The 65,027-nt window shown below is 34.1% G+C and overlaps 5 protein-coding genes across 6 annotated transcripts; 4 read left to right on the top strand and 1 right to left on the bottom strand.

Moving 5' to 3' along the window:
* The first annotated feature begins 4,481 nt into the window (after positions 1-4,481).
* LOC134244292 (uncharacterized) lies at positions 4,482-10,961 on the top strand. The gene is made up of 4 exons (XM_062726553.1): positions 4,482-4,615; positions 8,676-8,860; positions 9,140-9,268; positions 10,930-10,961. The coding sequence occupies exons 1-4, from the start codon at positions 4,507-4,509 to the stop codon at positions 10,948-10,950; spliced, it is 444 nt and encodes a 147-aa protein (XP_062582537.1). The 5' UTR covers positions 4,482-4,506; the 3' UTR covers positions 10,951-10,961.
* An 8,623-nt stretch (positions 10,962-19,584) lies between these two features.
* Positions 19,585-26,172, top strand: LOC134244291 (lysosomal acid lipase/cholesteryl ester hydrolase-like). Its single transcript, XM_062726552.1, has 8 exons — positions 19,585-19,789; positions 19,931-20,042; positions 23,553-23,751; positions 24,503-24,743; positions 24,836-24,991; positions 25,422-25,493; positions 25,646-25,714; positions 25,920-26,172. The coding sequence occupies exons 1-8, from the start codon at positions 19,700-19,702 to the stop codon at positions 26,151-26,153; spliced, it is 1,173 nt and encodes a 390-aa protein (XP_062582536.1). The 5' UTR covers positions 19,585-19,699; the 3' UTR covers positions 26,154-26,172.
* An 11-nt stretch (positions 26,173-26,183) lies between these two features.
* Positions 26,184-39,188, bottom strand: LOC134244290 (NEDD8-activating enzyme E1 regulatory subunit-like). Of its 2 annotated transcripts, XM_062726550.1 has the most exons (20): positions 39,127-39,188; positions 38,903-39,006; positions 38,375-38,435; positions 37,905-37,935; positions 37,710-37,781; positions 37,448-37,527; positions 37,140-37,249; positions 36,480-36,589; positions 36,257-36,319; positions 34,089-34,152; positions 32,832-32,923; positions 32,668-32,727; positions 31,451-31,511; positions 31,104-31,252; positions 29,933-29,971; positions 28,003-28,039; positions 27,486-27,572; positions 27,084-27,226; positions 26,764-26,834; positions 26,184-26,538 (listed from the first exon to the last, which is right to left on the bottom strand). In XM_062726550.1, exons 1-20 carry the CDS (start codon positions 39,183-39,185, stop codon positions 26,379-26,381), a joined length of 1,653 nt encoding a protein of 550 aa, XP_062582534.1. In that variant the 5' UTR covers positions 39,186-39,188; the 3' UTR covers positions 26,184-26,378. The 2 variants fall into 2 exon arrangements, with proteins under 2 accessions (XP_062582534.1, XP_062582535.1); XM_062726551.1 differs by lacking the exon at positions 29,933-29,971.
* A 1,330-nt stretch (positions 39,189-40,518) lies between these two features.
* Positions 40,519-46,170, top strand: LOC134244284 (carboxypeptidase B-like). The gene is made up of 12 exons (XM_062726544.1): positions 40,519-40,642; positions 40,774-40,860; positions 41,611-41,686; positions 41,895-42,031; positions 42,623-42,701; positions 42,790-42,885; positions 43,311-43,415; positions 43,604-43,714; positions 44,264-44,354; positions 45,332-45,531; positions 45,680-45,764; positions 45,952-46,170. Exons 2-12 carry the CDS (start codon positions 40,781-40,783, stop codon positions 46,143-46,145), a joined length of 1,254 nt encoding a protein of 417 aa, XP_062582528.1. The 5' UTR covers positions 40,519-40,642; positions 40,774-40,780; the 3' UTR covers positions 46,146-46,170.
* A 334-nt stretch (positions 46,171-46,504) lies between these two features.
* Positions 46,505-55,175, top strand: LOC134244286 (uncharacterized). Its single transcript, XM_062726545.1, has 7 exons — positions 46,505-46,700; positions 46,793-46,909; positions 49,859-50,088; positions 50,245-50,370; positions 51,062-51,241; positions 52,260-52,302; positions 54,955-55,175. Exons 1-7 carry the CDS (start codon positions 46,667-46,669, stop codon positions 55,146-55,148), a joined length of 924 nt encoding a protein of 307 aa, XP_062582529.1. The 5' UTR covers positions 46,505-46,666; the 3' UTR covers positions 55,149-55,175.
* Positions 55,176-65,027: the final 9,852 nt, after the last annotated feature.

Below are 65,027 nucleotides of genomic sequence, written 5' to 3'. Positions count from 1 at the left end.
AATGAAAATACACTAAATCTTTGAAAGTTTTCTTCTCTGCTCCTTGGTATTAAGCAGATGAACTACCTATGTAGTTATGATGAGTAAGGGTCCTAATCTTCCAGAATTGTGAATTTCAAGGCCCCAGGGTCAGGGGTACCATAAAGGAGGGGGGGGGGCTGTACTTATATACTGAAACTGGATGAATTGTTTGAAATCTGCTCCTTGGTATTTATCAAATATTTTTGAAAAGCAAGGGTGCCTTTTCAAAAATTGTGCAATGTGTGGATCTAGGCCTAAGGGTCAGGGGTTCATGTGTGATTGGGGCATTACTGATCATGCTGAATATTACTGATTACTTGAAATGCATTTTTTGTTCCCCTACCCTGCCTATGGGTATTAAGTAAACAAACTAAGCAACTGCTAAGTGTATTGTTATGATGATCAATGGTGCCTATTTCAAAATTGTGAATGCCATAGCATCTGGATTAAAACATGAATCAAATTCAATCACTGGAAAGTTGTTGCATAATGCTCAGGTGACCTATAAGGCCCATGGGCCTCTTGTTTTCTTTGAAAGCCATGGAGATAAGAGAAATGATAGCATGTATCAACAAACCTGTAGGGTAGAACCTTCGCGAGCCCCACGTAAATGTCGCCGAGATCCCGTTTCTTCTTCATCCAATGATTACATTAATCTCCCAACTAAATTTTTGTCAGGAAAGTTGCTTTTTAATCAAGCCCTATTTTTGGTTTTGTTTTTCGTTTTGGTCGACTTTGTCAATGTAGCAGGCCTACCGGGCTTCCCTCTCTTACCATGCTGTTTTGTTTATGAAAACTATACGCATGCGTGTATAGCATGGGATGTGGAACCTCGAACACCAATCGCAACTTCTCGGGCCTTTCCGACCTCGAATTTATGTGGTAGACGCCATGACAACCCTCCCTTTTCACGATCTTGGAAATAAATGCATGGAGACCTTTTATCTGTGGAATATGGGGTTTAACTTTATGCAATGTAATGATATTACCTAAGATATACTATAAAAGGGACTTTTAACTCCGTTTATCCTATATTTGAATAAACAGGAAATTTATAAATTTTTGACATCCGGTGATGTTAATACATTCGAGGTTGTTTTTCTGACCTCTGACGGAAAGACCCGAGATGATGCGATTGCCTGGAACACGTTGCGATGTATATATTTATGTACTATAAATGATTATTAATTTTAATGAAATAATCAGAATTATTTACTTATGAAATTTGTAATTTTCTGAAAGAGTATACATTTATGAGTATGAAAAAAATTCCAAATCCTATAGGAAAATTTTAACAAGTCTGTTTTTGAAGAGATGTGCTGTATTGTCACTTTAAAGGGCAATGTATGTGCGACTTCGTGGCTCAGTGGTCATGGCGGCGGTGTTGAAGCACCCAGTTTTTTGTCGCGAGTGTTCGAATCACGATTTTTTAAAGTTCAGGTTGAAATTTATAGATAAATTTATTCTTTCACTAAAAACAAAATGAATAATTTAGATAAAGAATTTATTTACGGTCAATTAATATATTTCCTATAATAAACAACTTTTCAAGATATATAACATTTTGAATGCATTCAGTTCAAGACTACATTACACGATTGAAATGTAAACAATCATGGGTAGACCAGCACGATATGGCTGTTCTGTATACAGTTAAAAGGAAAGGTAAAGCGTACCATCTCAAAACCCCTGAAAACATATTTCATAGAACAGTTAACATGCAGTATGAAAAGCATCACATGTTAAAAATACTGAAACGATAACCGCAAGATTTAAAAATATAGATATATTGTCATTTGGACAGTGTTGTACAAAGTTTAAATGTTCAGGTAAATCGTACGACTATAAAATTTCCGATATGCTTACTACAGGCACTTGTATCTGTAATAAATTTTTGACCCATACAGAGCGATAAAATCCGTGTGGGCATTTGACTCGCCTAATCCCCCCAGATTCTTTTCCACTTCTTATCTGTCGCACGATAGGCATTTCGTTCGCCTTATCCCCCCATCTTCTTTAGTGCAGTTGCTCATCCAATGAATTTATCGATCTAAAAAAGGGCAATGATTTATATGAGAAATTATTGTCATCAAAATTAAGATGTATGCCTCTCAAGATGAACCACGTGCTGATACCCTGGATTTTTGTCACTGGTTTCTGCAGAGTAGTATATGATGCATGGCGCGGTGCAAAATGTATAAAAATAATCTTTTTGTCATTCGCAGCTGTACAGCATATTCAAACAAGTTTTTACTAGTTGAGCAACCTTTTCAATTTTTTATTCACCATGTACTTTTGCACTTTTATCATTATTATCCGGAAAATCACGACGGTTTCTTTTCGTATCTTACACACCCCCAGGATAGGGAGTATCTATTGTAAACTCTTTTTATTTAACCATAAATTATCAATTATCTGAGGCGAAATGATAATGAAATTGAAACATAATTACAACGTTTAAAGCAAGTTTTTAAAATATTTTACTCATGATTTTATAAAGTAATCATTTGAGAATTATTTTACTGAACTAATAAAATAATAACATCTCATTTCCCCATGTGCACTTTCTAACACAATCGCAAATAGATCGGCCGATAATGACCAATTGCTTGGCCTTTTTCCGTCTTCCAGATCTATACATAGGGATCACGGCGGATGTGATCGATAAATAGGGGATGCTTACTCCTCTTAGACACCTGATCCCACCTTTGGAATTTCCGTTGCTTCGTGTTTATGCCCTTTTCACATATCTGTATTGTTTATTGATTTTTTTAGTGGATCACTGTTGTATATTTCTATGCCTCTCTTCCAAGCAGGGAGGGCATATTTCTTTGCTGCTGTCTGTCGGTCGTTCGGTCTCCCTTCAGTTTCCATTCATTTTCTTCACATATGTTGTGCATATTGCAATGAAATTTGGTATACAGATTTATCATAATATCTAGTTCAAGTTCTGTTTCGGGAACGATCGGGCCATTTTGAACAGACTTATAATTCGTGTTACTTAGAAAAAAATTCCAATAATTTGCAGTTCCATTTTCTTCGAAGAGGTTGCACATACTGAAATGAAATTTGATATACAGATTTATCATAAGAATATCTAGGTCAAGTTTTGTTTTGGGTACGACCATGCCATTTTTCACAGAGTTATGCCCCTTTGACATCTCGTTTTTTTTTTGTTTGTTTTTTTTTTTTTTGTTTTTTTGTTTTTTTTACTTTTACATATATAGAAATCTGTATTTCACAGATCTGAACATTTTGTGTATAACTTCAAAGGAGAAGGGAAATACTTTTACCCATGCGTGTCTGTCGAACTGTGTGTGTGTGAGGGTGTGTGTGTGTGTGTGTCCGTAAATTTTTGTAGCAGTTTTTTTTCCAGTAGCTATTCATTGCATCTGATGCACGTGTTATTGGTTTTTTTTTTTTTAAATTCATCCAGAAATGTCTCTGATCTTAAATTTTTATTCAGTGGTCTTTAGAATGCTTTATGTCCACCCACCCACCCCTGAAAACGGAGGGAAATATATTGATTATCAATTCTAGATCTTGATATGGATATTCTTGTCTGTATTAAATTAACTATAACTACATGTATATTTTACTGGCCTTGATAACCCGGAAGGTAAAAGATTAGAATGTTTTTCTTTTTTACGATTTAGTCGCGTGATGAGAACTAAGCAGTGACAATTATAGCTACCTCCAGAATAAGATATGAGGCTTGATTATTTTCAATGTCACAGAAACTCCTCTAGTTTTATGATCGGAACATCACAGCCTTTTTAATCGATTTTTTTTTCGACGTGACAGAATGATGTTCGGATTGCTCGAAGTCTGAATTATGTTCAGGTTGTTTCAATGCATAAACTGACGCATATTTAGATGCATGAGAATAAGTGAATATTCCTTTAAAAACACCCACACTGATTATTACAACTACTGGCAATATGCGCGTGACATGATGTATAATTGAGGGAAATTGTTACATGTAGCATCGTGACATGCTATTCATGTAAGGGAAATATTACATGTAGCATTGTGTCTTGTGACAAGCTATATGTACAGTGTAAGGGAAGTGTTAACATACAACATTTACTTACGACTGACATAGCATTGTAATTCTCTAATAAAAGACAACCATTGGGGAAACTTGTAATCAGTTTATAGGTGTAGAGAGTCGGAACTGGATTCCAGTACTATTATTAGTAAGTGACTGAGTGAGGAAGTACTAAGACAGAGATAATCCTTGATTTTTAAGCATAATTTCACACCCTGTTTTCTCTATTGAAATCTAATTTTTTTTTTTTTAGATTTTATGCTTTGAAAGAAATATGTATATAAACAAATTATGTAAAAGACTTATAAAACATTTCCCTTAACCCCCAAATAGGTAATCGTAGGTCCCATGACTTGTGCTTTGCATCGAAGGTCATACGATGCTCATATAATGTATGTCAATGCGGCTTTCGATCAAACGGTACAGTGCTCGAAATGAACAATGCAGTAGCAAGCCAGGGTATTGAACTGAACACGGCAGTAGGTAACCGGGGTATTGGACTGTTGGCGAGTGCTATGGGAAAGATGAAGACATGGACAATCGGTAAGTACGCCACTCCCGTCATATTTAAACGCCATGATCCTCCCCCGAGATAAGGGAGCGGATTAAAGATTCCCTGTACTTTAAAATATTCGGGAATGTTTAACAAAGTTTACAAAAAAGTATAAATGAATATATTATATATCAATGATTTTTTTTTAAAAAAAGATGACAAATTTCTTTTCTTTAACATAGAATTAACCATCTGTCTATTTTTTATTGATCACAATAAAATTGGCTGGTGCAAGACAGGGACATAGTATCCGAATCTTGATAATCGTTAAAAGTAGGAATTTGATATGAGGCCTGTATATTGTTTGGAGTAAAGGCTTTTGTTAAAAAGACAAAAAAGCGTTACCAACATCAATAGGCCTACTTTTGATTTTGACCATTGACCTACTTTTAAAAATTTACCATTTAAAGAGTCAATATATAAATATTCTGTAACTTTTTGGAGGCAATTTCGATCGTGTTATTTGGTAAGTGCACTGCTCGTCATAAGACCTATTGAAAAAAAAGCAGCGTTACAGTTCACTTGACCTTGACCTTTGGCCTATATGCATTAATACTCTGGGGCCCACGTTTACCAAAAAAAAAAAAAAAAAAACTTTTACAAATGAAACCAAAAACATAAGTTGATTGTAAAATTTTGCAAATTTAATTATTGTGTTTTAAATTGCCTGTGTAATTTTTTATGCCCTCCCCCCCTTTCGAAGAAGGGAGGGCATATTGCTTTGCTGTCGGTCGGTCTGTCGGTCCATTTAGTTTCTGTTCATTTCACAACCGCTACACATACTGAAATGAAATTTGGTATACAGATATCTCAGATGAATATCTAGGTCAAGTTCTGTTTTGGGTACGATCGCACCATTTTTGACAGAGTTATGCCCTTTTGGACTTAGAAAAATTCCAATTTGGAGGGGAGGGGGGCATAAGTATTTTACAAACATCTCTTGTGTAATATCAAATTGCCGGCTTCTCCCGTTATAGCCAGATAAAACGTCTGCGCTACTTGACGGAGAAAACCGGCCGTGTGATGTTCTAAATTTGAGGGGGGGGGGGGGGTCCGACAATGGGAGATAATGGAATTTTTCTTATTATACTATGAGTTGTCCAGTTTAGTTATTCTCAATATGTTTTAACCGATCTTTAATTTCACACATTAGTTTTTTTAGATCTATTTTATTTAACTTTTCATATACACTGCATATCACATAAAAAGGGAAGCCCTAATTTCATCTTAAAATAGCATGAACAGCTAGGTCACCCTAGCCTTTAGCGCGATCTATATATTTAAACATATGAAATATATACGTATCTTTTTTTTTTTGCATTCTCTCTATATATTTCCTTAGCCGCGATCGGAGAGGGGGGGGGGGGGGGTCATTCCACCAGGGACTATCTGGCTTGAAGTAGTTTTCTCAGTATAGTTGGCTTCCTAGACTGAGCATTTTGACAAAACAAGATTAAATAGAGTTATTTGATCCAGCTTAGTGTTTTGTTTACATAGGTGAAGGTGTGTTGAATATCCGAGATCTGATTGGCTAACACATGGCCCAACCTTCACCTTCAAAAGCTAAATACTGGTACACATGTTTGTATTTTTTCATTGTATTGCGCTGTGCCGTTGTCTATGGTATCTATGATAAGTTTTTTGGCGACTTAAGGTAAGCTACTGCGTCCTTAATCGTCTGTTCAGCTAAATATTTGAAAATATATTTTTCGATATATTTTTGCACGATTATTTAGTTGTTGAATTGAATCATATGCAGTTAATACGTATGTTAGGTCACAGTGACATTTCGAATTCCATTGACAAAATGAAGACACACAAATAATGGCACTTTAAATATATCAACTCATTTCATATGATAAAAAAATAAAAATTCTAACTCTGACAAGACCGTATCTCTACTGTTTAATTTGTATTAATATTTTTGTACTTCATGAAAAGAGGGCGCGTTGACTTAAATTTAATAGAAATGTCAAATTAGTAAACAAAAAAGTGGTTTAGATTACAACCTCGTATTATTGAAATAATACCAAAAATTGTAGGGGAGTCTAACGTTTTTAACAAAAAATAATACATTATTATGTAAATAAAGGTCAATTTACAACGTTTCGTCTTAGAAATAAGGATCATAATATATATGAATATATTTTTAACATTATAGAATAGTAAAGCTGTGTACCAGATTTCATTGACCACAGACTAAAACTGTATGTAAAGTCAGATTTATTTAAAAAAAATTATAAACAACGTATATAGTCAACTATAAGAATAACGTGCACACAGTTTACATGTTTCAAATGCACTTACTAGAATAAGAGTTAATTACCAACCAGAGGACTGAAACAGGGACAACTGACGCTTTACTAACAGACAGACAGACGCGGGGACAACTGACCTTTACCAGCAAACAGACACGGGGACGACTGACGCCTTACCAGTAGACAGTCAGACACGTGGACGACTGACGCTTTACCAGTAGACAGACAGACAGACACTAGGACGACTGACGCATTGCAGGCACGACGATTGAGCTTTTCCAGTACACGACACGGACGATTGACGCTTTACCAGTAGACCAAACACCAGTCAGAGACACATGGACGACTGACGCTTTTCCAGTAGACAGACAGACACGGGGACGATTGACGCTTTACCAGTAGACAGACAGACACGGGGACGATTGACGCTTTATCAGTAGACAGGCAGACACGGGGACGATTGACGCTTTATCAGTAGACATTCAGACACTGGGACTAATGACGCTTTATCAGTAGACAAGCAGACACGGGGACGATTGACGCTTTACCAGTAGACAGGCAGACACGGGGACGATTGACGCTTTACCAGTAGACAGACAGACACGGGGACGATTGACGCTTTACCAGTAGACAGACAGACACGGGGACGATTGACGCTTAACACGGGACGACGATTGACGCTTTACCAGTAGACAAGCAGACACGGGGACGATTGACGCTTTATCAGTAGACAGGCAGACACTGGGACTAATGACGCTTTATCAGTAGACAGGCAGACACTGGGACGACCGACGCTTAACCGGTAGACAGACAGACAGACACGGGGACGACTGACGCTTTACCAGTAGACAGGCAGACAATGGGACGACTGACGCTTTACCAGCAGACAGACAGACACGGGGACGATTGACGCTTCAACAGGCAGACACTGGGACGATTGACGCTTTACCAGTAGACAGACAGAGACGGGGACGACTGACGCTTTACCAGTAACCAGGCAGACGACTGACGTTTTACGAGCAGACAGACAGACACGGAGAAAACCGATATTTAACTAGCAAACAGCCAGACAAAGGGGTGACTGACGCTTTACCAGCAGACAGACCGACACGGGAACCAGTGACACTTTACCGGCAGACAGACGCATTACATTTACCCGCAAACAATCAGACGCAGGGACAACTGACGCATTACCGACTGACAGACATACAGACACAGGGACGACTAATACCTTACCCGTAGAAAAACACGGGGAAGACTGACGCTTTACTATCAGACCAACAGGCACGGAAATGACCGGCACCTTACCAGCGGACGGACACTTAGACGACTGACGCTTTACCAGTAGACAGACAGACACGGGGACGACTTACACCTTACCAGCAGACAGACACAGGGACGACCGACGCTTTACTAGCAGACAGACAGACAGACACGGGACTACTGACGCTTTACCAACAAAAAAGTTTGTCAGCGAAGTCTATGATCGGTAGAGATAAAAATGCATATTTTATTGCACGTTTAACTTATTAATAGCAAATACATGTCATTCTAAAGTTAATAGGCATGGTTTAGAGAGATACTTCATAAACAGTGCCTCGCTGTGCAGGTCTAAAAAGCCCGCTATTGTAATATTCACGAGGAAGATTTCCGTCTTCTAAGGCCATAAACAAAAAGCCTTATGTAAAGACATGCACAAAGGAATGCATAATGACTTCAATTTTTTGTGCTGATCAAGTGATTTGAAAATTAGAGCGCCTTTTAGTCACAGAGATACGTTTTTCATTTTCAGTTCCACCCTCTATGGCAGCTGTAACCGTACTGAAACATGGAGATTGTGTAGCGACCAAAATTAACCCCCAGCCGGAGGGATACCAGGAGTTTTCCCGCGCGGAAGTGGCGGAGCATTGTGAGATCCACTCCTGCTGGATCATTGTTTCTGATAAAGTCTACGATGTTACTAACTTTACCTTCGAGGTAAAACTTTTTGGTTTACAATCAGACAATCTAAATCCCTTAAATTAATCAATCGTAGTCAAGCTACCTCTCCACCTTTGTTAGATTGAAATTTTTAAAGAGGAGTTGCAGCTTTAAAAAGGTTCATTGACTTAAAATAAATAAAATAAAATACTAGTATATAGAATAAAGTGAAAGATTTATACCCCCCCCCCCCCCCCCCATGTTCCTCTACACCTGTTGTGTTTTGTCGCGAAAAACGTTTGGTTACAGTTTGTAATTTAATTTTTTTATTTGCAGCACCCGGGTGGTTTAGATGTGATAATGGAGTATGCGGGTAGCGACGCTACAGTGCCCTTCCTAGACAAAGGTCACAGCAAGGATGCCATCATGCTATTGTCAGATTACTACATCGGGGACTTAATCAGGGTAAGAAACTGACTGTTTGATAAGGGCCTATTTTCATTTCTCTTTGTTTTCTCTGTGATAACTCTTTGAAATTTTGGTGAGTTGATTTCTTGATAATTCTACCGGTATTTAAATTTCGCAACGCGAAAGGTCAGGCGTCATAGGCGTCAGAACCGGGGGGCACTTTTTTGGAAAGATAGACATAATACTGATATAGGCAATGAAAATTGGGGTTTACCTTTTTTTGTTGGTTTAGCCCCTCCCCCCTTTCAATTTGCTTCTGACGCCTATAGGAGTTAATGAGCTAATATACATAACAGGGATGGGTAATTGAATAAAGTAATTGTAATTGAGTGTAATTAATTACATTTTTCAAAGTAATTGGAAGTAATTTGTATTTGAGCGAGCCTTCAATTATAAGTAATTGGATGTATTTAAATACATTTCAAAAAAGGTCATGTATTTTCAATTACTTAATTACATTTCTATTACTTTTTTTTCAAAATGAAAGTTTATATTTTAAAAGGTGTCTTACACTGATACACAGTTTTATACTGGTGGATTTATACTACTTATTCCCATACTTTATAAATCTCAGTTCTCCCTATTCCCACTTGCAAATAACAATGATTGTTTAGATAGTTTTAAAATTTGTTTTACAGCAATTAGACTAACTACACCCCCTTTTAGATTTACCTGTATTCTATTCACTTTAAGATAGATTATAATGAATGGATTTGTAATAAATATTATTTATTTCCTTCAAAAATATGGATTTGAGAAAGTAACAAAAAAATCTTGCCATACACCATACTGGTGTAGCATGGGCTTGTGTGTGTACAATAATTAATTGTCTCATAAAGTTTAATTTGTTTACACAGTGTGTCACACTCATTATAAGGTAATGGTCTACTTTTGACCAGGTGTGAACCTCTCTCATACCCAAGAACAAAAACACTGAATGAAAGTTCGAATTCAATCGCTATAGAAAAAATCTTATTTAAAAAAAAATTATTTTTTTTAATAAAAATTAAACTCAAGTAATTGAAATGTATTTAATAACATCTGTCAAAGTAATTGAAAGTAATTAATTACATTTGAAAAATCAATGTAATTGTAATTGCAAGTAATTGACAAATATCAATGTATTTGAAAGTAATTAATTTCAAAGTAATTGACCCCAAGTCTGATACATAAAATACGTAGAGATAACAAACAGTTCTCGCGCCCAGAATGAGATCTCGAGCTTGGCCCGTTATACAAATTATCCCACGCTTCCAACTATCGAGGATGCCGTACCACAGTGATTTTTATTCTCATTTTTTGTTCATTGGTTCTACAAAACATAACGTAAAATAACGCATTTCAATACATGTTTTTTTTTTTGTTCTTGTTTTTTTTTTCATGGAAGAAAACACTTGTTTTTCAAATTTTACATTCCGAGGGCGCATAAATTTGTGTATCTCTTCATACAACGAAAGCAGTGTAGATTAATACTCCGCGAAAATTAGAGTTGAAAGTACATAATTATTGTGTAACTTTGAACAATATTACATTATTTATAAATTATTTAGCATTGTTCAGTAAATCAAAGGATAAATGAAACAAAAATAATTTTTTTTTAAATTAAGTTAACATTAACTGAAATTTTATTTTTATTTCTTCTCCTGGAATTTTTATAGGAGGATAGAATTATCAAATGAAGACCTCGAGGCACACGGTCTTCGGAATTAAAAACAAAAGGACAGCCGTCTCCACAATTCCATTTCATGGAAATTACAAATGTATGTTTACATTCCTGTTACAGTCATTGTAAATAACTCATCACCTGTGACTTAATGACATTTTATTTACTTGTTTGTTTTTACTTTCAATTGTTCGTTGTTCTGTTATTTGATTTTTTTTCAAAATATATTTTTGTTATGAATTGGACATGTAAGATATCGATATATACCACTTGAAGTTTTATAGCTTTCTTTGTAAATAGAAAACTGTTAATAAGAAGTTTTTGTTGAATTAATTGTTGAATGTTTTTGTCGTTTACATTCCGGTCCCAAGAAGTGAAATGTAAACTGTATAATATGCACCTATTATAATATTTCATTTTAATAGAGTCTTATCATTTATCATGCAGAATTTAAAATACATACATAATTAAGTCGTGATTTATGAAATCCGATTAAAAATTGCTCATTATTATTTCTTGCTTTGAATGGAGGAAATTTGTGGAGAAATGAATATCACGAAATTTTCTCCATTTCTACAAGTTTCAGCAAGTCTTTCAGAAAGTATGGTTTATCCTATTTCTACTTTGTTATGTTTGTTTTGTAATAAAATTTGTAACTGAAAACTGAATTATTTTCATTCAAAGTTTTTCTTGTTATAATTACACGTGTGTGTGTGTGTGTCATGGATTATTTCATATGCGGATTACTTACAATTTTTTAAAGTCCTCGGAAGTAGGTTGTGGGACTTAATCAGCAATGAAATTCAGACAAGGTTGTTAACTTTTAGTCTGTATATCCTTATCGAATATGCCTCAATTAACAAATTTCACTGTATGAGAGGAAATCTTATTATACTTGTCAGGTATCATGTACAGTGTACTGTTTAAAAAAAATTCTATAAATTTTTTGCCATGATTAAACTGTAACATTTGAACAAGAATGAGGGCACGGATATATTAAAAAGGTCAAGGTAAAAAAATATCACCAGTTCAGACAATATACGAATAAAATAACATTTAATTAACGTCTACGTTACGCATTCATTATTTTTAAGTTGAACTTAAAAAGCCCTTCCAGTAAAAGTATGAGGTGATACATAAAAAAATTAGGTGTGAGTAATTAATACGACATTTCATTTTTAATTAACAAACGCTCTAGTTATAATACTATGTCAAAGTAGCTGTAAAAATCGTCGAGGCCTCTCTCCCTCTCGTTATTTTTTTGTTTATATCTTTTTAGGTCACCTGAGTAACTCGGGTAACCTATTGCTATCCGTTTTCGTCCGTCGTCGTGTGTCGTGCGTCGTGCGTATTGTGTGTTAACATTTTAACATTTTCAGCTTGTTCTCTGAAACCGCTGAACCAATTTCAACCAAATTTGGTATACAGCATTTATGGGTGAAGGGGTACAAAAATTTTGAATTTTATGGTCCCGCCCCCCTGGGGCCTGAGGGGTGGGGCCAAAACCACTAAAATTATTGCAATCTTAAAAAATCTTCTTCTTTACTCCTGGACATCAAGCAGGCAAACTGTTGGCATGAATGTAATGAGCATTGAGTCCTCTACCAAAATTGTGAAATTCATGGCCCCAGGGTCAGGGGTTCTAGTGCTAGGGCGGGGCTATATAGATTATATAGTGAAAATGCATTAATTCTTTGAAAATCTTCTTCTCTGCTCCTGGGTATTAAGTAAACTAACTAAGCACATAGTTATGTTGAGCAAGAGTGCCTCTTCCAAAATTGTGAATTTTATGGCCCCATGGTCAGGGGTTCTGGTGTTAGGGCGGGACTCTATTGATTATATAGTGAAAATGCATTTATTCTTTGAAAATCTTCTTCTCTGCTTCTGGGTATTAAATAAACTAACTAAGTACATAGTTATGATGAGCAAGAGTGCTTCTTCCAAAATTTTGAATTTTATGGCCCAGGGTCAGGGGTTCTGGTGTTAGGGCGGGGCCCTATTGATTATATAGTGAAAATGCATTAATTCTTTGAAAATCTTCTCTGCTCCTGGGTATTGAATAAACTAACTAAGTACATAGTTATGATAAGAGAGAGTGTCTCTCCCAAAATTGTGAATTTTATGGCCCCAGGGTCAGGGGTTCTGGTGTTAGGACGGGGCTCTATTGATCATATGGTTAAAATGCATTAATTCTTTGAAAATCTTTTCCTTTGCTCCTGGGTTTTATGCCAATGATCCAAGTATATATATTTATGATGAAGAAAGGTGCATCTAGCAAAATGGTTATTTTTTATGCCTCCCCTGGGTCGGGGGGGGGGGGGTACATAGTCTGAAAATAAATTAATGCTTTGAAATGTGCTGTTTGGTATTAAACAACCATTTTATGATGAAATTTGCAAAATTTTGAAATATGTGGCACCAGGGTCAGTGGTTCCTTTGGGGTGAGGTGCACAACTTGTTATAAAGTTGAAGTGCATTTTCTCTTTGTTACTCTGATCTGCCTCTGGGTATTAAGTAAATAAAGTAAGCATGCTAAGTCTATGATAATGATAAGAAGTTGTGCCTCTTTCAAAATTGTAAATTGCGAATTCCATGGCCTCTGGTTTAAAACATGAACCAAATTTAATTGTTTAAAAGTTGTTACACAATACTCAGGTGACCTATAAGGCCCGTGGGCCTCTTGTTTTTTGTATGCTTTACTTAGTAAAGAACTTAAACATGTTTCTAGGACTATTAAGAAACAAGAGGCTCATGGGCCTTATAGGTCACCTGAGCATTATGCAACAACTTTCCAGTGATTGAATCTTATTCATGTTTTAAGCCAGATGGCATTCACAACTTTGAAAAAGGCACCATTGATCATCTTAACTATACACTTAGCAGTTGCTTAGTTTGGTTTCTTAATACCCATAGGCAGGGTAGGGGAACAAAAAATGCATTTTAACTTATCAGTAATATTCAGCATAAATCAGTAGTGCCCCTACCACACATGAACCCCTGACCCTTAGGCCTAGGTCCACACATTGCACAATTTTTGAAAGGGCATCGTTGCTTTTCAAAAATATTTGATTAATACCAAGGAGCAGATTTCAAACAATTAAATTCATTCATTTTCAGTATATAAGTACAACACCCTCACCCCCTCTATGGTACCCCTGACCCTGGGGCCTTGAAATTCACAATTCTGGAAGATTAGGACCCTTGCTCATCATAACTATATAGGCAGTTCATCTGCTTAATACCCAGGAGCAGAGAAGGAAATTTTCAAAGATTTAATGTATTTTCACTATATAATCAATAGAGCCCCGCCCTAACATCAGAACCCTGACCCTGGGGCCTTAAAATTCACAATTTTGGAAGAGGCATTCTTGCTCATCATAACTATGCACTTAGTTTATTTAATACCCAGGAGCAGAGAAGAAGATTTTCAAAGAATTCATGTATTTTCACTATGTAATCAATAGAGCCCTGCCCTAACACTGGAACCCTTGACCCTGGGGCCATAAAATTTACAATTTTGGTAGAAGCACTCTTGCACATCATAACTATTTACTTAGTTGGTTTATTTAATATCCAGGAGCAGAGAAGAAGATTTTCAAAGAAATAATGCATTTTCACTATATAAATATTTAGCCCCGCCCTAGCACTAGAACCCCTGACCCCATGGCCATGAATTTCACAATTTTGATAGAGGACTCAATGCTGATTACAATCGTGCAAACAGTTTGACTGATTGTTGTCCAGGAGTAAAGAAGAAGATTTTTTAAAGATTGCATTAATTTCAGTGGTTTTGGCCCCACCCCTCAGGCCCCAGGGGGGCAGGGATCATGAAATTAACAATTTTTGATCCCCTTCACCCATAGATGCTTTGTGCCAAATTTGGTTGAAATTGGTTCAGTGGTTGCAAAGAAGAAGTTGAAAATGTTCAAATGTTAACGCACGACGCACGAGGACGGACGAAAACGGATAGCAATAGGTCACCTGAGTTTACTCAGGTGACCTAAAAAGGTACAAATATTGATCTTGAATACATTACATTAACACCATTTTAATAGAACGAGTATCACGTGATCAAGGTTCAATACAATATACCAATTTAAAACACGTTAAGCATTTTTTTCTAGTTAAACTTTTAAAAAAAACTATTTTCTTCAATTTTTAGGTCACCTGAGTAAACTCAGGTGACCTATTGCTATCCATTTTCGTCCGTCATCGTCCGTCGTTCGTCGTGCGTTAACATTTTAACATTTTCAGCTTCTTCTCTGAAACCGCTGAACCAATTTCAACCAATTTTGGCATATAGCATCTATGGGTGAAGGGGAACAAAAATTTTGAATTTCATGGTCCCTGCTCCCCTGGGTCCTGGGAGATGGGGCCAAAACCACTAAAATTTGTGCAATCTTTAAAAATCTTCTTTACTCCTGGACATCAAGCAGTCAAACTGTTGGTATGATTGTAATCAGCATTGAGTCCTCTACCAAAATTGTGAAATTCATGGCCCCAGGGTCAGGGATTCTAGTGCTAGGGTGGGGCTATATAGATTATGTAGTGAAAATGCGTAAAGTCTTTGAAATTCTCTGCTCATGGGCATTAAATAAACTAACCAAGTGCATTGTAGTGTTGAATAAGGCTGCCTCTTCCAAAATTGCGAATTTCATGGCCTCAGGATCAGGGGTTCTAGTACTTAAGGGCGGGGCTATAAAGATTATATATAGTGAAAATGCATGCATAAATTCTTTGAAAATCTTCTTCTCAGCTCATGGGCATTAAATAAACTAACCAAGTGCATTGTTATGTTGAATAAGGCTGCCTCTTCCAAAATTGTGAATTTCATGACACCAGGGTCAGGGGTTCTAGTGCTAGGGCAGGGCTATATAGATTGTGTAGTGAAAATGCATAAATCCTTTGAAATTCTTCCTCTCTGCTCATGGGCATTAAATAAACTAACCAAGTCCATTGTTATGTTGAATAAGGCTGCGTCTTCCAAAATTGTGAATTTCATGACCCCAGGGTCAGGGGTTCTAGTGCTAGGGCGGGGCTATAAAGATAGTGAAAATGAATTGTTTCTTTGAAAATCTTTTTTTCTGGGCCTGGGTATTAAACAAATGAACTACAGTGAAACTTCTCAAAACCGGCCCCCCTGGAAACCGGTTCTCCCTGAACATCGGCCGAATTTATAAGTCCCGGCAAAATTCTTAACATTTCTTTACACATAAACTCTCATAAAACCGGCCACCCCTGAAAACCGGACACCGGCCACCTTTCCAAGAACAAAACTTAAGAAACATAGGAAATTTCCCCTCATCATACCGGCCACTTCTTGTTGCAAGAAATATAACTGTCATTGCCAAAGGGGTAATTATGACCGGCCGGAGGTGTGAAAAATAGCCTACCCACCAGAAGTCAGAGGTGTGAAAAACTGAAATGGCCTCTGAGGGTTTTCTATTGTTTAACTGTTTTGAAAGGGGTAGTCATCTTGCCAGACAACGTAAATGGCCGGTCTAAGCTGTGTACATATAATTAAGCATCAATTAAACTTGAATTAATAAAATATCAAGCAACTAGTGAATTTAAATCACAGAAAGAATCAACAAATTATCGCAGCCATATTGCATCATCTTTTTAAATACACATAAGCGGCCTTAGAATTGGACATTGTTAAAAAATGCTAAAAAAGAAAATCAAATAAAATGATTATCAAAATATACATTTCATAATTAAAATAACAGAAGTTTTTCTGAGAAATGTTTTAATTACTTACTTTTCACTGACTCATTTTTAATGACGTAAGCGATAGAAAGATACATGCAGTACATGGATACTGTATATAGTCTAGTTAAGGTAAAGGGTATGGTTTATTTCTTTGCACCGGTTTATAAAAGTAACTTTCCATGTTTTTTTTTTTCTGTTCTTTTTTTGATTTTTTAAAAATAAAAATCAGCACTTATGTCGAATTTATCCTCAATAATAATAATTTACTTTTTTTAAAGACCTTTAGAATACATTACGTGTCTGCCGATAATAAATAAAAGTCGACAGATAATTATGACTGACACCAATTATATATTTTTCCTAGCATCTGTCACAATTTTTTTCAGTTCTTCAGTATGTTAGATTCTCAGGAAACCGGCCACCCCTCTAGTCCGGCCATTTTAATCAGTCCGGCAGCTGGCCGGTTTAGAGAAGTTTTACTGTATGTACATAGTTATGAGGAAGAAGGATGCTTTTTGAGATTTGTGAATTTCAGAGCCCCTTGGTCAGGTCTTTTTGTGTTAGGGCAGGGCTCTAATGTTTATATAATGAAAATGCATGAATTCATTAAAAATATTTTCCTTTGCTCCTGTGTATTATGCCAATGATCTAAGTACATATTTATGATGAAGAAAGCTGCCTCTTTCAAAATGGTAAATTTCTGGGCCCCTGGGTCAGAGGTACTTGGAAAGGTTGGAAGGATACATAGTCTGAAAATAAGATAATGCTTTGAAATCCCCATTTTGATATCAATCAACAATTTATGATGAAATAAAATTCATGATGAAATTTCCAAAATTTTGAAATATGTGGCACCAGGGTCAGTGGTTCCTGTGGGATGGGGTGCACAACTGGTTACAAAGTAAAATGCACTTTCTCTTTGTTACTCTGATCTACCTCTGGGTATTAAGTAACCAAAGTAAGCATGCTTAGTGTATAATTATGATAAGCAATGATGCCTCTTTCAAAATTGTGAAATTTATGGCCTCTGGTTTAAAACACGAATAAAATTCAGTTGTTGCAAAGTTGTTACGGATACTCAGGTGACCTATAAGGCCCGTTGGCCTTTTGCTAAAATTGATATTAAGATTTAAAATTGTATTTAAAAATATGAACATGCTGTTTAAAAATACGTGAAAAAGAATCCATTTCTTTTTCTGGGGGTGGCAATGTAGCTCTCTGGTCATCCACTCAATTTTTCAGACCAATGAGCTACAGATCTGCTGCTAATGTGGACGTTCAACAAAGAAAAAAATTGGAGTGGCCTTATGTCGCGCAACCGTTATTTCCAACCTGGCACAGGGTCATAAAAACTTATACGAGCTCACTTTTGAGCTTGGTCAAGTTGATGTCACTTTTCCAATATTACTGAAGTATAATTCCTTTTGTAAAGGAGGTGAGACTGATACCAAATGTATGTAAGCTCGTCTCCGTTGTTTCCCTATAGCCTGAAGTGCATCGGAGCAACTGTAGCCGTATTCCATATCATTTTGATTTTGACCTTCAAAAAATGTTTAACAAGTTAAAATGACCCCGCTGATACATTTGTCGTCGATATTGACGTAATGAGTGCAATGCAGGAAAAGTGCTTAAATACTGGTTTTAGTAATATTTGCTTCAAACATCAGAAATTGTACAATCATTTATGTTCTGATGCATTTTTGAAGTGACTGTTGCAAATTTTCAATATTTCAGAAATGACGACAATTTTAGTCTTCATTATCCTTACCCTCCACCCTATACTCTACATTTTCCCTCTAAACAGAACTGTACATAGTATAGAGTTTCAATTTGCTAGGAAAGAGTCCTTTTGACTTTGTCATTTCTCTAATTCAGTATTTCCCCTGAATGGAATGAAGAGGTCATGAAATTAATCAGATTCTGGTATAGCATTTTCCGAGCACTTTAAGATGGAAAATGATTCACGAGTCCTGTAATTGTTTGAAAGAAATCTCTATTTGAATGATTGAGTTCATGATGGCTCTCTCATAAATGCTTTTTAAACTAAAACAGTAATATATGTACATATATTACTAAATAGCTCCATAAATATCATAATTTCCTAGTGTAAGGATCTCGTAAATCAAGAGATATCTTAAAGATAAATTTTAATTTTGTCCCATCAGTCAGGTGTCCCATAGCGTGGTGTGTTTGAAAAGTGCGTCAAATTTGCATTCTGTGTCAGATTGTTCGTTCTCTCTCTCTTCATATGAGTGAAACATTCTCCAGAGGGACGTTAAACAATATACAGTCAAACTCTCTCTCTCTCTCTCTCTGAAGATCCAAGTATTATTTTTTTCGTATATCCATCCTTTACAAATCCTGTGCATGTTCAGAAAATGTATTTCTCCATGAAAAACTAAACGTATATGCATTTTTGACACCACCTCCAAAAAAAACGAAAGGTTTGCACAAACTTTTTTTGTCTGTCACAACAGCTTAGTACGATTCTCAGTTAATCTAGGACTTTCAGTTGGGCGTGACTTTCTCGACACTACATAATTAACGCATATCAAATGGTGAATAGATTCTCATTGGTTTAGAAGTTAATAACAACAGCAACTTTAAATTGTTGTTGACAACGATGAGATGACTTCAGCTCCACATCTTTGCCATACGAAACGCTATCATTGGATCATTGATACACTTGTTGACATTCGCCTGAATGTATATTTCAACAGTGAATGAAAGGCTGTGTAATTATGTAACGTCGAGAATACCGCTCCTTACTGAAAGTCCAAGGATAACCGAGAATTGTACAGACTGACAGAAGAATGCAAAGTCCACAACTTTAAATTGCTTGTTTCCCGAGTTTGTGTCTCGACCTTTTTTTCTGTGATACCTTCCCTCATTAGTTATTCTAAAACAATTTTGTATTTACTGCCACCCGGTTAATTCAAAATTCACAACATGATCCAAACCTCAGTTTGAGAAGTATATAGTCTTCAGTTATCTTTTGACGCAGTCATAAGTCAAGATAAGATAAGCCTAGATCTGCAAGGAACAGCTACAAAATGGCTTGGATATTAATTCTCGTAACCTTTCTAATTGTCTACTGCGCTGACAAAACCCGATGCGATGATCCCGAGGTTTACTTGAACGCTGTAAGTCTTGTATCCCACTGTACATGTAGCAAAAAAAAGATAAATGAAAATTTTAAATGATAAAAATAATATTAAGGGCAATTTTAAATAATTTCAAAAAATCTTCGCTTACTAATTGGATTATTTATTACTTTGAATTAGACTGGCCTTATTGCCTACAACGGCTTCCCATCAGAAAACCACTATGTGGACACACAAGATGAATTTATTCTCAATATGCAGCGGATTCCCCATGGTCGCTTCAGGAAAAAAGGTATACAGACAAGGGTTGTTTGAAAAACTCTAAATGTACAATGTATATCTTTTATAGAATTTAAGGATATCCGCTCCTCAGCCAAGAAGGATATATAGAGTCAACATGTGAATGGAAAAGGGTTTTCTTCTTCTCATGTAGAAATTTATAAAAATGTTACTTCATATAAATACAAAATCAATAGGTCTGCCAATAACGGGGCGCAATATAGATACCCATGGATTTCCCGACAGATTGTTGGAAGATCTTATCTCCAAAAACTACTCGATATATACATGTAGATATTATCAATCACACCGTGTATATCCCAACATGCGGGGTGTATACTATGTTGTGCGCGGGGTGTATGCCTCCGAAGCGAGAGAAAGGGGGTCAATGTAGGTTCTTTGTCCATTTGCTCAACTTACGGATATGTTTCGCCAGAAACCATATGCCTACGGAAGAAAGCATTATCTAAGGAGTATATGGATACCTATGAATCCACTGGACACCTTCTAGTTTTATCAAACACCTCAACACAATTCCGAGGATCGGAGCAAGATTGACGCTACACTGTGTTTATGATCAAATATCAGAAGAAAGCTTTGCTTTATCATCACTTTTATATTATTGTTAAATGCATGATTACTTTATAAACGTTTGTACAAATTGTCTGTTAATAAAACAGTTCGTACACAAAGATATTGACGAAAAATCAATGTTGTGTCCGGGGTGTATGCAACATGTTGTACGCGGGGTGTATACCCCTCTCTTTACTCTATAGTATCATTGTCTGAAATATCATTAAAAAAATTCTTAACAATTGACTTTTGTGAAAGTTATATTTATTCTTTAAATTATTCTCCAGTTTTTTAATAGCACAAAGTCAGGTTTATGAATTCGATGTACGGGGAAAAAATTGATACACGTTCATCGCACTTTTGGCGTTGCATGCACATGGAAGTAAATGTACAGGTGCTTTGTTTAACTGTTTAATGTGATAAACAACAATTCATCACTTCGATTTAAAGACACCTTATTCAGATCATTCCTTAATAAATGCTTCACTCATGCATCATTTTGAACATTTTACATTTTCTCATAATTTCTGTTTAACCCGTTTCAACAAATTTTTTAATGATACTGCATACGGAGTGTATATATCTCAATTGATTCGATACGCAAGAGCTTAAACGAGGTAAAGTATTGACAAGCAAGTTGATGAAACAAGAATATCAACAGTCTCGTTTAAAGTCATCATTTCGTAAGTTCTATGGTCGATACAATGGCTTTGTCAGCAAATACAATTTATCATTGAGTCAAATGCTGACTGACGTTTTCAATACCAATTATAATTAGTCCATTAATTTTACACTGAATTGAAGACGGATTTTTTGCGTTATTTCACGATCATGACAATGAGCACACGGCGGGTGTGACCGGTCAGCAGGGGATGCCCACTCCTCCATGGCACCTGATCCCACCTCTGATGTTTAGGGGGTCCGTGTTTGCTCTGCTCTTATTTTTTGTATTGTTTTATGGACTTGATATTGAATATGTTCGTTATCTCCACACCTCTTTTATAAAAAATATTTAGCTTTTTGTAATGTCATAAACACTACAAAAATGTTTTCCATCATGTAGTATTTATATGCTGTGTACTTTGACCCCAGGAGGTCACATTTGGCAGTAAACTATTGTTTTTATATTGAGGCATTGTATTGTACGAAGTACATATTTTCTAGGAATGGGCCCGGGGAGGGTGTATTTGTGTCTTAGGTCACTTTTTTTTTTTCCTTCCGGGGGGGAATAAAATATATTGTGTATATACGATAATAAAGTAGAGGAGGGACGAACATTAATTAATATTAATTACACGTCAACGTAAAATTGTAATTGTACCCACAACAGTTTTTTTTCAACTGTGCATGCCCCCAGAAAATTGTCCCTTATTACAAATGTGTATTACATGTTTATTGTGATTTGTAAAATATGAAATCTTTTCAGATAAGGAAAAATGAGTCCAAATATTGCAAAAATTGAAAGGAAAATTAATTTAATATACTATACGTATCATCCCCCTTTTTGTTCCAGACACAACTTTTCACTACAGAAAATGTTCATCGAAACTCAAGTTGCCCCCCCTCCCCCGCCTTTGTGGCAGCATAGTCAAACAATGATATGTAATAAGTTTAAGTAAAAAAGAAAAGGAGAGTTGTTCCTGAAAAAAGATTGGACCTTCAACCACATCTGAAATAGGAGTTTTGAGTTTCGATAAGTCCCCCCCCCTTTTTTTATAGCTAGTCAACTTATGTCAAGTTTTTTTTTTCAGGTACCCCCCTCCCCTCCAAAAAAGATTCTACATCGCTGTCATAAATGCTATATGTATTGATAACATAAAAGTTGCAGAAACAAAAAAGAGATTTATTCATAATACACCATTTATGTTGTGTTTCTATTATTTTTAACAGGCGAAATAGGGGGCGAGGGCCCCCTTTGGAGAGATTTTATATTTTATGATTACGTAGATTTACACCATTGCGCCATCTATAGTGAAGCATGAATTCAGATAACAATCGCTCCTTGCATATCTAGAGCCTATTATGTTTGAATATGATAGTTTGTTTTGTTTTTCTTTTATTCTTTTGATTTTTTAAAAATTTAGTTAAATTGTTTTTTATAATTATGGACTTTACTTTTTGGTTTGGCATTAGTATTAGGGTCTTTTATCAACACTACCTGTCGCTTATAATCCTGTGTAAATAATATTTTCATAGATACTTTGCACTAACAATCCTAAGAAAAATATGGGGTATACACCCCGCGTACAACATGTTGCATACACCCCGCGTACAACATTGATTTTTCGTCAATATCTTTATATACGAACTGTTTCATTAACAGGCAATTTGTACAAACGTTTATAAAGTAATCATGAATTTAACAATAATGTAAAAGTGATGATAAAGCAAAGCTTTCTTCTGATATTTGATCATAAACACAGTGTAGCGTCAATCTTGCTCCGATCCTCGGAATTGTGTTGAGGTGTTTGATAAAACTAGAAGGTGTCCAGTGGTTTCATAGGTATCCATATACTCCTTAGATAATGCTTTCTTCCGTAGGCATATGGTTTCTGGCGAAAAATATCCGTAAGTTGAGCAAATGGACAAAGAACCTACATTGACCCCCTTTCTCTCGCTTAGGAAGCATACACCCCGCGCACAACATAGTATACACCCCGCATGTTGGGATATACACGGTGAATCAGAAACTAAAACATTTTTAATAGCAGCCTAAGAGTACTTGTTTGTACAATCAAAACGTTTTCAACAAAATTACCAGTATTTTGCAAATGAATAAGAGCAACTGAAGTAAGAAAATGTACAAGTATATTTTTTATTCTTAAAAAAAAAAAAAGGCAACCGTCAATGATGTCAAAATGCCTGGACTTATTGTGGGGTAAAAGTCTCCGAAGGAATCGCGGGCCGAAGATTCACTAACAACGAAAAATTATAATTGCATTTTATTAAGCAAGAGAAGGCGTGGTGGTGATCCAGCACGGATTGACCGGGGCTTCGGACTGTTTCCTGATTAACATGGTCAACAACAGCCTCGGGTTCATTCTGGCAGACGCAGGTTACGACGTATGGCTCCCTAACAGCAGAGGAAATGTCTACTCCATGACGCACAAAAAGTACAACCCATCTCAGGAGGAATTCTGGGGTTGGAGGTAGTTACAGTTAACATGGTTTATTATTTTGTACATTTTATTAGGTCTAGTAAAGCCCAAATTTGTAAACTCCTATATTCATATAATTTTTGTTTACCAGATTCCATGTTTTCACTAGCTGCAGATCTGAAGCGTTATGGTTTATATATTTGTCTTTTACCATAACGCTACAGATCCCGTAATGCAAAAAAGGTGCAATTTACGGCGCAATATTTTTGCGCACTTTTGGGGAGAACTTCTCCACTTTCTAGCATCGGTCGATCAACTACCTTTCACTACCAATTCTAGACACATTCTGTAGCCAATATGCATATTTTATCCATCTCTCAACCATTTATAGTTGTCTCAACAGGCAATTAATAAACTCGCTTGAAGTGAATTTTCAGCAATCTAACAAAGAATTTTAATCAAGCGAGGTTATCACTTGTAGAGACGAATATAAAGGGTTGAGAGATAGATAAAATATACGGATTAGTTATAATGTGCTTAGAATTAGGGAGTGAAAGGTAATTAATTGACCGATGCTAGAAAGTGGAGAAATTCTCCCCAAAAGTGCGTAAAAAATATTGCGCTGTAAATTGCATCTTTTTTGCATTACGGGATCTGTAGTGTTATGGTAAAAGACAAATATATAAAACCATAATGGATGAAACTGTAGAAATGTTTCACCACCCCCCCCCAAAAAAAAAACATACACATAGATACTTAATCCTTAATCGCTATAAAAGAAAATGTAGTTCTTATGTTTTAGCTGGCAAGAGATGGCCGAGTACGATCTTCCCGCTGTAATACACTACGTTCTGAACGTTACTAAGGCCGACACTATATACTACATAGGTCACTCACAGGGGACTCTGATGGCTAACGCACAATTCAGTGTGGACAAAGACTTAGCCTCCAAGATCAAACTGTTCATATCTTTGGCCCCGATAGCCAAGGTGACGCACATTGAAGGGTTTCTGGGTTTTCTTAAGCCCCTGCTCACGCAAAAGGTATCCAGTTTTTTGAGAAATGTTAATGAGAAATTCTCAATTTATCGATAAGACAATACTTGTATCTAGCATTCCAATTTGATGATCAACAGGGTGCCGAGTTGGTGCTTGGTAAGAAATCGTTCGATCAGAATTCTACCCTGACTAAGTGGTACGCCGATGTGTTCTGTACCCTTCTACCTACGGAGTACATCTGTAACGGGCTGTCCTCCGTCATAATGGGCTGGGACACACGGAATCTTAACATGGTATGCTCTACCTACTTAAAAATCTTATCTAAGGTAGCTCCGTGATGAAATGACGTTTACACAAGATCACAGAACAATTATATAGTGCATTTTGTCGAGGAAAACACAGAACAATTACATGTATATAGTACATTTTTAAGGGGAAAATGTATATTGTTTTCGGCGGAAAAGCTAATTGGTACCCCCCTCCCCCCAACCCACTTCGAATTTGCTACAGTTTGCGATACTGAGGACCCTTGTATAGATTTTGGATTGATTTGCTAGTATATTGTTATATAGTTTTGCGACTACTCATGTCTTCAAGGATATTGAAGTCTACATTTTTTTCACTTATCAACTTTGAAGATTTACATCTATTGACATCCAACCCCCAACCCCCCCAAAAAAAGTTACAAGTGTACATGTATGTCCATTTACAATTCCTTTGCAGACAAGAGTGCCAGTTTACACATCTCATTCAAATGAAGGATCTTCAGCCAAAGACATCATCCATTTCTTCCAAGTAGGTACAAGTAACTTCTTAGTATAAAACCTTGAAGTCCTTAACAAGAATAAGTTGTTCCAGATAGATTAAGATTATTTAATATGTTGAGAAAACTGATACTGTGCATTGAATACTTGCAAATCTAATGAATTTTTTGTCTCTACTTTCAGGAAATGGAGGCTGACAAGTTTCAGAAATATGACTACGGAGCAGAGGGGAATCTCAAACATTACAATCAGGTGATTTTATCCAGTCACACTTATTCGTCAGTAAAAAGGGGTATTTTCAGTATTATACAAAAAAATTCAGAGAAAAAAAATATCAAAAACCAACAAAACCAAATTTTTTTTATGAGAAATATTTTCTGAATTTGTCAAATTTTTCAATTTTTCAATCGGACTTGAACTTAAAAAAAATCTGATGATGTGACTGATTGTATTTCAGACTACACCCCCTCAGTATGACCCCCGGAACATGAGGGTCCCCGTGGCTATGTATTACGGGGGCAATGACTTCCTGGCTGATAGGACTGATGTACAATACCTCCTGGACAATTTACCAAACATTGTACACCAGAAGGAGTTCCCTAACTGGGATCACGTCGACTTCATCATCGGAAAGGATGCTCATCAATTTCTGTATACTGACATTGTAAAGTTATTGTCCAAATTTTCATAAAGTAAAATAAAAAAAAAAACAACAAAACTATACATGTATCATACGATAAAGCATGAGGTACTTACTGATAGAAATTTTCTTTGAATCACATAAATAATAATAGAGCAATTCCATTGCACAAGAACATTAAAATTCCTCTGGCAAATCTCTGCAGCACTAATTTTAAGTGTCAAGTTGAGGTAAAACTAGGCACATACATAAAACAATGCCCGACAGTCGGTGATTCTACAGTGTTACTGATATAGAAGTCTGTTTGACAGCGTTATAAATAAAGGTATTGTTTAGGGGGATAAACTGTCCGGTGATTATCTTGATCACTTCCTGAGCGGCACATCCACCCATGAAGGAAGCCACCGTGTGGAGTTCTGAGGCACCATAACGACATCTAGAACACAAACAAATCAAACTATAACAACTATCACAGCAACTCAAATAAGACAGGATGTAAACTCACTGCTTAATGTGCAATGTTTATTCCGTAACTCGGAGCATTGGATCTTATTGGCTCGAAATTGCAAAGACTATACAAATTTGTCTTGAGATACTTTAACCAACACATTATAGCAGATCCTTGGTAATGGTTAGTAAATGTTAATTTTTGTCTACTCACATTTCATGTATATAGTCCTCCTTGACAGTGGATGTTAATCCCCATTCATGAATTAATTTGATAATAATTCCCTAAAAATAACCAAAGAATTGAAATTTATGATCCAGTCAACTAAAAATATAAATGTTCACTGGAATAGCTTTTTTAAAATGTAGATTCCTTAAATTGAAAATACAGTTCTCATGCATACAAAAACCTCAACTTACTTATTAATGATTGTATGCAGGTTATTCTATTTTTTTGTGACATTAAGGTTTTAATGAATAGCTGAGCAGCTAAAGTTGTACAATGCACTATCAATGGTAATACTGGGTACTGACCTTGAGAAGCTGAACATCGGGTTCCACCTGATCATTGTCCTCCCCCGGGTATCGATTGTACTCCTCATAAAACCTGTTGACCCCCCTCAGAAGGGGGTAAAAAATCAGTTCACTCTCCCCATCCTCATCCTCAAGATGGGATCCTTCAAAGGAAAAGGAGATTTGTAAAAGATGCTTTATCGATAAGAATGCAACGTTTACACTCAGACTACAAAACAATACACTGTACATGCATTTGTATAGATAGGGGTAGGGGATGTTCTAAGCAGAAAAACATGGAGATTGTAAAGAAAATGTAAGGTACAAATTGGTTTCATCTCATGAAAAAAATAAGAAGGGGAGAGAAAATCATCAAATATTTCTATGGACTGAATCAGTGAGTTTGTTCCCAAAAAGAGTTACCAATGTCTTGAGTGTTCACTGCTTGACTTTCATATTCCTCAGCTAAACTTCTACACCTCAAGACTCGAACAAACGCAGCATTTTTACCTGCAAGGCAGAAATTGCACTTTGGTTGTTAGAACATACATAACCCGCGGGTAATGAATTTTTTTCTGCCATAGCTGCGATGTTAATTCCCGTACTAACAACCAAAGAAAGACATTTTATTGTTTATATTGATATCTGTATAAATAATCATTTAAAGTAGGATTAAAATGATCAATTAATGTATTATTGATATGTACATCATAGTATGTTTTATTGATGGAACAGCCACTGATCAAGAGATCTGTCCAGGTTTTATGCCTAGTGTTGTTCATGAACTGATAAACAGCAATGGTTTTCTTAAGAAATAAAGGAGAAATATTCAGTGGATTTAAATATATAAAACTTAAAAAACAATAAATAAATGTACCACAGATTAATTCTGTTTGGCTTGTATGAAAAGTTTATTTTGTAAACACAGAAAACAACTTACAAAATAATTTGATTTCCTGATCTGATATTGAGACACCCTGTTAAAAGAGAAAAATATGAAACTTTTCATAATACAAGACAAAATGTGAAAACTTCATCACACAAGACAAAATGTGAAACTTTTCATCATAAGAGAGAAAATGTGAAACTCATACCAGAGGAAATGTGACATTTTTCATCATACAAAAGAATTTGTGGATCTTTTCATCATTCATGAACTTACATGATTAAGTCAAATACATTTTCTTTACCTCTTTTTAAATTTCAGTATTTTCTCTCTCAAATACTGAATGCAAAAGTAAACTTATTAAATTATTCAGGGTCTGTGGCTTAAAGTAATATTATTTCTCACATATATTTTTACCAAATATTGAGTTATAAAAAGAACCAAATCCTTTGAAATCTATAAATGACCAATCTTTATTGGGTGTGTTTTGTAATTCAATTAAATCAACAATTCTGGTAAAATTTGAAAATAAAACAAAACGAAGAAACACAAGCTGTCTTTTTCTCTAAATAAAACACAAAAGTAAACCAATGAGATGACAAATACTTTGTTCTACACCTGTTGAAAATCTTCAAAATACATTTGTATATATAATGGCCTTTCAGCATGCATTGGCCAAATTGGATTTCTTATTTTTTATTTTGAATAGTATAACATTATGACAAAGTTTAGATATTTCTTCATTTAAGGAATTACATGTATTAACAAAACTTCTGTGTCAAATAAATTTTGTGAATGATTTAAAGTACAATACAAAGTAAATACAGCAAAACCAATTCCATTTAATACCCCTTCCACATCAACCCTTATCAGATTAAAGCCCTCAAAGTCGATATTACAGGCCCTGGGTGACATGACTGATGGGCATTATAAAGAGAAGGGCATGTACCATATAATAAATCAAGTCTGCCTTGGGAATGGAAGCATGCCATGCTGACCTATACAGCAAACATTTGCAAAGATAACATGTACATACATCAAGCCTAATGGACCACAATGCTCACCTTTGTACTCAGATTCTACTTAACTATATAAACTCATTGTTTGCCCCCCCCCCCCCCCCCCCCGTTTTCATGAAACTGCAGGGATATCAAAGACCTATGAGGCTGGGAACCACAATTCTCTGAGTATGCTTCTTTTATACAGATATTAATTGTGGAATGAGACATATGTTAATGATATATCTATATAAAATGTAAATGTATCTGTCAAAGTGTTTTACATTCATAAAGCTAGAACACCATAGAGCTAAAGCATTGTTCAGTTCATACGCAGAATTTTTCATTCTGTTTTCCTCCATTTCTCTGTATTTAATGAGAATGCACCATATTTACAAAAACTTAAACTTGTCCAAAAAAGTACAGCTTAAATGCATGAATTCTTAGGTAAATACAGGGTATGTTTGCATAAATTGTTGGAAAAGCATATTTAAAATTAAAAGGAGAAAATCTACCCAAATTAAATGCAAAAGTCAAATTAATAAACTAGTCCATTTAACAAACTCTATACAAAGGTACATGCCTCATTTTTTCATTTCAAATCTCAAAACAAAGGAAAGATGAGATCAGAAAAGCTCACTGCTAACATTTCAAAATACATGTATATACTTTAATATAAACTTAAAACAGCATATGCAAACTGTGAATGAACTGGGATCAAAGCACTATAGCATTCAAAACATATTATCTATGTTTGTAATCCAGCTATTTACAAATACTGTCACATAAAGAAAACAATAACATATTACTTAGAAAGAAAAGACTGCTGTTTTTCAAAAAAAAAAAACAATTATTTTTATATTTTCTACAACATTGTACTGCAGATATGTTGGTAACTGTGTGACACAGAGAATATGTTTGGTAATAGTGATTAAGCAATGGTCAACTTAAAAGTAATGGGTAACAAGTTAAAATTAAATGCCTACATGTGTAAACTCAGGCCCCAAGTCCCTCTGCTCTAGCCCCTAAAAAAAAACAAACCAGGACAGTGATTCACGCCCAACAGAATCTTACATTTGATAAAATATATCAGTCTGCTCCTCAAAAAGTAATATATTCTCGTATTTTATCTGACACGTACATAAATTATTGACAGATTACAGCTTCCTCACAAGTTTTTTGCAGAGTAATTAAAATTTTTAGCACAATTCTATTATCACAGAAAAAATATCAAATTAACTATATTTATACTTCAAATAATTTAAGGTACTCCGATCCTCAGGTTTATAAAATTAGCAGTTAAGTAATCAAAAATATTCATAAAAGTATCTCTGAATCCACAAAGTTGTGTAAATTTATCCACAGTTTTTCTTTAAAGTTAAAGATTAAATTTAATCATATTATATAAGGAAAATTGTCAAATCTCCAACATTTTTGCAGAAAAAGCGAATTGGAATATCAGCAATGTATTTTCTAATTGCAAATTGATTAACAATTATATTTCAGGTTAAAAAATGATAGGTATCCAGGCATTCAGAGAAATTGTGATGATTTTTATACTTATTTGGTATTTTTTGTGTTCTATTTCTGTCATGTACTCTATAATACATGGTGTAAAAGGCTTTTGCTATCATTGCAAGACACCACAAATCACTTCTTATTTTCATATCATGCTAATAAGCATTGGTATCTAAGGCTGGATTCAATAAAATCTTATTCTCTAAAACTGTATTTTTTTTCCTTTTATAGGGTACAAATGTCAATTTTATAAGACCTTTTCTAAGACTTCACAAAAAACTTGAATCTTATCAAGATGAATAAAATGAAAATTGTTGCATGAAAAAAATTCATTTTCAAGCTTTATTTTGATGCATTTCAAATTAAATATTAATTTTTGGAGTTATCCTTCCTGGCTGAGGATCGGATAACCTTAATTCAGATTTTACAGTAAGTATTCCAGATAAGATAAGAAAGTGTTTTTTTTCCCATCATTTTAAAATAACATTGTACAGGTAAATAAAGTGCACCATACAGTTACATCTTATTATAATTTAAAGTGAAAAAAAATTGCTTCTGGTTTGTGTGTATGTGTACACCATCTTTCTGCTTCATAAGATACCACAGAATACTCACTACTATGAGACAGGCTGAGCCTACCTTAGCTAGACTGGAGGTTAACATGTTGACCTTGTCTGTTATAGTGGCTACATCTTTATTGGCCTGCTCTATGTACGCATTCTGAAGCTGTATATATCTCTCAGAGTCTGCCGTCATGTCGGGAATGGATCCACGTAACGGTAACGCACCTAAAAATAGATAGTTAGGAATAATGTACCAGCCAAAAATAATTATAACAAGGTGATCACATTGAAAATGTAAAATAACTAAAATGTATATGTCTGTTCATGAGAGAAAAATTTTCGCTTTCATTATCATAATTTATTGTCTTAAATATATCTCATATATAAATCTTGAAATCTTAAAATACTTATTAACTTCATTACCTTTTCCTTCATTTTCAACAAATTCTTTTACAGCTCTTAACAAAATCCAAAATGGTTTGCTCTACAAATTCAAAAAAATAAATGATAATTTTCTTTCTAAAATATAAAAATATTTATTCTCCAAACAACTCAGACTAAGGAACAGGGACCACTTACTTTTATAATAAAAAATAAGAGGCCCATGGGAAACATCGCTCACCTGAGTAACTTTGGGGGTGCCGTTCTTTACCAGATTTCCTCCCTTGTAATACCTATTTGTGGCCTCGTCATACCCCCCCCCCCCCCCCATGTCACAATTTTAACAATTTAGAATCTACATTATCCAAGGATGCTTCCACATAAGTTTCAGCTTTTCTGGCCCTGTGGTTCTTGAGAAGAAGAGTTTTAAAGTTTGTTTTTTTTTTATATATTTCTACGAAAAACTTTGATTCCCTATTGTGGCCCCGCCCAATCCCCGGGGGTCATGATTTTAACAATTTAGAATCTATACTATCCCAGGATGCTTCCACATAAGTTTCAGCTTTCCTGGCCCAGTGGTTCTTGAGAAGAATGGTTTTAAAGTTTTTTCCTATATATTTCTATGTAAAACTTTGATTCCCTGTTGCCGCCCCGCTTAACCCCTGGGGCTCATGATTTTAACAATTTAGAATCTACACTATCCAAGGATGCTTCCACATAAGTTTCAGCTTTTCTGGCCCTGTGGTTCTTGAGAAAAAGATTTTTAAAGTTTTTTCCAATATATTTCTATGGAAAACTTTGATTCCCTATTGTGGCCCCGCCCAACCCCCGCGGGTCATGATTTTAACAACTTAGAATTTACACTATCCAAGGATGCTTCCACTTAAGTTTCAACTTTTCAGGCCCTGTGGTTCTAGAGAAGAAGATTTTTTAATGACCCCACCCTATTTTTGTCTTTTTTTGATTATCTCCCCTTGTGAGGGGCCTTGGCCCTTCATTTTAACAATTTAAATTTCCCTTCACCTATGGATGTTTTGTACCAAGTTTGGTTAAAATTGGCTCAGTGGTTCTTGAGAAGAAGTCAAAAATGTGAAAAGTTAACAGACGGATGGACGACGGACAAAATGTGATCAGAGAAGCTCATTTGATCCTTCGGCTCAGGTGAGCTAAAAACAGCAACAAGAAATTCAAACATACAAACACACATCCACATACAGTAAATAGAAAAGAAAATCGCTATAATACATGTATTGATCTACCTCTGATGTGAGATTCATTGCACATGGGTCATTAAATAATTGTTCAACCTCTGTAGGAATCTGTAAAGACAAACAACTTTTAATTAATTAAAATGTACATGAACGATTACTCCGATTTACAAGTGTGTAGCACACATCAACATGCTATTAGGTATTTTACTTACTTTTGTTGGAACTAAAGCAAGGTTAACACTTTTCACAGCTTCATCAAAGTTTTCCTCAATTTCTGGAACACCCTCTGCATTTTTCCTAATACCTAAAACAAAGAAAACAGTATGATAAGGAAAGAGACAGAGATTTGTGAACTACTGTTTTCTAATACTAATATTTACATTTGCCGTATTTTTTTTAAGGCAACTATGATTTGAATACCATTTTCGTGTATACTCAAGCATAGAAATATACACGGAGAAATGTGTGCTAACTTGACGTCACAATAAGGCAACAGCGACGTTAGCAAAAGTATAACAATATAGGGCAGCGAGAAATTCAAATATTGAGTACCAGGTATATCTTTGGTGCTTCCAGACATGTAAAATGTAAATAAAAGGAATGTTTTTAAGTTTATTGTGAATGTATTGGTGTGTGAATCACACAAACTTGCACGTATGCATATTTTTCATGAAGCACTAGCAAGCTTCATGAAATATGCCTATGTGACAAGTCTGTGTGATTCACACACCAATAACTCACACAAAACTTAAAAACATTCCTTAAGTATCTGAAACAGGTCTGTGTTCAAGAACAGCAGCTAGTCTGGCTGTCAGATATGATATCTAGGCCATACTGAATGAACAGAATGATTTAACACTTGTTATGACTAAACTTAACATATTGTTCATATCATAGCAGCTAAGCAGTGCTACATAGTGTTATACTTTTTGTTTCATAATATCAAGAAATATGCGGCTCAAGAGCTAAATATAGAACTATGCTACATTGTAGCTCTATCTGTCATTATTTGGACCATGATCTGATTTCAAAACGATTAACATCTCTGTTAAAGAATAATGCTTGAATGAAAGATTGTCTACCAACTTGTTCTAGAGGAGATAGTTTTCATTGTCTTTTTTTTGGCAAGTGGCATAATTATTTTTTTTAGATAAGAACCTTCCTTCCCAAGATGATATGAGGCAAGTTAGGATGCAAATAGCCACATTGTTTCTCCAGATAACCAATCTAAATGAAAACAGTGACTGACAGTCACATGCCTCACTAAGGTGATCTACATATGGCTTCAAAAATGGATACCCAAACAAACCAAAAATTCTTTACACAAAACTTTTGTAGAAAAGCGGTAGATTTACGAATAAAATCGGTAGGCGGGAGATTGCATGAAAAAGCGGTCCTGCCTAAATCAGTAGAGTTAACATGTATGGTGATTTATAAGTGCCATATTTTACGATTTCTGGTTACTTTACCTTCCTTTATCATCTGTTTCAGCTGGTTTTTCTCTTTATAGTTCTGGGGTGGTAAACCATCATGCTAAAGAAGAATAAACAGTGTATACAAACCAAGGCTAAATAAAGAAGGTGGAGTTATCCTCCTTGAGTGAGAAGTTCATTTTAATAGGTTCTTTACATTTTGATTTCTTTCTTTTCAATTTGCTAACACTAGAAAAAACTAAGGAAATATATTATTTCTTGACTGCTTGATTTCTTTTTTTTTTTAGGCCACCACTTCCATTTTGTATATTGCTTTTACGAGAAACACAAATTCATTTCAACAAGAGTAAGATTAACAAACAAATGGACCATACTCAGCTGGATTTCTCAGGGCACAAACTTAATATATACTGTAGATTCCTAAGTATAAGGGAGGAATTAAATATAACCTAATTTCTCGAAATAAAATAACTCACTTTTATTTTTATGGTTCTGAAAACCATGTAAATTCTCCTGATCCACTGTCAATTCTTGAATTACTGGTATCATTTATTGCCATTTGATATCAAAGAGCCATTTCATGATAATAACTACTGGCAAAAAAATAAGGAATCTACAGCATAACATTATTCTAGGGATGGCAATTTGTAACCGGATAATCGATCAATCAGTCGGAACGATGCTAATTGGTTAGAAAATCTGTAATCGGTTAGTCGGAAAAAATAAAATATATGTAAATTTGAGTGCAGTTTCCTTAAAATCCCTTCTGTTTGTTTTTTTAGAAAGGAAAGCACTGCATAGATTTTTATTTAGTGTTTTTACACATCTTATAATTAAGAATATCAATAATTATCAAACCTGTATTAAGAGACTATACAACGGAGAAAGGAAAAAAGGTCACATATGACAGGTGGTCTCTCAATACAGGTTGCTTATTTTCTGCAGTGTTCAAATATACAATGCTGAAAATATCACACGTGTATGTTGAATGTTTTTTATAACACCTTCTGTTTATTTCCACTTTTTAATAGATACTGCTCAACTCTAAAATGTTTTTACAATTGTCCTGTTAAGAAATAAAAATTTGCTTGATCTGCACATGAGTCATTTAATTATAAGGAAATATTGTGAACATCTGAAATTATTAACATATTTTCATACAGTATAAAAAAGCTGCAGAGGTTTTTTCTAATAATAGGTTGTTTTTTTTCACATGATCACTGGACAGAAAAAAACGTGATGTTTATGTTTAAGATTTTAATGTTTATTCAATAAATGTCAAAGCGTAAGTAAAATATAAATTTTTAAATGTTGTTTTATTCGTAAAACTTGCATTATATAATTATTAATCGGAATAAAAGCGTGTCTGTAATTGTTTTGAACCAAAAACATAGCACGCTCGACGGAAATCAAAAGTAGGAAGTGGAAATTATGTAGTCGTTAAACTCAGGTAAACTTGCTTGAAATTACTAAAATAGTTAGGAAAATCACGGTCGTTGGTCGCGTTAAGCAGGTGGTCGTTTCATACAGGTAGAATATATAGGGAAAAGCGTTGGGGGAATTTTTACGGTCACATGTGATAGTGAGTCGCTTAATACAGTGGGACGCTATGGTAGTTTTGACTGTAATTATAGCTCTCCAGATTGAGATCACAGGGTAATTGGTCAATTTAAAGTGTTAATTACTGTTTTTATAACACCATGCCGTTACCCAGATAGTCGTGTGGTTTTTTTTTTAATGATATTAAAAACATTTTAAGCACTTTTAATTATAGTATATCTATATTTTGCCGTTATCTGTTAAATTATATTATTATAACGAACGTTGTAAATTGTAAATAAACTGAGAGTTCAGACATAGACTAGTTGTGGTGACAATGCAGAATTAACTTCTTTAACATCTGAGTTGGAAAATTATCCATGTCCGATTTCTTAAGCAAGATGCATGGTTTTCTTAATTTTTTCTTGTCTATTGAAATTGAAATAAAGTATACTCTTATATACATATAATTCTCGATCAAAATAATAAACAGAATGTAACTTCTAATGTCTTTTTAGCCTTTTTGTATATATGAAAAGAAAATGTCAAAATGTATATCTTGATACGACTAACCGGTTAATCAGTCAGAACGTTTTGCAGTTAACCGATTAGCAATTCTGCAATTGATTGCCATCCCTACATATAAAAAGTGTGATTGATCTGACCTGTTTTTTCCACTCCTGGAGATATTTGTAGATTATGACTAACCAGGGTGTATGTGAATGATCCTGTAAAATACAACAACTAAAGTTACGCAGGAAGAGGGATTTAAACATTTGTTAAAACTTTAATTTAAAAGCTGAACCTTAAATCTTTGATGTAAAAGAACAAGTGATGAGAACTCACTGTTTATGATCATACCTTAATATTGTGGTTTTGTAAACTTACTTTTTTATCCATGGTCTCCAGATGAAGACTGTCACAGTATTTAACGAGGGAAGGAAAAGGCCGGTCTAATCGAAGGTCTTCATGTGCATTGTCAGGATGGGACTCTATCACTGTATAATAACATCAAATATATGTAGCACAAATAAACAGAGGCTGTCTAATCATGCCACACTGAGCATTATTTAGGTCAAATTCTACTGCTATTATTAAAAATAACATTCAATGTATCTAAAATTAGACATAAATACAGAAATTTAACATCATTTAAAAGAACTAATAAAGTAGTGGTTAGTCCTCTGCTGCTTCCACTTTTTTTTAACATTATATACTCAATTTAATTTTTTGTCTTCATCTATTTGGTAAATTTTACAAAACAATTATTAAAGTTTTGGAGCTACATACATTGCAGTCAAGTCAGATAGGTCAAACATAAAGGTAACAACAGTAAGGAATACTTCCGTTTTAAGTTGGCGCGAAATGGACATTAACAAATGTGTATATTTCCCCATTTTTTGACACACAAAAACTTCAAACACTATGGTATCAGTCATAAATGATAACCATCATCCACTGAGTAAATCTTTAATTAACTAAGGATGACTGATACCTGAAACATATAGAAATAATATTACATTAATTAAATGATTAGTTAAGATATACCTGTGTGTTCCCTGACAACGAGTCTCATATATCCGATAAAACCGTAGGAGCGACATACAAGTAGAGGAACTGACTGCTTCCATAAAACATCAGCCAACTGTAGAAGTACCCTAAACCAAAAAATATCTTAATGTCAGCAACCTATATACAAATAGGATCATACATTTGTAACAAGTATGCATCACATATATGTAATCAAATATATTATTCCAATTCAGTATCAACTATATGTATATACATAAAGTTTTAAAAATGCCTATATTTTAATAAAAAAAAAAATTCTATAGCTTTTAATTACTATTGCGTACCTTTCAGATAGACCAGTGGCAATGACAATTGTGAATTTTTTGAAGAAGTCTGGATTATTTTGTAGTAATGACTCTGGATACTAAGTTATAAAGACAGTGTAATAATACTAGTGTTATCAATTGAAATATATTATTCAATATTTATAAATTACTGCATTTAAACAGAAAAATTAATCACTATAAATTTGAAATTTAAAAAATATAACAATTTCAATTTTCTGACAAATTTCTATTTGTGTGTTAATGTTTGAAATCAACAAACCTCATCTTCAAAGTTTCCACTGACATCATCATTTAATTCATTCAGAAGTTCTGTTGCAATTTTTGCTCTAGACTGCAATTAGAAAAACAGACATAAAATCATTTGGACATCTTACAAATTTACTGATGAGTACTCACATGTATACAATGTACTTATCAAACTGCATGTAGAAAGGTAGCAAAACTTGATATTTACCTCTCCAATGCATTCTTGAGACAAAAAGAAGCTGAAAAATAATTTAATTCATTAAAAAAAAAATAACATAAATATTTCTGTAAACAGTACAATACTTTACACATAGAAATTTTTTGCCAGCTTTGTTTTTGCCCCTTTCAGTATATCCATATAAATGACTTATCCAAAACATATTGATCAGCCTGACTTACATTTTCGTACAATTTAAAGTCATTTTTGACAACAAGAGTTTTACTTACCTATTTAATAGTACTAAATGAATGAGAATAAAATTATTTAAGGTAGGAATTTAATAGTTTATTACCCAAATTGCACAGTATAGCCTGGGTTTGGTCAGTTTACGCTTTTTGACCTAGCCCAGTTTATATTGTATAAATTGTGTAGCTATTCAATTAATTCCTTAAATAAAATATTGTATGCTATAATGCTAAACATATTTTTTTTTGTATTAAACTTATCACACAACTTACTTATTGCCAACATCTTCTCCTTTCACTTTATTTCCATCCACGATAGTAAATGATCCAACTCCTGCAGAATGAAATTAAGTCTCATTGTCTACTAACATGATTGCTGACTACTGAAATATATATTTTCCAATCACACTTTGAAAAATATTATTTAGTTGTGTCCCTTTGTTAATTCATCCCAAAGATCTAAAGTAAAAAAAAAAACTCTTTGATCTACCAAACATTTGTGTATACTGTGGAAAATTCACAGTATTTAAACAACAAACTTTCTTTTAAAGTATGTGTATAAAGACAAATCCTGCATGTCCTATTTACAAATTAAAATGCAGAGTAAAAATTTATCTTGTCATATTACATACTTATCTAACTGTGGCAATTTTATGGAATTTTCCCCCAAGATGGCCACAAAGGGACATAACTCTCGACAAATGTGGATTCTACATTTATTTTTGTTAATAAACGATGAGTAAAATGTATACAAAACTGTTGTATTGTGTAGTTAAAAGAAAACAACTAAAACAAAACTACCTGGTAGAATTAAATTTTTCAGAGTTTCAGTCCCAGTTGCTGTGGCATTTATCAAACACACCCGAGCTTGTTCCAATGCAGTTTGTCCATGGTCACCCCACAATCTACAAAACATGAACCCAATGGAATAACTAAAGGTTGTGGAGGGGTAAAAATAGTGAAATGCATCAGCAAATATTACTTTTTATCTACCACTCAAAAATGCTATCGAATAAACCCTAAACCTTATTTGTCGATCATATTTATTATTTTTGTCAAGACCACCCTTTCCTTTCCCTGCCATTTTGAAAATGTAATAATTGAACCGGTTGGAGTGAAACGAAAAATCCCGATAAAAAAATGGAGAAACAAACATACCTCGAAGAACTCTAAAGTATACTAGAATATTGCCGTATTGGAATAGTTTTATTTTCAATTAGTTTATAAATTAAAGAGTACAATCCTCGACCATGACCTCTTCACTACCTCCCAGTCATACTTGATTTGAGCACTGAAATCCATCAAGAACAAATTACATTTTTACTTTAGCCTAATTTCATTAATGGTGTAAAAGTTAACGTAACGTATGGAAATGGAATCCATCGCATACAAAATATATAAAAAAGAAGACAATTTAATAATGAAGACTTTTTAGGGAAAAAGGGGCATAACTATGGAAGTGACAACATTTATTTTCACCATTTCATTCAACAGATAGTGAAAATAGGGATTAGAAAATAATTTTTAAAAATCCTTTAAATTCTGAAGTATAAAATGATGAAATAATAGACAAAACTTGAGACAAATATATATGATCTGATACAATCTACATTAGATATTTCTTTTCTCTCTCCCCCCCCCCCCCCACCCTCTCTCTCTCTCTCCCAATGAAAACAATACACCTTCTGTGGATTCGTTTAAATATCAGATGGGGAAATGCATTTTAATGCACTCTGAAATTGGCCTTCAGAAGCATTTGCGGTGATATCTTGATGGTAATTAAATGTCTCCTTCAAGGTTGTCACTTTTCATTGTAATTTTTATTAGATAATTCAAGCAGCGTAAAGAATGATGCTTTTCCTTCATTCAAGGAATTCTATTTTTTACATTTATTTTTCACAATTTACATTTCATTTTCTCATTTTATACCATAAGCAAGAGTATGTTCCATAATGTACATGAACGTAGGGTCAATTTAACGATTCAGGCTACTGACAAATAAGTTGAAAATACAAGGATTTCAATAATTTCGTTTAAACCCCACACTCTCACAAATTCAAATGCCGACATAATGACCTTGTTTAAAAATACACTGTATCATTTAATCAAATGTTGAAGGGCGTCTTCCTTCGAATTGTTAGGTTATTATCATTTCACTGAAATTCTGCGGATTTTTGCCGTTTACCTGAACATTTTTCAGAACAGTTTTACTGCCATTTTTTTCCTCAATGAAATCTGGAAATGGTCGTTCTTTTTCAGTTATCATGGAAGAAAGCTATGATATTATTGTTGTCTTTTTCACTAATGATTTTTAATACGAAATAACATGCAATTATCTTTTCTGAAATGTGTATCAGCAGAGGAAGTATTTATAATTTTATCTCAAAGCGTCAAAAATATATACCGGCATGCAAATTTGATAAAACCTATGGACACCTTATAACACAGGAACGTGTATATTCCTATCTTATCATTGACCTAGTCTTATTGTGATGCAATCCTTCCACTGGTCTTAATAAACTCAGGGCAATCGGCCTACACGTAAGTTCAAACAAACGATACTGAACATTAACATATATATATATTTTTAAAGATATTATTTACTTAATAATATGAGCATAAAATTAATATGAACATGTTGTTCGATTCAACTTATGAAGACTTTTTTTCAGATATACAATGTGGACGAAATCCGTAATAATCTTTGTGCTGGTCGGTTCCTGTTTCTCACACCCAAGTCCAACCAAGAGATATGACGGGTAAAACACAGTTAGTACAATACATCGACAACTAAGTCCCATTTGATTTCAGTGTAAAATATGTTAAGTTTACCTTGTATTCAAAATTGGTGTAATCTTGGCAGATAACAGGAGGGAAGACCAAAAATGTAGTACTATCTTCGTTCGGTGAGGGTTAAAAAAATAACATTTCATAAATCAACATCTTGTACTCTAGTATACATGTACAGGGTGTTTCAGCAAACATGTCAGTACTGACTTTGCGGCATCAATAAAAAGTTAGAAAGTATAATGTAAGGGAATTTTTGCCAAAAAAGAATACATGTATATCCAAACAATTTTAAAATATCTCATGCACTAGTATCGGTGATTTTGGAGATTTTTTTTGTTTACACACTTATATATAGTGTAGTTCAGAAATATCCATAGATCCATTTTTGGAGGGAAAATCCTGATCTAACCCTTTGAAGATGTGTTTAAAGCTTCAATAACAAAATTAATGACATTATTTAAAAACTTAAATTCACTATCATATTGTCAGAAAATATAGAAAACAGTTATAATTTTGTAAATATTTAATATAGATATCAAAAGTCTGAACTTGTTTGTTGAAACGCCGTCCTCTCATTGTTTGAAATTACTAAAACCAAATACAGTAATATAATTATTTTTAAAAAAAGTTTTCATTGATAAGAATGAAATAAATGTGTGTAACAATATTGACACTGATAACAGAATTACATACATAGCATTTTTTTTTTTCAATTTCAGCCATAGTGTCCTACAGATATTGCCCAAAACAATTGGCGATGTTCACGAGTTGATGTCACTGGCTCAGAAATACCACGTGAGTGATATTAACCAATCAGAAACGCTGAACATGTTAAAATATATCCATCTTACAAGTTAACTTGCATTGGAGTTGCAATATTCAGCAGGATAAGAACTTTTCTTCAGAGATTGGTCATTTTCAAAACAATTACAATATTCAAATATGAAATACAAATTTTTGAACTCGATAAAATCACACTGCAATGCACGTATTTGTTTTACAGCTGGACATCTGGAAATCCCCCAGGTTCCTGAACGAGACGTTTGACGTCCGCGTGAACCCTGAACAAATCGCCAACTTCGTTCATGACGTTGAGTCACTTGGTCTCAAAGCTAACCAATGGATCAGTGATCTCCAAAAGTAGGTAAACTGCAACAATTTTGATGAGCTTCGAAAGAACTTTTTTCAAGTCTTTTTAGAATCTTATTCATCGAAAGATGTCAGGTTCGAATTCTTGTCAGTTTAGATTAACAGTTCTGCCTGTTCATGGAAGCAAAATAATTGTTTTATATCCATGTAATGTGTGGTTCTATTTAGTACAAATCTCTGCCATCCTTGGAATTTCAGTAAGGCGTTGCATTATCGGCACTACGTAATTGACATCTCTCAGATGGCGAAAGATTCTCATTGGCTAAGAAATCAATAACATCAGGAACTTTATGTTGTTGACAAAGATGAGATGACTTAAGCCCCATCTCTTTGTCGTACGATACGCTGTTATTGGATAATCCCTTCACTCGTTGATATTCTCTCGAATTTCTATTCGATGTATATTTCAACAGTGAATGAAAGCTGTGTAAATTTCAGACGCTAATTATGTAACGTCGAGAATACATGTACCACGCCTCACTGAAAGTCCAAGGTTAACAGAGAATTGTACTACCGGTAAGCTATTTTATGAGGTTTAACATGAAATACTTTGATTTTCTGTTAAAACCATTTGTATTACAGATTGATAGACGAGGCTGAGCCTTCTCGTTCCCGTAGAGCTACCTCGTTCAGTGTTGGTTCTTTCAATGACCATGCCTCGGTACGTATTGCTCAATGGACTGTCCACTCAGAGAAACCAGAAATTGAAAATTGAAAATTTAATTTATTTTTTTTATATATATATATAGATAAATTCTTACCTGGATTCACTGGCCTCTAATTCTCGTGTGTCTGTACATTCCATGGGGCAAACATATGAGGGGAGAACAATTAAATACGTAAAGGTGAGTATAATGAAAATTTGTATTTTACATTGAGTTATACCTCTTACTACAGACACAATTGAAAAAAAAAGATTTAAATATTTAGTCACACACTGGTTTAATTCCTTTAGCAACTTTATAAATTTTGAAATGCAGTAAAGTACTCATGAGTTAGTGTTATGTTCATTTCTGAAAAAAATAAAGTACTGTGGTTTCATCTATTTTCGTGGATTTTGTAAAACAGACGTTTTCGAGGATACATAATTTCGTGGACGAAAGCATTGTCTGTACAAATTAATAACACATTTCTCAATTCATTGCACATTTAATTTCGTGGAACTGCTCAACAACGAATTCCTCGAAGACTGGTGCTCAACGAATATTGATGAAACCACAGTATTTCAATTAATCACATTGAATCCAGTCTCCGATTTTATTTTTCGTAGATAAGCAATAACGTTGGTTCCAGCAAAAAGGCTATCTATGTAGATGGAGGTATACACGCACGTGAATGGCTGGCCGTCTCCACAGTCCTGTACATGATTGATCAGGTGATTTGAAGTGACTACATTTCTATATCGTAGATGATCACCGTTAACCCAATTTCAACCCAATTTCCCTAAAAAAGAATCTACGTAGTTTTGAATACTTGCTTTCAAATACAAAAGCAATAGAGTTCACGGTATGAATTTGTTTATCAATTTTATGTGAATTCATGAAAAATTTTTATGGTTTACAGATGGCAAACAATCCAACACACGACCGAACCATCGATACTTTGCTACAAAAGTTTGATTTCTACTTCGCCCCTGTGGTGAACCCCGACGGCTACGAGTACAGTCGAACACACGTAAGATGTAAATAAATCTAATCGAACACACGTAAGATGGAAATAAATCTAATCGAACACACGTAAGATGTAAATAAATCTAATCGAACACACGTGAGATGGAAATAAATCTAATCGAACACATGTAAGATGGAAATAAATCTGATCAAACACACGTAAGATGGAAATAATTCTAATCGAAAACATGTAAGATTTAGTGAATAAATCTTTAATCAAACAAACGATGAAAACAGACGGCCAGTGATGTCGGAGACACAAAAAATGTTAACAAATATAATCGAACTCTATTATTGTGTGATCCTAATTTTATATTTCTTCTGTGTAGAGTCTCAGTTTATTTGAATTACGAAATGTTCTGTACTAAAATATCAATCTGCTTAATTAATATATATATATATATATATATATATATATATATATATATATATATATATATATATATATATATATATATATATATATATATATATATATATACATATAGACTCGTTCGGCTTCAACAGAATATAACGGATTGAAATAAATGAGATTTCTTTTCGCTATTTATAGGACAGGATGTGGAGAAAGAACAGAAGACCAATTGGCCATGGATGTGATGGGGTGGATCTCAACCGAAACTTTGCTTACCACTGGAACCCAGGTAACGGCGATTCTGACTCCAAAATATCACTTTATTTCATCAAATTCTACTGTATGTAGATTACCTTGAAACTTTATTTTACTAAAGCCCCCACATGGGGCATGTTAGTAAAATCACAGTTTAACATGAACTCGTTCGGAGAAAATACTAGTACATGTACTAGTAAGAAATAGTAAGCAAGTTATCGTCCTTACAACAATAAGTTAAACCAAATGGTTTGATATGATACAGGAAATATTGACATTACATTAAATGACTTCATTGAAGTGTTAGTGACAATTAGATAGTTAGGGTAAATGTATTCATGCACCTTCTCTCCATATATTTCGCAGTATTGGGAACCTCTCAGTGAAACATTTAGTACCTTAAAGCAATATGAGCTGTAGCTTTGAAAATTTTATTTTGCTGGTAAAATGTGCTATTATGATTAATTTGTATGCAATTTAAGCCCTTATGACCAATAAGCCCAAAATAAAGTTTAAAAATGTTTCAGAAGAAATATTTCTGTACAACCGAATATACAGTTTTATATAAGAAATCATTATTGTACAGGACGACAATAATTCAATTTTGCTTCAATCAAAGCTAATAAAAAAATTCAAACATGAACAACCGAAGTTGATAAATGATTTTTTTTTCTGTCATTAAATTAGTTAATTACAAATTTGAAATAACATTTTCCGATGTCAAACATGCAGCTCATATTGCTTTAAGGTTCATAAACCCTCTGCTCACTTACATAAAATGTTGCTTGAAAATTAATATGTTTCCAAAAGAAATGTTTTTAATAGGTAAAATACAAACACTTATAGCATAGCTTGCGGGACAAAATTGGACAAAAAAAAAAACACTCCAACTTGGCAAATGTATAAACGAATAATAGACATTTATGTCATTAAGAGTTATCTCTCTTATCAGAGTATCAATGGACCTTAAACAGGTGTAAACGTGTGTAATAACCCATCTTTATTTCCCAGACAATGGAGGGAGCCACAATCCCTGTGAAGAAGTTCACTCAGGCACTCACGCTTCCTCGGAAATAGAAACCAGGAATCTGGAAAAGTTCCTCTGCGGACACGGGAATCTCCTGGCGTACCTTAACGTACATACATACGGACAATACTGGATCTACCCCTGGGGCTATACCCCCGTCCTACCAGCCGACTACCGCGATCTGGTTAGTATTTTATAACAGATCATATTTCAATAATTCAGATATTCTTAGTCTTATCCACCTTCTTATTCATTTAAGCAACAAAAGACTGCTCTGAAAATATTGCAATGTGAAATTAATTTACATGGTCATCATTTGTTCATGTTTCAAGGATCACCTTGGACGAACTGCAGCTTCAGCTATCCGTCATACTCACGGAAAATCATTCACTGTAGGCGAGGACACTCGGGTCTTATGTAAGTGATCACAGGAATCTTCTTTCTAACCTAACCTTCCCAAATGAAATTCTATCAATAAATTTTCTTTGTTGGCACCTTATATTAAAAATAAATCGAATCTTTCTAAGATAACATCAATCTAAATCATACCATTCACTTCCTTTCTCATTTTACTGTGATGATGCAGAAACTGTCCTTTTTTTAGACGCCGCGGCTGGTGGGGCAGACGACTACGCTAAGGGCGCCTGTGGCGTCAAGTATTCCTACACGGTGGAGCTCCGGGACACCGGCCTCCACGGCTTTGTGGCGCCTTCGTCCTACATCATCCCAGCCGGAGAAGAAACATTCGCTGGATTTAAAGCTTTTGCAGCAGAACTTATTCGTCACGAACATTTATAATACATTAAACGAGTATATTTCCTAGCGTTTATGGTTTTTATTAAACATTACAAGTATGCTTTGGATAAAGATTGAGATTGAGGTCATTTGAAAAAGGCAATTACTAGTACATGTATTACCTTTATTTCAATACGTAAATATTTACGTCTGTATAAGGGCTACATACCGCCGAATGTCTCCAGAAGTCGATTCGAACCCTCAATTTCTCATTACGCCACAAGGGTTACTCATAGAGGAACTTAAAAACTTGATACGCAGAATTTATCATGTTTTGTGATAAATATAATGTTTTATCCAATTCTTTGCGGATTTCTTTATCGCTCCAAGAATGGGTGAAATAAAGTTTATCCGAAAGATTTTTATTGACAGAGGTCACAATGTTGGACAACGTAAATGATCATTATAGATAATAAAATGTATATAAATTGATAGGTTTACCGTTATCATAAGAATGCATGTGACATCCTGCATTGTTTGTTGTTGTGTCTGGGTAGATAAAAGAAAATTTCAGACTGACCAAGATGAAGCTTGTTTTGTTAAGCTTCTTTCTGGAAGGTAGGTCACAATTTTTTTTTTAATTTGCATCTTGAATCAAAATTGAAATACTAGGTACACATTATGAAGACTATCCCCTTTATCTCCTTTAGCTGTCATTGTGTCTGGGATTTACGTGGACTATGGAAATCCGTACAAGCAGGGTCTTCTAAGGGTCGGACAACTCACACTCAGCGAGACGGGAGACGGTAGTCCACTGCATACTGTTGGTACAGAATATTGTGAAAATATAAATATCGCAAAAGAAGAAGATATTAACAATAGTTTTGTTGCTTTTGGGTATTATTATATCCCGGTGATCTTGAGATAAAAGATACCACAGAGTCTGACACATCTGTTTCATATGTGGATATTTTACTTGAAAAAGACGTTAATGGTAAACTAACAACAGAGCTGTATGATAAACGTGATGACTTTTAACTTTTCTATCGTCAACTTTCCTTACTTATGCATTAATATACCTTCATCACCTGCATACGGAGTTTATATTATCTCGGTTGATTCGATACGCAAGAGCATGCTCCGTATGAACAATTTCCACCCCTGTCAACGCGCGATCGGCAACGCGGATAGTTAAATTCAACTACATGAGGAAGATGAGGTTAAATAAAACATTATTTTGTCCTATTTCCTCGCAATTTTCCTTCAACATTTCTGACTTTTTAAATGCCACTAGACATGTTTAACACCATAAAAGTCCTCTAAGCATTAAAAATCGCCATATATTATGTTAAAGTTAAGTTTTCCTTGAACATGACTGCCCTAACGTGACACATGAAGCTCGTTTAAGTGGTATTTCTTACCTTATTACGTATACCCGACAGTCCAAAAGGCACATTTGAATTGTAAATAGGTAAATAATAAATTTTAAATCCGATTTGAAGTTCTTCATCAAACAGAAAGCGTTGAAATAACGGTTTGAAGTGAACACATGCAAAACGTTTTGGCGATCGGCAACGACTCTATATGCGATCGTACAACAAAGAAAATATGATAAACATGCGATCGTGCAACTTGAAATTTATAAAATACTTTTAATGAAATAAAGTAATAGATAGCTATGTGGTATGGGTGGAAAGTCTGTCGAAATAGAACAAGATACCGAGCATTTGATTTTCGAGAGGGAAAGAGCGAATTTATCTTGTATATTAGTTGAATAATGTCCGTATTTTAAGAGAACAAAATTTAAAACTCCATGGAACCTTAAATTATTGATATTATTTGATTATTGTTTAAAACAGACACCTATAAAGTGTTATAGGACCGAATTTTAGCAATATAGAAAAAAGGTTTTATTGTCTATGATATGGCAGTTCAATTACAGGAGTTGGCATACATATCAAAAACTGAATTTTTTTCAGAAAATAAAAAAAAAGATATGTATTAATATATAAAAATAACGATCAAAGGAATTTGCATGCCTAGCAACTTTACCGAATATTTTCAGTAAAAATGTTTTGTACACGCACACGTTAATATAACAGCATTATATGTATTACAGTGTATTTTCTAGTTTACTGAAAACTGTTATCATTATTAGTATTATTTTTTTTAAAAATTAATTGCCAATTTTAATATCATGCACGCACATGTACAATGTAGAATCGGGGGTGGGGTGGGGTGAAAACTTTACTTTCATAGACGTCGGAAGCAAATTGAAGGGGGGAGGCTAATTTGAAGTTGGGGGGGGGGGGCTAAACCAATAGACTGGTTGTCCCCCTTTTGCAGTATGTAGTCAAATCCGGGTAAGGCAGCTGGTAATTTTTGGATAAATTTGTTTGTTCAAGAACTTGAATCATAACACCCCCTCCCGCCATCCCACACAACACATTTCCGAAATTGAATCTTGAGTTTAGAAAATGTTCCTTTACTTACACTTTGTATGATAAACCATCTAAGATATTTAGGTTTTTTTGGGGGGGTGGGGATGGGGGGTGACACTGTTATGAAAATTGAGGTAAAAAATCTACTTTACATATTTGTTAGCCATCAAACTCTTTTTCAGTTGTATCTCTTTAATCTACGCAGTTAATTTCAATTTTCTATATAAATGTAGGAAAAATTTAAGATTTAAAGTGGTATAACAATGACTGATTGATTGCCTAATTTGAATGTAAAATATCTATTGTATATCAAAATAAACTTTTTGACAACAAGATTCTCTGAATTGTGCTATTCTTATTTCGTGTGTTGTACGATCGCTATTTCTATGTTGTACGATCGCTTCATAAAAAGATACATGTCGTTGACGATCGCCTCGCGGTTGTCAAATTTTCCAGTTAAAATTTGTTTAAAGATATTGTATGTAGTTTTAATTTTAAAATCTTTTAGTTCATACTTCCAAGAACCGTTACATAACAAAAGCAGCAAATGTTCTTAGGTAATAACAACAATAAACTATTTCAAAGCATGAAAATTTGATATTTTGAACATTGTCGATTTGATCGGTAGCATTTGCACAGAAACTGTGAACCAAATTTACTCTCGGTAAATCCTAAACTGTAGATAATTATCTAAATTAAATGTCTTTTAATTTTATTTTCAGCTGGTTACACTCCAGCACATACAAAACTATTTAAATTTACCCCCTACAATACTTTCTTCTTCAATGTTTTGATCCGCGTTGCCGATCGCATCCGCGTTGCCGATCGCGCGTTGACAGGGGTGATTTCTAAAACGATGTAAATGATTGACAAACAAGTTGATGAAACAAGAATATCAGTTTAAAGTCATCATTTCGTTAGTTCTTTTGTCGATACAATGACCTTGCCAGCAAATGCAAGTTATCATCGAGTCATGCAAATGCTGACTGACGTTTTTCATACTAATTATTAGTCCATTATTTAATTATTAGTCCATTATTTACACACTGAATTGACGGATTTTTTCTGTTATTTCCCGATCATGACAAGGGCTACACGGCGGGTGTGACCGGTAGGCAAGGGGTGCTCACTCCTCCATTGCACCTATCCTATCTCCGAGGTTTTGGAGGGCCGTGTTTGCTCCGCTCCTATTTTGTAGTGTTTATTGGACTATTGAGCTTTATAATTAATACTGTTTGATATCTCCATATACATGTATTTCATTATACCTTTCTGTTCACTCGACATTTGCAAATTCTTTGTACAACAGTTTTTATTTATTTTGGCATGTTCCAGCGTTTTTCCCCCTGGAGGTCGGTGACTATCCGGTGGTTTACTTTCTGGGCGGCCTAAACACCTACGTGTTGGCGGAGTATTACTCCACAGTCCTGACTTCTATTGCGTCACACGGCTTCTTCGTGTTTGGAGTGGATTACCAGTTTCCTGTATATGATGATAGATACATACCCCAGAAACTAAATTACGGGAAGCAGGATATTGATAAATTTTTCAGGCAGTTGACATGGGTAAGAAACTGATACGTGTTTATTACTTATATTTTGTGTATGTAGATGAGTGCAATTATATTTTTACAAAGATCAGTTTCACACCCAAATGGGCCTTAATTTGAATTCAAATTAAATTAATTTGAATAAAATAATTTATGATAAAAAAAATTTCAGCTGGAGACGCATTTCAGAAATAAAACACTTTCCACACCGAAGTTCAACTTAACAGGGTTGCTTTGTCATTCGTCAGGATGTGACGTCAGCATGAAGATGATCAAAGAAAAAAGCGCATTATTCACAGTACGTTATTTCTCGAGATTTTTGGTACATGACCAAATGTTTTGAAAGAACGTCAATAATAATCCTTGAGACCAACAAAAAACATCTTTTTTCTTTACAATTAGGAAGCCATGAGGTGAGTATTGAAAAAGAGTACTGCACATGATCGATACCTTTTTTTTCTTTTACGGTAATGACTGATAGTGCAGTGATCTTCGAGGACAGATCGTTGAAACTATTGACACAAAAGCATTTAAGGATAAACCTTCAAGCAGGAAAGGAAACGTATTAGTTATTTTACCATTATTGACCATGAATAATGTAGAGCTGATATACAGAAAGGAAATCGATATAATAATCCCCTTGGATTTGGTAGTTTTTGAAAATTCGGGTGAATTAACTCTTGATAATAAAGATTACCTAGATTAATCATCAATGAAAAAAATAAATCTTTGTTTAAACTTTTAGAGCGCATGATGTACAAAATTATTTTTTAATTGATTATTGAACAGCCCATTGACAAACTTTTTCAGACATCACTTCTGCTTCTTTGGATATTGAACGCATAGGGGCTTGTCTTCCGGATTATTAAATGTAAAATAAATTTTAACGGACCTCTAAAAACCAGATGTGGGATCAGGTGTGAAAGAGGAGCAAACATCCCCTGTTAATTTTAACCAGTTATGTAAAATAAACAGAATTTTACTTTTAGTCCACCATTTTCCTGGAGCCCTTTACTACGGAAGTGGAAACCCCAATCAAGAACGGCCTACCCGCCCTGATGTACGGAACCCAGCTCTCGGAGGAGGGTGTTAAATGCGCCATACCTGGATTTGATTACAACAAGCTGTACGATATCTGGTCATGTCCACGTGTGGTAATGAATGTGGCGGTACGTAAAATGAGGGTCCATGTTCTCATCTTTTAAGGCTAAAATTCTCACATAGCAACGGCTGATATTTAAAAAAAATCTGTTGTGCTTTGTATACCTGTGATTGTGGTATTATTGTTCACATTCAAATCTGTAGTTTACTGACCAATTTCTCATTCCAATGTCTTTTTTACACCCTCCGCTCATGGGAGGGTATATAATGATATGGATGTCTCTTTGTTTGTACGTCCGTCCGTCTATATTGGGGTAACCATCTCTTATCCGCAACTCCTCTTATTCAAATGAATGAAAATTAATGAGACTTACTCAGAATCTTTTTAGCACAGTACCATTTTACACCTATTTTACTTTTTGATCCGACACATACATGTATTTAGGGTTTCCCGTAAATGTGGACATTCTTTCTATAATATTGAAGGGTACCCATATGTTTTCCACAACTTCTCCTATACCATGGAATAAAATTTATTCGTACTTTAACAGATCATTGCAAAATGCAATTTTGACTTCCTAAAATTCGGGTCTCCCAAAGCAAAATATGGACTTGTAATCATGTATGTTGGGTGGTTCTGCGCTCCTGTTGTCTTACTTTGGGATGTAGTACAAACGAGAGGTACTGTGAGCAATGAGCTCACTAAATGATACCCCCGCCTCCTATATGAATATAATGGGAGTGCCCTTGTTTTGCAATAGGAAACCCAAAATATGTGTCGGATCGAACAGTAAAATACAAGGTGCGCAATGACAATATGTAATAATGATTCTGTGAAAGTTTCATTAAATTCCATTCAGTGGTATGAGAGGAGTTGCGGATAAGAGATGGGTACCCCAAAACGTAACAGACGAACATACCGATTACTATATACCCTTCCCACTTTTCAAGCGGGGGTATAACAAAGAATGCCTCTAGATTTGTGTTATCACGATTTTAACAACAACCAAAGAAAATATGCTTATTAAGTAATTTTTTTTAAGGGAAAAAATACATTGTTTTAAAACATTTATTTTGTTTTTCCAGAATTTTGGTCATTGTGATATTCTGGACCCAGTACCTTGGAAGCGTAGGTATCTTTTAATGAATTACTACTATCGTTTCGTATTTAGTTACATATGTACATGTATTCGGAATATTTGCTTAGCATAATGCATGTAGTTACTAATTTTGATAATTAATCTCACAAAAAAAAACTCATTTTGTTTTTATGATATAATTCAGGGTTGTGTTTTTCAAGTTATTTAAAAGGTTTTACTAAGTCAAAATATTTATTGGAACAGGGCTCTACATGTATAACCAAAATTATTTTTCTCAAATTTTCTGCAAATCCCTCAATTTAAAAACTCAATACATTGTTTATTGCTCTGCCAAATCGATTTATTTTTTTTTTAAAATATTGCCATTCATCACTATCCAAAAATAAAAACCATATATTTATATTTCACATTGAACAATATTGATGTGTTCGTGTCTTCACAATTTTTTGGTATTTAAAATTTTCAAAATGGCTGTCGATAATATGAGAACAAGAAGTTAAAAGGTTAAGATACGAACAGGGATCGATCGCAAAAAAGTCTTTACACAATACAAATATGCGAAAGGGGCATAAAAAGGACCCCTGAATTCCAGAGATGGTATCAGGTGTGTTAAGGAGAAAGCATCCTATGTTGATCTGTCACACCCGCCTGAGCCCTACGAATTAATTAATTACGCAGACAATTCTAGTATTAAAACACAAGGCCTTACATATATTATTAAACAAAACAGCGAAAATACCACCCAGCTATATATATAGGTTATATTTTATAACAAAGTCATTAAAACGACCATAGAGTTACAAAATGCTGACTTCAAAAAGATTGTTGAAATCTTTGTACCATCAATTTATCTGTCACCAGCCTGTCTAGATTTAGAAATTGATCGTACTCATGCATGTTCTTTACTACTGGATAAGTTGGAAGTAATGACCATGAAATACGATGTGGAGATAACGAACAGTATTCGGGCCCAAAAGTCCATTAAATAATAGAAATTAGGAGCGAAGCAAACACGGACCCATAAAACATCATAAGTGGGGATCAGGTACCATTGAGGACTGAGTATTCCCTGCCAGCTGATCACGATCGCCGTGTTCTCCTTCTCGTGATCAGAAAATAACGGAAAATCTGTCGACAATTCAATGTGTAAATAATGGTCTAACAGTTACATGTAGTATGAAAAATTTCAGTCAACATTTGACACAATGATAGATCGTATTTTCCAAAAAGTGCAAGAAATGATGACTATACGAGACTGCTGATATTCTGGTTTCATCAACTTGTTTGTAAATAACTTTCCTCCTAGAAGAAGAAATTGCTGCATGTTACACGTAGAGCATTCTCTTGCTAATCAGCCGAGAGATATTAACCCCGCATTCAGGCGATAAGGACACGCTGCTGCACAAGCAAGGGAAGTTGACGATTGCAAAGTAAAAATCATCACGTTTATCATAGATCTTGGTAGTTAGATTACCATTAACGTTCTTATCTAGCAAAATATCCTAATATGAAACAGGTGTGTCAGACTTCGTATTATCCTTTATTTCAAGCCAACCGGACACTACGTGTCGGCATAAGAATGGAAACAACCATTGTCAATTGACAACAAATAATCGATATATCTTAATATCGAATTGAAGGTCACAACAATTGTTTTCATATGTAGAAATTCTTGAATAAATTCGATCTTCTTCATAGGAATATAAAAAACAATATGGCTCTAAAAATACTAAACAGATGTAGCAAATTTTATGGTGTAAATTTCACTTGGACATATCGGGACGATTTATGAAGGGAAATAACAATTAGTAATTGATAAAACGATTTGTCGAAAATATTTGAATAGGAATATTTAACAGTCGACTAGTAAAGGAGAACAATAAGTGCCCATTGGAATGACAACAATTGGTGGGAAACTATGTCATCGAACACTGTTCCATTTACTTTATACCAGATTCTAATTTTTTAAACTGTTGAACTTGGTCCACTCTGAATGCATGCGTATATTATAATAATACACAATGACAATAAAATATCTATGACATCTCTTTACAGGAAATAAATCAAAGTACTCAGAAGTACAGAGAGCCGGGCTCATTTACAGAGTAGAATGGATTTCTTACATGAATCACGTTTATATTCTGATAAAAAAATTATTTTAAAACTATCAATATAAATGATAAGACACTGACAGTGAGTTTTTCAATCCTAATACCACGGTCCAATTTTGTCAGAATCAGAATTAATCTGGTACCGCAGCTGAATGTAAACAAACAGGCCAGTCTGGTTCCCTCTCCTGCTTTACCTCGTATGTGTAGAGAACTACGGTAACACTGATTATCAAAAATCCTTACGCTAATGAACTATGTTCTTTGACTTATGAAGATTTCAAAGTCATTACTACTAATGTTTATTTTATATAGATAAAACTTCGTTTTATTTTTGTTGCTTTATTTAGCGTTTGTATTATCTCAAAAGCGGTTGAGAGTAAGAACTATATTTTTGCACGTAACTTTAAAATGGCGACTATGGGGTCAACATCCTGCCTTGAACAGGATCACATAAGCCTGCAATTGCTCTTTGAGCAATAAGCCCGGCTAAAAAGTAAGCAAGGTACTTTGATCTGTACACGGATTATAATAATTGTAGTGTGTATTTTATGTTTATTTATTTTATTGCAGTATGTCACACCACTCACTTCTGTAAGACGACAAACGAGACATTCTTACCGGAGTATCGTCAGTTCGTACAAGGAGTGACGTCAGCATTCTTTGTGTACACCCTACAGGGTCTAAAGAAAGACGTGTCTTACGTAACAGCCCAAAATCTCATTCCATTAAAACTGCTTGAACTAAAATCCGAGATTACATGTTGAAATAAGGAAAGGATAGCATACATGTAAATTAAAAAAAAATATTTTCCTTATAAATTTTTTAGAAGGTTGCCTTTTCTGACGTATTTCATCATCAACGACAGAGGTTTTGTTCTTTTATATTGATTTTCTAGATTGCTGATCGAATGAGGACGATCCGCTGCTTTTGTTTTGTTTTGTTCTGTTTTTGGTCGTTGTTGATACAGTGGCTTAAAAAATTAAATTGATTGCTACCTGATTGTTTTAATTACTTTTGTTGCTCTAATCGAATATTTTTACTTAATTGTAATAATGTTTCATGCTGATATTTTTTTATCGCCAATAAAGAAATAAGAAATAAACTCTATAAATCTTTATTTTGTCTTATTATTTTTTTGTTTTATTTTATTACGCATGTCAAACAAAGTTAAAGGTTTAAAATATGTTACGACTCGATAAAAAGAATGACTTGGTAATTTGCTGTGTGTTAAGAAATGTAGATGTCAATACATGAAGAAATGTCGATCAATATTGATTAATTAAAAATGAACATTGAATAAGTAAGGTGTTTATGTAAATTTGCTAATGGATTTCTCTGGATCAGTGTTTGTCTTTTTTCTACAAGATAATTATCACCTGAATGCCAGTACACATGACAGGATAACAACAGTATCTGATAATCCGGATCGTATTATCAACCTGACAGAAAAATAATAATACCTGATTATAAGGGTCTTTATTATCACAGTTGACGGCATAACAGTATCTGATTATCCGATCTTTATTATCACACCTGATCTGGTATTACGAAGTCTATATTATGTCCGACTGCTCCATGTACAGCACCAGATAAAATCACATGTCTTCATTGTTCCCCGTCAATTGATAAGTAATTAATTCTCTAACCAATATCCGTGTGTTGTCAGAAGTAAAGCTTCGGAAAAGTTAATAATAAATGAATAATAATCATTTTAAATAATTTATCCCCAGTCCTCTAATATAAATAAGAAGAACGTTGAGTATACTGTAATATGTTTGAAAAATAAAACAAAGATAAGTCTTTTCTACATCTGTTTTGATAACAAGGGTAGATAAGCATTTGTCCTCTTTCCAGTTTGGATTTGTTTCTCTTGGTTAATTTTGTATATTCATTTCTATAATTCTTCACACAGCTTAAAAACTTACGACTTTTCAACTTTATACACAACTATTCCCCACGATAAAGTCAATTCCAGACTTTTTGATATCAATCACAGCTGTTTTTTTCAATATAATGGAACTTGTAAATTTATGTACCTTGTCATGGTCATTTGCAAAATTATTTTGTTTAAAACATTCTGATTGTACACACAAGTACTCTGAAGTTGAAATAAAGAAGATGTTCGAGTTTCTGATTGACAATATCTATGTTGTTTTTGGAGACCAGGTCTTCCAACAATCTATTGGAATACCCAAGAGTACCAATTGCGCCCCGTTATCAGCAAACTTACTTTTGTATTCATATGAAGAGAATTTGTGCAAACTTTTATGCGTGAAATGAAAAAAAAAAACAATTGATGCATTGTTAATTAACAATGGTAAGAACTGCGAACGATAGTATTGTTCTCCCGCCTACCTCCAAGTCAATTTTCAAAAGTTAAGATATTCGAATGAGTTTTAAAATTTGTTTGATATTTATAAGGATTTTCATAAAATATTCCTTCTTTGGAAAAACAACGAGAGGTAACTCTAAAGGTTTTGTAAAACTCGGGTTTTTTTAATAGAAATCAACGGAAAATGTTTTTAACCCCCCCCCCCCCCCCCCCCGTGAAACAGAAATCCCCATGGTCTGTCATTTTACAAATTCATACCAAAGTTTCACAGGGGGGGGGGCACATGTTTGTAAATAAAAAAAGACAAAAATGCTTATTTTTCAGCAATTTCCAAGTGCTTTACAAATGAAACATTATATTTTACTAATATATTTGCTTAATTTTATATACATAAAACATAAGAACAGATTTTAGAGACATTTATTCATATCCAAGACTATTTCAGAATAAGTTGATGTTTTATAGCCCGATTTCAGTTGAAAATATAGTCTAGAGCTGGAATAAGTGATAGTTTACAATTTGGCACTTGGATTAAAATAATTAAGCAATTACTATTGAACTGTTCTTTGTATTAAACAAAGATTTTATGGCCATATTGTCATCAATATGGTATTAAATGGTAAAATTTAGGCGGGAATCGGGAGCTACCGTGCGTGGTTCTTTCTATTCTTATGTCGATATGATAATTATATCCTTGTGAGCTTGAGATAAAAAATATTTCAGAGTGTGACACATCTGTTTCATATTTGAACATTTTACTTGAAAAAGACTTTAATGGTAATTAAACAACCTAGCTCTATGATAAACGTGATGACATTAACTTTTCTATAGTCAGCTTCCCTTACTTGTGCAGCAATACACCTTTATCACCTACATACAAACTCCATAGAGTGTCAATTCTCCAGGACTACTTTCGTTCCATACGAATATGGAGTTGTAGCGTAACGTAATACTGAGCTGTCTGGAGCTTGACCTACATACGGAGTTTATATATCTCAGTTGATTCGATATGCAAGATCATACTCTACGTATGAATAATTTCTAATACAAGGTAAATTATTGACAAACAAATTTATGAAACAAGGATTTCAGCAATCTCCTTTAAAGTCATCCTTACGAAAGTTCTGTGGTCTATACAGTATAGTAGCTATGGAACATGATTTTTAAAGGCACTTCTCAGATTAAAAAGCAATGCTTTATATTTAAGAGCCTTCAAAACCATTTCCAAAACAATTTCGTTTTTTGAAATTCGTTGAAAAATAAAAAAAGTTATGACAGTTTTTTGTTTTCATCTTTTCACATCTTGAAACAAAAAGTGTTGCCATTTTTTAAAAAAATCAAAGGAACAAAATCTACTATGCTGAAATTGTTCATTTAATGCAAAGTACTTTACAATATTTATATAAACAATAAAATATGTATTTAAATTGTTTTCTAGAGTATATGATATATTAATAACATGAAAATCAAATATTGTATGGTTGCCAGAAATTCTAAGTTCGAAATGTGGTAATATTTTCACCCCCTTTTCCATTCTTTTCAAGATAGAAACTTAATATCATGATCAGATATTAGGTAATTGCATGATTATATTCATGATCAAGAAGCTAAATGGCTCAAATCTAGATCCAATAATGTCTCATTAATCTACTTATACAATACAGATGTTGTTTCTCTCAGGCAGATGTGATGTACAAAGTTCTGTTTGATTGTACTGTAATTTCTAAATTTAATTTAAAGTATTGTTGAGTTATTTTTATTTTTATGAAGTAAAACAAACTGATCTGTAGTTTCATATGGATAAGCTAATGGCTTGAAAAGGGGGGTGGGGGTTAACAATAAATCAAAAATGGATTTATCAAGTAAGATATCAATTTTGAGTGTATTTGTTTATTTAGATAACCATCTTCAATTTTTAATACAATTAATATGAAAATATGTGAAAAGCAGACACTGTTATATGCTGAATACCCCCCCTTATATGACTTTCATCATCGTAGGTCACCTTACAAAGTCAAAATATAAATTGTTGAAAGCTTTCATTTTGCACCCCGCAATTTACTAAGATCCTGACAGCAAATGGTAAATAACCTTATCCAAAAATAGTATCAAACGTGATTTGGTGTTGAATACAAAATAATAAATATCTTCTATATATTGTTGAACAAAAGAAATGTTTATATTTACATGACCGGTCTTATCTTAAGAATTGTTAGACCGTGTTACGTCACAACTAATAATCATCGTTCAATATCGGTGACGCAAAATAGCCGAAGTTAAGAGCTATTAAGAGTTGTTGCTAACAGCAAGGTATGGTATAAATAATTTTTGTGATATAATAGACTTATAATTGATTTTGTTCTTTCTCATTGATGTTTACATTTACCTTTTTCCATATAAAATAATTGATAGTTTAGCGTGTATTGATAAAATTGATCAAAAAGCAGTAGTCAAAACAGTTATAGTGATCAAACGTGATTTGGTGTTGAATACAAGGATTTAAAGTAATTTATATTAAAATAATTTTTAGATCAAATTCTCATAGAAATTACTTTACCGTTTTATAAAAATCAGGTGTATATTCTGAAATTCAATTTTTTCTCTCGAAATAAATATTTCATTTTTATTTTTTCCATGAAAATGATGCAATTAATTTATTTTCATCAATATACACTTGCATTAATACTTCAACAAGGTTACCAAAAAACATGCATGACTGTACATGTCATTGTCTTACTGTATCAGTCTGTAACACACCCCATTGTTTATTTTTCACACCATTTTTGACAGCATAATTTTAGCAAATTTTAGAGTTATTGCCCTTTGCTTTTCCATTGCTACTATACAATGATTTTGTCAGCAAATGCAATTTTAACATTGAGTCAAATGCTGACTGAGTGACGTTTTTCATACTAATTGTTTGTCCATTGGTTACATGTAATGATTTACGACGGATTTTTCCGTTATTTCACGATCATGACAAGGAGGAGCACACGGTGTGTTTGACCGCTGGGCAGGGGATGCTCACTCCTCCATGGCACCTGATCCAAACTCTGATGTTTTGGAGGTCCGTGTTTGTTCTGCTCCTTTTTTGTATTAATTGTTTAATGGACTTTTGATCTTGAATACTGTTCGTTATCTCCATATTTTCATGTAAGTGTTTATCGTTTCCAGTGTATTCAGTATGAGTATTTTGGTATTTATGAATATTAAAGTTATATTCAATTTAGCGGGTAGTAAGACACACTGTGCTCTGGTATCGTGCAAAAATATCCAGTGAAGTACCTTTAATTTCTGTAAATTTATTTATGGGAGCAGCACTCTTCAAAAACTAGTTCAGGAGAAATAAATACTAGTATATTATTCAAGAACACGTCATCTTACATAAGTCTCAGGGCTTTTTATTTGGGTTTTATTTTGTTTTGTTTAGTTTAACATATTTTATTGAACAAAGTCTATATCCAATTGGGAAACAGAATCATACATGTATAAAAATCATTTTAGATTTTGACAATTAGTACATTTGCAATCTTCAGCATATGATGCTTTTGATGATATCGGCAGAACGAAGTCTCTTGTATATATTTGTCCCTATTAAAAACTTTTTGTCAAATAAACAATCTGCATGTAAGCAGTTTTGAGAATAAACAAGCATTATAAATGGGTATGTGAGTATCTTTATATAATATCGAATTTAAAAACTATTTAAAAAGTATTTAAGGATGATTCTGCAACGAGATTATATAAGTTCCTCTTTTTTGTCTAAAAACTTTGAATGATATACCTTCAACTTATTCTATAACCCCATTTGCGCAATATTGTTCGATCAGTAACAATGAACAAGCTATTTGTATTACAGTGTAAGTGAGCTATATTCCCACAAATTAAAACTCAAATATCTATATCACCATACAAACTCAGTGGCGTAGCATCGTTTTTGAAAGTGGGGGGGGGGCAGGCAGAGAAAAAAATTTTTTTACTTACCTGAAAAAGTTGACAAGCAAAAAAAAAAAAAAAAAAAAAAAAGGTAAAAGTTGCCCGAAGTCGAAAATCCTACTTTTCGGGGGGGTAGGTAAACTTTTTTCAGTGTCAACTACTTTTAGTACCAATTCTTATACTACATTTTCGGTACATTTCTAAAAGTGGGGGGGGGGGGCAAACAGGCTTTCAATTAACATTTCCTATAGTGTAAGTAAGGTTGGGAAAAAAAGTGGGGGGGCCAGGCCCCCCCCCCTGATACTACGCCCCTGAAACTTGACAAAGTCATCGTTATAGAATCAGAAACTTGGTCAAGGTCATTGGGATAGAAACGATAACTTGAACAAGGTCAACTGTAGAGACGGAAACTTGAATTAGAATAGACTGATGTCTACAACTACATGTAAACAAGTATAGAGCTTTTTCAAAAAGCTTCCCGTCTTTAGCAACAATCTTAAACTGTAAACTGATTTACACTTATCAGGCCGTATAATTCTTTTGAATTTCTTGATTTTGTATTTCTACATTAGCTTTTTACTGGCATTAGCCCTATCACGGTTGTCGCTCGGTCATCTCCGTAAACTTTGACTCCGAGAGCTTTCGGCAAACCTCGGCTGATTCCATTTCCTTCTTCAAACAAGAAAGGGGAAAAGAATAATAACAAATTGTAAAGCCTGCAAGCAATAAAAATCAAATTTTATTTATAATGAAGTTAAAGAGATCTTTTTATTTTTTGCTATACAAAAAATCATGTTATTAGGAATTAATTACTGCTGATTACCGTCTTCCTTGGAAGACGGTATTGTATAGTTGAAGTTTTTTACAGTCTTCGGACTATGCACTTCCTCTCTTTTGTGATTGGTAGAAAATGCATGATGAGAAAATTTTCAATTATTTCATTGGTTGAAATGCTGTTCAAGGCAAGGGAGATAACTTTCTGATGATCTAATTTTCTGATGATTTTGCAAGATTTTCAATCTTTAAAAAAAATGACAAAACGAACAACAAAATCAGCAGTAATTAATCGCGTTCGTTTTGTCATTTTTTTTAAAGATTGAAAATCTTGCAAAATTGTTCAGTCGTACGAAAATTAGATCATCAGATTTCTCAACAGCATTTCAACCAATGAAATAATTGAAAATTTTCTCAATGCATTTTCTACCAATCACAAAAGAGAGGAAGTGCATAGTCCGAAGACTTTAAAAAACTTCAACTATACAATACCGTCTTCCACAAAACATTTGAACAACAAAATGTGATTGTGTTGGTAAATACAGTAATTAATCAAAGCATGTAGTGATCGAAAGCTTTACCCAGAATATTTCTCTGTTTTAACAGTCATTTTTTCATTTGTCCTTCTTTGTAAAGATTGAAAATCTTGCAAAATCTGTTTGAAATAAATGCTCTGCACTCTGTAGAGTTGCGATTATCTGTTTCTCAAATAAATTAGGTATGAAATACTAAAATAATTTGACAGGGATTGGAGAATTTTCTAGTCGCCAGTACAATTTGTCAAATCTACAAAGGTCTAATTAAACTCATACCTTCATAGTGTTAAAGATAAACAGATAAGTATTTTTTGTAATTAATTAAATCTTGCTTTGTAAGATTTGAAGGACGGTTTTTCCGATAATGAATGCTAACACTAAGATTTAAACACGGTGCTGTACGCCTTTGTTAAATGCAGTATACGTATTGTCTTGCACTAAGAGATGTTAATCTAAGCTTGTTTAATCCCTGTGCCTGAATTAACCATTTGGTTCGTCACTGAATATAACCCCCTTCTCAAAGTGAACTGGTTGTTGGATAGATGGGAAGGGGGGGGGGGGGGGCTTAAATTTTACTTTTTTATAATACGCTATAGGGATATGTTAATATCTTAAGTGATTTACATAACAACTGTTAAGATTTTTAAATAAGATTTTTAAAAAAAATGAACTATCATAAAACAGAGATCCCGCTACACGATTAGGGAGTTCAGAGGACAGTTTTTAATAAATTAACATATTTGGCACTTTTTGTATAGTTCATTCAATGGCCTTGAGGCACTTATGTAGATTTTTGAATATATCATTATCGCATACATTTGATAATTTACTGATTATGGACGATAATAAAGGAACAAATGAAGAGTATGACAATCGATATTATTTTTATGCTGGTTAACCAACCCTCAACCCCCCCCCCCCTCCCAAGCAAGATACAATAAGATGACATGAGAGAAAAGTATGACAATCGATATTATTTTTATGCTGGTTAACCAACCCCAACCCCAACCCCCACATGCAAGATACAGTAAAAACAACATGAGAGAAAAGTATGCATATTATGTAATAAAATATACTTTAACATGCAAAATAATTATGGTGACTTGCAAGTTACCCGTCCATTTAGAGTCCAATTTTAACGCGTGCAAAATAACTTACTTACAACAGTATGATTTTGTTTTCAAAGATGCAACATAATCATATTGACATGTGTTGATTAATGTCAATATGAAAGACAATTAAGTAGGCATGCAAATCATTCATGACAACATACGAGATGATTTCAGTAACGTTTTTAAAAAAGAAATTTTATACAACTTAAATAAGTTGAATATCTTCATAATGATTTCGCATGTTGACATAAATAAGTTGCATGTCAACATTACCAGGTATTATCATGTGTTGCATCTAGCATGTATGATGCCATTTTCGGGCTTTATTCAGTAAATTTTCCGACAATTTCTAAAAAGATTGATTGATTGATTGTATGTCATTTAACGTTCCCCTCGAGAATTCTTCACTACTTGTCGTTGAAATTTTGTCCTATTATCAGCACTTAGGATTGAGCACTAAGGGATTATTTTCATTTGATTCGATACGCAAGAGCATGGTCTACGAATGAACAATTTCCTAAACGAGGTAAATAATCGACAAATAAGTTGATGGAACAAGAATATCAGCAGTCTCGTTTAAAGTCATTTTGTAAGATCTATGGTCGATATAATGACATTGTCAGCAAATACAATTTATCATTGAGTCAAATGCTGACTGACGTTTTTCATACTAATTGTTAGTCCATTATTTATACACGGAATTGACGACGCATTTTACCGTAATTTCTCAATCATGACAAGGAGCAAACGGCCTGTATGACCGGTCGGCAGGGGATGCTCAGTCCTGCATGGCACCTGATCCTATCTCTGATGTTTTGGAGGTCCATGTTTGCTTTACTCCAAATTTTGTTTTGTTTTATGGACTTTGATATTGAATACATTTCGTTATCTCCATATCCTTCATTTCATCTAGCACCTACTGCGACACGTGACTTCGGTTCACACAGTCTTATTCGAGGACAAGTCTCTATGTCCCACATTGGGATTCGAACCCGCGACGAAAGGAGAAGACACTCTAACCACTGCGCCACAAGGGCGAATTCTGATTTAAAAAGATTGATAACTTGCATATCAACATAATTATATTGCACGTAGGCATAATTTTTTTATCTGGCGGTTTAAAATAGGCATTAAATAAATTCTGTGGACACTATAACTACCTTGCAAGAAAATGTTTTCTATCATTGGGTCGTATTTTTGTCATACCATTGTTGCACATTGGTTTTTAGCCGGGCTCATTGCTTGTAGAGCAATAGCCGGTGTAACGACGAAAAGTGACCCCTGTAGAATATTGACCGGGGGTCATTTTTCTACGTAGAAATTTGACCCCCTGGTCAATATTCTACGTAGAAAAATGACCTACATATTTGTAGAAATTATGGCCTTAGGGTCATTTTTCTCCGTGTGCATTGTCGAAAAATGACCCCGTAGAATAATGAACCCTTTTGATTTTTTGAGGCAAAAACATTGGTTTTGGTAGGAATATTCTTGTTAGACAAATGTATACAGGTAATATTAAGGGGGGACCTATGTCGTTCTACGTCAAAGCAGCGTTATGTGACGTCACAATAGCGACGTTTGTTTTTTCCCCGTTGACTTTTGCAACTGTACCATTGTTATTAATCAATAACGTACACAATTTACAAAAAGAAAATTTATTCATCATTAATAAAAGTTTTATTTGATTTATGGAGTTTGTTAATATTAGAATTTTCTTCCTTTGGTAGATAATTCATAGCAATTTCAGCTGTGAAGAAATACCTCGATGATATGCTGATATATAAGTGCAAAAAGATTTAAGATAAAATTCAGCAAAGAAAGCGGCTTAAATCAGGGAAATATGCTGAATTTTATGTTTACCATTAATTTATTTTCTGGATAAAACTAAGAAAAAAATTAAGAAATGTGCTTGTACCAATATTTGCTTATTGATTTGTAGTACATATAGATTTT

This window comes from Saccostrea cucullata, unplaced genomic scaffold (genome assembly GCF_032062105.1).
Source record: "Saccostrea cucullata isolate Sc308-1 unplaced genomic scaffold, CSIRO_AGI_Scuc_v1 ctg277, whole genome shotgun sequence".
NCBI lineage: Eukaryota > Metazoa > Mollusca > Bivalvia > Ostreida > Ostreidae > Saccostrea > Saccostrea cuccullata.
The sequence above is the reverse complement of the archived record's forward strand: the minus strand, read 5'-3'. Positions and strand labels throughout refer to the sequence as shown.

What these genes read in the sequence shown, in the direction of transcription:
- LOC134244292 (XM_062726553.1), top strand. Translation starts at nt 4,507, where the DNA reads ATGAACAATGCAGTAGCAAGCCAGGGTATTGAACTGAACACGGCAGTA. An exon ending in GATGAAGACATGGACAATCG is followed by an intron (nt 4,616 to 8,675) that starts GTAAGTACGCCA and finishes TTTCATTTTCAG; the next exon opens with TTCCACCCTCTATGGCAGCT. An exon ending in ACATCGGGGACTTAATCAGG is followed by an intron (nt 9,269 to 10,929) that starts GTAAGAAACTGA and finishes GAATTTTTATAG; the next exon opens with GAGGATAGAATTATCAAATG.
- LOC134244291 (XM_062726552.1), top strand. Translation starts at nt 19,700, where the DNA reads ATGGCTTGGATATTAATTCTCGTAACCTTTCTAATTGTCTACTGCGCT. An exon ending in AGCCCCTGCTCACGCAAAAG is followed by an intron (nt 24,744 to 24,835) that starts GTATCCAGTTTT and finishes GATGATCAACAG; the next exon opens with GGTGCCGAGTTGGTGCTTGG. An exon ending in ACATCATCCATTTCTTCCAA is followed by an intron (nt 25,494 to 25,645) that starts GTAGGTACAAGT and finishes CTCTACTTTCAG; the next exon opens with GAAATGGAGGCTGACAAGTT.
- LOC134244290 (XM_062726550.1), bottom strand. Translation starts at nt 39,185, where the DNA reads ATGGCAGGGAAAGGAAAGGGTGGTCTTGACAAAAATAATAAATATGAT. An exon ending in GAAAAATTTAATTCTACCAG is followed by an intron (nt 38,436 to 38,902) that starts GTAGTTTTGTTT and finishes TTCATTCTGCAG; the next exon opens with GAGTTGGATCATTTACTATC. An exon ending in CTCAAGAATGCATTGGAGAG is followed by an intron (nt 37,782 to 37,904) that starts GTAAATATCAAG and finishes TTCTAATTGCAG; the next exon opens with TCTAGAGCAAAAATTGCAAC.
- LOC134244284 (XM_062726544.1), top strand. Translation starts at nt 40,781, where the DNA reads ATGTGGACGAAATCCGTAATAATCTTTGTGCTGGTCGGTTCCTGTTTC. An exon ending in CTTTCAATGACCATGCCTCG is followed by an intron (nt 42,702 to 42,789) that starts GTACGTATTGCT and finishes ATATATATATAG; the next exon opens with ATAAATTCTTACCTGGATTC. An exon ending in CGAGGACACTCGGGTCTTAT is followed by an intron (nt 45,765 to 45,951) that starts GTAAGTGATCAC and finishes TCCTTTTTTTAG; the next exon opens with ACGCCGCGGCTGGTGGGGCA.
- LOC134244286 (XM_062726545.1), top strand. Translation starts at nt 46,667, where the DNA reads ATGAAGCTTGTTTTGTTAAGCTTCTTTCTGGAAG. An exon ending in TAGTCCACTGCATACTGTTG is followed by an intron (nt 46,910 to 49,858) that starts GTACAGAATATT and finishes GGCATGTTCCAG; the next exon opens with CGTTTTTCCCCCTGGAGGTC. An exon ending in TTTTCAGGCAGTTGACATGG is followed by an intron (nt 50,089 to 50,244) that starts GTAAGAAACTGA and finishes AAAAAATTTCAG; the next exon opens with CTGGAGACGCATTTCAGAAA.